General features: G+C 39.0%; 1 protein-coding gene across 4 annotated transcripts; it reads right to left on the bottom strand.

Annotated features, from left to right (window-relative positions):
* Window positions 1–29,334: 29,334 nt before the first annotated feature.
* Window positions 29,335–66,417, bottom strand: HTR7 (5-hydroxytryptamine receptor 7). Of its 4 annotated transcripts, none has more exons than XM_068950089.1 (4): window positions 65,789–66,417; window positions 59,987–60,059; window positions 58,405–58,498; window positions 29,335–29,454 (listed from the first exon to the last, which is right to left on the bottom strand). In XM_068950089.1, exons 1-4 carry the CDS (start codon window positions 66,310–66,312, stop codon window positions 29,411–29,413), a joined length of 735 nt encoding a protein of 244 aa, XP_068806190.1. In that variant the 5' UTR covers window positions 66,313–66,417; the 3' UTR covers window positions 29,335–29,410. The 4 variants fall into 4 exon arrangements, with proteins under 4 accessions (XP_068806190.1, XP_068806189.1, XP_068806192.1 ...); XM_068950091.1 differs by lacking the exon at window positions 29,335–29,454 and adding an exon at window positions 38,669–38,809 and having other exon boundaries at window positions 65,789–66,416; XM_068950092.1 differs by lacking the exon at window positions 29,335–29,454 and adding an exon at window positions 57,800–57,894 and having other exon boundaries at window positions 65,789–66,416.
* Window positions 66,418–72,089: the final 5,672 nt, after the last annotated feature.

Below are 72,089 nucleotides of genomic sequence, written 5' to 3'. Positions count from 1 at the left end.
AAGGGAAGAGTCCATCTAAGACCCTCCTGCTAGCCACTTATTTATAATGCCTTAGGGTACAGTATGCTCTATAGATAAGAGAACAGGAAGGAAAAATGACCACTATATGCTTATTCAGTTAAGTGATAGCTTCAAGATCCTGAAAGGAGCAATGCAAGTATTATATTCTTTAATAAATCTAAACCAGGATAAGACTTCTCTACCACTTCAATGCTTTTTAAAATCATGTTTTCTTGTATCCTCTTCCTCACTGAGGGAGGTATTTACTCAATATATATGATGTAACGTTAAAAGACTTGAGAATTATATATCCAAGATAACACTCAGTGACCCCTGGTTTATGCTTTTTGTAATTTTTTTTTTCAAAAGCTAGACTTCTGTTGATTTAGGACTGGTAAACAGGCAGATGTTCAGATTGCTCAGTGAGTTCTTGGTTGGCTGATTCTAGAGGGCTGTATTAAGACTCTGTTCACAGGCTTCTGGTACGTTCATAGCCCGGAAGAAGGTAAAGCTCTTTGTTTTCTTGGGAGTTGGTTGGTTGTTTTGTGTGAGTCTATACGTACGTATTCTTTCCTTTTTAATAAATGGATATCCCCTTTCCCAGCTGTGGGATATGTCTCAGGGCCACAGCAAGACTTCCTTCTGTTCGTTAATGTAAGTTATTCTGCACTGATCTTTGCATTAGGCTAAAGGAGTTTTCTCTAGTCCAGTCTCACATCTGAGAGCCTGACTTCTGCCATGAGCCAGCAAGTCTCTGCCCAGTTTGTTAACAGCCTGGGAAAGAAACACATATCTTTCCTCCTCTTCTTTTCTTTACAGGTTGTCTTCATGAGTTTCCCTCAGGATTATGACTTGACAAAACTGGTATTTTTGAAAACAATGCAAATACTTTCAGTGCAGTATTTCTGTAATTGGCAAGAAGCAAAGTTAGGTTTTATAACCTTCCTTTTTGTTTTTTCCCTGCACGCTTAATAAATAAAGACTGGTTCACATTTTGAGTTTTCTGAGACTGAAGGCCACTAATCTCGCCCCATAAAATATAATGAGCCAAGAGATGCCAACTAACTCCAAATCATTTTACAAGCTGACAAGGTCTCATGAGTTACTCTAGTGAAACAGTGAATCTGGGATTTGAAGTAGGCTTAGCAATCTGCTTCTGGAAGACTTCCATTTACTTCATTGTTTTCCTTTGGCATGAAAGTATTCCTGTTTTTCTCTTCCTTATTTGACAATAAAGAGGCTTTTTTGATCTTTTAAGAGCCTTTTATTGCTCCCATTGAGTCAGTGCTCAGAAACGAGTATGCGCTTCTAGGACTAGGGGAAATGGGGTGGAAGCTCCTGCTTCCTGTCAGTTCGTCTTTCCTCTTTCGTGTTGAACTCCTGTCCTCTGCCTCTGTTGTCCAAAAGTGGTTGAGCTATAGCATCAGTTGTTTGTTCTGGGCCTTTAATTTGTTTTCTTTCCTTAAAAAGCATGAATATGGCCAGCTGCCTTCACCCAGCTGTCTGTGTCTGTTTTTGTGAAATCTGCAGAAATTTCTTATATTTTGGATTCCTGTGCTTCTGCCAAAACTGGAGATGCATGGAAACAGTTGCACGCAGCATAACCCATATTTGAATACTAAGATATCATTAATTCCTTATTCTTATATATTCTTATTATAATGCTTACCCCATTCTCAAGAAAAAAAAAAAAAGGTTCTTCCTATCCCTGCCTGTATGTCATACACATTTTGAAATGTTAGGCAAGATGGAAAGATAGTCTTCAGGAAAGATGACAATCAACGCCCTGTAAGTGATGTCTGCAAAAATCTGAAGGGGTAGGGGAATGAAGTCCTGAATCAGATTTGAATTCTTGTAAAGGTTTGACTATAATTTTTTTTTGTCTCCACATGTGTGTTTTTCTTGTGAAGGCAGATCTTAGGATGAAGATTTTACATAAAAATAAATCCTAGAGCCAACTAACAAGACTCAGCAAGTTTCCTGTTGCATTGATAGTTGGACATTACAAAGAAATACAAAACTTTCAGAGAAGATTTTAAAATATAAATAAGTCTAAGCATGGGTTTCATTTTGTTTTGGTTCACTTGTCCCTAAGCCCCCATTAAGTGAGGTCCATATGAACTGTGTATAAATACCCGTATTTTCTTTCACTTTATGCGCTGGTGTAAAGGGTGCTTTCTGAGCAACTGGTACCTGAAAGGCTTCTTCTGTTCCTACGAGATGTGGTGATCCTTAGAATGGAATCACTCAGTCATCAGTATACCAGATTTCATACTGTGTGAAGGAACCAGTGCAGAGCTGCATAGGCTGCTAGCTCAAGATGCTATAGAAAAGATACTTATTACCTTGCGTTAGCTGGAGGCTTCTCTGACAGCCAAAGGAACTATAGGGGACTTCTTAGAACCGTTAATAGTCTGGGCAACTTTGCAACACAGACAAAACCCATAGAAAACAGAGGGAATTATGTGATTCAGGACTGTTTTGAAAGATTTAGCTGGTGGTGGTGTGAAATATTGTAGATTAGCATTTTTGCGGTTGTCTCCCACTTGGAATGATGGCTTGAGCCTATTCCTGCAAATAGGTCCTTAAACTCAGCTTAAAATAACATCTTTTTGCCATTTGTTATATAAATTTATGGTTTCCTCTTTTGCTCCTGCCTACAAGAACGTCTGATTATCGGTGTTCACCAAAATCTCTGTGGAAATGAAATCTCAGCTGGCATTGTCCTCTGCCTGAGCTTGTTTCCTTGATTACCGTCTTTTAATTCCTGTTTGCGAATGAGCTTGTAACAATCAAACTGTATGAAACAAATGAGAAAAATGTCAGGGCCAGATCCACTAGTCCTTCCTGAGGACTGCGGGATTGACAGAAATATTCAGTAAAGCTGATGAAATAAGGAAAAATAACACCCCACCTTTGAGCTCTGAGCTATAAACCATTCCACTTAGCAAGGCTTGCATTTACAAGGCTTCTTTGTCAAAGCAGCCTGTATCTCTGTGCTGTCTCTCAGATGCAGCTTAATCAAATTTATTTACTTAATATTTTGGAAAGAGGAAGTTCTGAATCTTAGGGAAAACCTATACGTTAGCTTGTATTTGACAATTTAATCTATTGCAAAGGGCTTTCCATTGCATGGAAAGTTGACTCAGAGATGTCAGTGAGTTACTATTTGATGCCTCTGAGCCTCTCTGTGAGTGAAACTTTTCTAGTGTTTTGTTTCATCTACAACAATTCCAACCATGTCTCATTTACCACTCCCCCCACCTTTCCCAAATCAAATTCCCTTGCAAGTCATTAACATTTTAACTTGATTTTTGAAATGTTTCAAGTGGCCAGTCTGGTTTTCAGCTGCTTCAAATCCCTTTATGCACCATTCTCAGAAAATGCCTTAATGGGTATTGACAGACTCGGATTTCTCTCATAATATTATGTCAACGGCTTCTCCCTTCCAGCCTCCTTATTATGAAATCTTTTAATGTAGCAATTAGAGAACTTATCTTAAAGGCAGGAAAAAGAGGTTCAGTTCTTAAATCAATGCAAGGGAATTAAGCCCCACTTCTTCCTACTTGTAAGGAGATTGTGCTAATATACCAAACTGCATACCGTAATAAGGATGGGAGCACTTCTGTTCCCCGCCCTCATCTATTCTGTTGGGCAGAAAATAATACAACGGACTGAAAGTACAGTAAAGTCAGATCATAACCTTGTAGACTAGCAGTTAGGGCATTTACCAAGGAAAGAAGAGTCCGTGGTTCCAGTTCCTTCTCTGAGTAGTTCTTTAGAAATTAAGTGAAACGGTCCCAGAACAGAAGCCAGAAACTAGGACTCTTCTTCCCTAGCTAGTGACTTTCAGAGCCATGCTCATGCTTGCTGTCATTTCTTGTTCCACACGGATATGCAGCAAAGTATATTTACATTTCCAGAATTAGAAAAGAGTTAAATGAAGTAGGACAAACAGGTTAAGAATATATTCACATATCACATGTGGTTTAGTGTTAAGGCAATTTAAATTCTTCTCAGGAACTGTTATGGTGCTTGTTTTATTTGGAGGCAGAACATACCCTTCTGATTAATCTTGACAGTAAAAGTTACTTCTGATATCTGAGTCATTTGTTTTTATTTATTTTTTTCTTTTTGCTATTTTGTAAGAAAAGGAGGTTAGTTTTATTGTGGATTTCTTGTTGATTACTCCTGAAAACATTTATCTAGAAAGCATATTATTTTCAGTGTTGGCCTCTTAGATTCCGCAGGCCATAACAAGCTTCTTCCATTCTCTTGCATGGGAATTTGGGTGTTTTGAAATGCTCATTCATAGATATTTCTCCTTTTTTGCTCTAAAGGCAAGAAGAGGGAAGCTGCATTTTAGGTTATGGTTGTGGTGTTGCTAGAGCTTCTCTAGTAGGGAATTGTAGTTTTTTAATGTTGATTACTCTAAGTAGTAGTGGCATATTTTGAACAAAATATCTGATTTTTTTTTAATTGAGGTTTTTTCAGCCAAACAGCTTGTTTGGTAAACTTCTATGCAACCATTAAAAAAATAAGAAATTCTGGTAGGAAGTGTTCAGTAACCTGTGTTTGGAGGCAACAATATGATGAACATGGCTTCCAAAGTAGTTTCTTAAATATTTTTTTACTTTTTGTCCACACATTCCTGAAGCTTGTAACTCTCATTTTGTTCCATTAATATTTTATCTTAGTAATGTCTGTTACTTTTGTTTGACCTGAGGTTAAAGTTGAAGTACTGTCACCTGGGCAAAACCACTCTACGGATGACTTGGACAGAAATCTTTACGTAGTCAGACTAATTGCAGTATGATAAATTAATGAAGTTCCTCAACGTATATTCACTTGGGATAATTCCCAGATAATAAAATACTTTAAAACAGATCATTTTGCTAAAATGATTTTCTTTTACTGATCATAAAACATGAGTGTAGTGGCTTACGGCTGGAATATCTCTAATGTAATCGTGTAGGTCACTGTGAACGTTGTAAATGAGCTTTGCTTTGAGAGTTCAGTGATTTATAGGCAACATTTGAAGCCAGTCTTTCTGCAAAGAGTACAGATCTCTAGGATAAGCAGTTTGCTCCGTGTAAAAACCAGGCTTACACAAGATGTGGCTCACTGTACATGTACACAATACCTGAAGGCCATATAGTAGATCACATCTTACACATGGTTACTGTCATAGTGAAAAAGCACAAAAGAAAAACAAATACAGCCTTTTAGTCAATTGCAGCCTTCTCAAATCAGCTTTATTTGCACACGTATGATGGATGGAACGAATAACATAACGTGTTTCTTAGTTCGTTGACAATGGCAGTCAGAGGTGAGAAGTAGGGATACACATACTCATAACCGCTACACTTGCTTAAGTGATTAGACTTTATCCGAATTTCCCAAATATGAGGTAGATGGAGTAAAGTTCAAATGACTTGGTTCCTTTTAAGTTGAGTGTTTCCTTGTTACTAGATGTTTACATCTAGTAACACGAGAACTGACGGTAGCCTGCACCCTTAAACAGGCCCGTTTCGTGGTCATATGCACTATGGGGATAAAGGAGAAACTATGTCTCCTTTGCCAGGGATGCTTACCTAGTACATACGGCACCTCCAGAACTGGAGAGCTGTTTCTATATAGTGCTGATCATCCCTTTCTTTAACTAGATTTTTTGGCAATTTTTCCTTCACAAGAAGCGCTTTATACTGTCCGGAGAGAAGACTCCTCTAATTTTTAAGTCACGCATGCTGAGGTAATACCTCGTAAGAGTCATATTTTATATTCCTCGTGTTTCAGTTTTCTTTTTTTGGCCCAAACAACTGACAAATGCTTAGTTAGCAATTGCTAGGATGCATCTTCCTTCCCTCACTGTGTCCTCAGAAAAGTAACCTGCATAAGAACTTGGCTTGATCGGGAGAATAAGAGCGGAAGGCATCCAGTTACGTTGCCCAGGAGGTACCACAGCAGCATTTCTGAACTGAGATATTTGAAGAAGCAGAAATGATCTTCAGGGATCATGAAGAAGAGCAAAAGACAGCGCTTCCTCTCAGGCTTATCACATGGCATATGTTTCCCTTATGTTTAGATTATAAAAAAAGGAACAAGGGGGATGCATGGAGCAGAGCTTGTTTGTGCTCCTGCTGCTGGTAGGTGATGGAGAGGCTGTTGGCTCGCACTGACCTAAACTGGAGATGAGCTAGAAAGACAGAAGTGCGTGGTTCACCATCTGCTCTCTGCTGTGCTGACAGGGGTCAGGGATGGCAGACTATTCAGCACCAGTTTTGGAATGGACTGCAAGGGAAAAAGTGCAAAGGGAAACTCTCTGCATTTGTTGACTATCACGATGCGCATGATCCTTCTTCCATTCTGTACTTTTTCCTCATATGAAATTGGCAGTAAGTACAAAATTAATTACTCCTGTCTTGGTAATCTTCTCCCATGAGTCATTCACTCTACATCAGCATTTCTCTTCCAGGAACATAAGCATTTCACAAACATTTTTTTCCAGTTGTACTTCTCTGCAGGTTCTGTCCTAGCTTTGCAGCATAACTGTAGTACATTGAACAAATGTATGTTCTAAGTGCTGTGTCAAAGAAAAGCATGTGAAAAGTCAGTAACATCTAGTTACATCTAAACGAATTTAAGGTAGGGGGACAGCCACAAAATTTCCTTTCACTGGCTTTTCTAACTACTCACATTTTTTACTGCTGAAAGCAGGAGTCAGTAAGGTTGGCTGAACAGGGCAGGACAGAACTGGCATTCGCTGTCTCAAATTTTACCAGCTGTTTTGTCTATATAGACTGGAAAAATGGGTGATGTGGGAACAGAAGTGCTCCTTGCTAAGGCAAAGCTGGTGCTGGTTTGCTGCCAGTATTTGACTAGACATCTACTAAAGTCCATCTTTCTGACTCTCATTTGTTGAACCTTCTGCCCCTGCAGTTATCCTGCCTTTTCTGCAAAGACCATACCTAATTTTAAGTCTCAGATGATAAGAACTGCACACATGCTGTCCTGTGTAAAATTGTCCTGCAATTTTATCAGAGTCTCAGTCTGTTAAGACATCACGTTCTCTGAGAATCTTGACTTTTGTTTTAAAGTTAAGCAGGTTATGAACTTTCTTCCTGTAAAGTCTAAAAAGCACAGAAACTAGAAGCTAAAATACCTTACAATATTTAAATTTGTTTAAATATCATTATTTTAATTGCAGCATTGTAATTTTTTGCCAGTTGCATCACAGATGTGTTTTGCAACCGTGTGAATTTATTGATACTGCCTCAGCAGCCCGAGCGCTCAGGGAATTTGGGAAAGTTGAGTAAGAAATTGGGCATTCCAAGTTTGTCTGGCAGTGACAATCAGATCATTAGCAAAGCTGCATATTTAAAAACATTGGGTTCATGTCTCACTAATTCTTGGATATTTCAGTAAAAATAACAGATTATGTTGAAAAAGGTCTATAGAGCTGCATGTGTGCCTGCGTATATATTGGTGTATGCATGTTCATCTGTCCACCCTTTCAAAGAAGTGTCGCTGTGATGGAGAGTTCAGAACAAGCATTAGCAAAAGAGTGCTGATTATGCAGGACAGCATGCCCTCAACTATCTTCTCAGTACACTGAAGATTGTGACTTAGGAAAAACAGAAACTGAAAACTTATATAATTAAACTCATTCAGGTAGAAAATCAAGGTACAAATTGATGAAAAGTGAGCTAATGAAGATGAACAGCTTTGTTCTTCCTCCAATTATTTTGTTTTTGTCACACTAAAATACTTTTTCCACCTCCCTGTTGATACTCTAGGATACTTTTCTAGGAAATTGTTGCTTAGTACACAACAAGTTAACCTTACTGGTGTGAGTGCCACCAATTCAACCTTTGCATAGCAGCAGTCTGGTGAGTGTGTTAACAGCAGATTTTTGACCATTAAAGGAGCCTCAGAGATATCTCTTCGTAAGTGAACACAGTCCATGGGAGAAGAAAATGATTTACTGCTGTCACCTAATATTTCTTATGGTTGTCCTCCAAGCTGCTCCTTGCATTCCCACAAGAGATCAGCATAAAGCATCTTCTAATTAAGAAGCATATGACTAGTTGTCATCTCTGCAATGCATATAGGTGAACTGAGTATGAGGGACTGCCTGACTCTTTCAAGGAGCTCTTCTTATGCAGAAGGAGCATCAGAAGAAGGTTTCTCCTACGAGGGAAGTCTTAGGGTGACGCTAATGGATGGTCAGTTAAGACAAAAGACATTGGCATGGCAATGTCTGAGATTATCGTCACAGTAAGACACTGAAGTGACTACTCGGATGGATTAAATGATAAAAGGATTTTGAGCAAAGAGAAGACTTTTCTATTTTTTGCAGAAGCAAAAGGGCAACCAAGAAAAAGATTAAATGAAGGAACAAAAAGGATCTAAGAAATTTTTTTCCGTAACATAGTTTTCAATACAATGAAAAGTGCTGCTAGAGTCAAGGTTTAATAAAAAGCAAGTTCTAGCTCTTTAAGCATAATATGTTAAAGTTGTGTCTGGAACGATGGAAGGGAAAGTACAATCTTTAGAGCTCCCAAGTAGAGAAAACCAGGAAGACCTGGAAAAAGACTAAAAGCGTGGATCCAGAGGGGTGCTGAAGTTGTGGATTAAGTAGAGAGTAATTTAGAACACCCCAGGAATATTATTATAAAATGTTTTTGACCATAGTGAGGCATTTTCCTCATCTAACACAGTGCAACTGGGTTACAAAATGCTGACAGTTGATCATTGATTAAACGTAGTCGGATTTTCAGGAGAATTTTGTCTAAATCTACACTTGTGACAAATGTAAATGAGTTCACTTCAAAGATATAAAGGCTGTTTAACTGAATTAATCACCTGCCAATGAAATATCATTAAGAGTGTTGTGAGAAGATCAGACTGTAGCTGTAGCTTACAAAAACAAGTAACACCCAGCTTATCTGAAACGTGTTATCTGAGACTATTTAATTTAGTACGTGCAAGCTGACTTCAAAAGCACCTAATTGTGAAATGTGTTTGGGAATGTGATAATGGTAATACATAACCCTGTCACTTTGAGATTTTTTCTCTGCAGAAAAGCTTTTCTAGCAGAAAGTGAAAATCTGTTTCCTACCCATTGCTGCCTTTTTCTGACAGCTAGTGCTATCAGTGCAAAATAAATCATGTCACCTGATTAGTAAAGCATGGCAAACTACTGATAGAGTACTGTATTTTAATCTATCACAAAGATATGGCTGATAAGAGAAACAGCTCGACAGATTCTGCTTCTATTGGCATCCAAGTAGTTTAATGTCTTTCAAGTTAATAGAACTTGAGTGGTGGGAGATGATAATCCGGCACATTATACTTCACAGTAAGCCTCAAATAGCACAGAAAATTAAATATTTATGCTTTTTATGCCAATTTGTGTGACCAACATCCAGTTTCCGGATTGTGTGACCAATCCAGAAGCTTTGCAAAGTTTCTTCTTTGCAAAACAGAGAAAGCTCGCTCGTTCCGAAGGAGCTTGCTTCATTTCACATGCAGAACTTGATGGTGACTCCTGAGTAAATGTGAGCACCTCTGCCTAAATGGCTTGCAGCTCAGACCTGTGCAGGAATGACACGTGGTCTGCCCACGTGCAGCTCCAAAGAGATAAAATAGATTTGATGCTCCACCTGCTAAATTAAAGACTATCTCCTGAATAATTTAGAGGCAAACTTTGGAGAAGAAAGATATAATGTGAGTGACATGCAAGAGAGAGCATCTAGAAAAGCATCTGACTAGGGTTCACTCTTGCTATATACACACAGAGGCATGGGACTTACTGGCATCTATGGTGAGATCAGGAAAGCATCTGCTGCAGTCAGCTGAATGTGGGAGGATGGAGAGGAGGGAGGATTACATGATTTTCTTCATGTCTTCCTGTTTGTATATTTATTGCTCTCCAATATATTTTAACTGTCTCATCTATTCACAAAATATTTAAGATCATCACCTTTATCACTATCACGCTGTTAGAATCCATGCACATGACTATTGAGTTCACATTTCTTTATTCATATTGTATTTTAATTAAGTACATTTTAAAAACAATTTAAATGGCAGTTAAACTATGTATAGGGATGTTACATGGCAGTTGGAATGAAAAACCCAAATAACTTACTCAGTTTAAACTGTGAAAGGAAACTTTTCCCAGAGTTAGGTGACATATGCAAAAAAAAAGAGAGAAATACACACCACTAGTAAAAAAAAAAAACTGTAAAAATATATAACAATCCTTTTTCAAAGTTATTTCCAAATAATCCATTTGCTAGGGTCAAAGCTCAAAGTGTATCATTAAATTAGAGGTTATCCTCTTTCCCCATCTCCCATCGCAATGCCTCCATATGGGTGTTCTAGATATTGAGAGAAGTGCTTCTTGGATCAAAAGTAGCTTCCTGGTTTGTTTTTGCTGTGTAGTTAAGAACTCACAAAAACATTTTCTTATTTATGCCTTTGAAATAAGATACTCAAAAAAAATATCAAATGAGCAGAAGTTGTCTTAGATACAGAACTGTTAACTTGCTTCTCTTTCCTCATTTTTATCTAATAGAGGCTCTGCTTCATGAAATCACTTGAGCATCACCTCATCTTATTGGTTTCAATGAGGCTGATGAACGATTAAACGCATGCTTGTACACGTTCACTAATGAGGGACTTAAACATATGCATAAAACATAGTTTACTGAAGCAGAACAATGTTACTTGCCAGCCTCTTAATATAGGATTTTTTATAAATATGTATGTATCTATATTTATGCATATATATACACACACATGTATAAGGCATCTCAGAGGTGTGCTTTGTTTGTACTGGATTTCTGCCTCATCAGACCTTTGCAGTGTGGACCTTTGCCTCGTGTGCCAGACCCTCTAGAGCAGGCAGTTTCGTAAGACAAGCATAACGGTGACAGAGGATAAAAATTCAAATGCAGCGAGTTTGTTGTTGCCTAGATTTGGTGCTAGGTGGAGTGGACTGTGAAAGTTAATGTCAAATACAGTCTCTTATCTGATTTCCAGGTAGGTTTATTTAATGCATAATACGGAAAGATATGAATTTCTCCAACGGTCCTGAGAAAACGCAGTGCAGTTCCCTGGCCAGCCTGCTGTCTCCATCTTGGAGAGGGCTGCAGTTTCATTTCAGTTCTCACCCCTAATTTCCTGCTTCCTGATAATCTGCATCAGTCTTCATACCTCTTATATTATTAATCTTGTCATCCTTGTTCCACCTTGTGATTCTATTTTTCAACCATTTTCATCTTTTGGTGTCTGGTTTCCTGTTAGTTAAACTGGTATCTGTTGCCTTGCTTCCATCATGAGTTACATTGTTCTGTGGGCATTCTTCAACTTCAAGCTTTGTTTGCCTTATTCCATGTGTAAATCATATGTGGTACTTAAGCTATAGCATACATATAGCTAATCATATGCCCTATGGCATTCATATTCAAAGATTTATTAAGTTTTGTAACTCTGAAATATTAACTAAACGAAGCAAGGCGGTGAATTTGTTATTTTGTTTATGCCACTTCCTCTTGTTTCGTTATGCTGCAGATACCGCTTGTTTTCCAACAGTTGTTCATAGTTAAGGGATCCAATGGGTCTGCTTTGCTCAGATCGTGTCCGCACAGATGCGGCGGGGTGTTACAGGCAGCCCCAGAGCAGCTGCAGGCAGCGACTGAGTGGAGGCAACAAAACGCTCCCGGGGAGCGCGCTCCTGCACTGCCGCAGCCGGCGAACGCCGGCGCAGCTCTGGCGGCCTCCTAGCACCTGCCTTGCCCTGGCGAATGGCACCGTTTGAGTTTTGATTGCTGGGGTATCGTGAGCATCTTCACAATGGCCTTGTTTCATTTGCTTTAAGAGGATGTGCCATGAACGAACAGTTTTCTACCAGCTGTGTGGCGTATTTATTGTCTGCAACCTTTATTTTATCCGCTTTTCCTGTTCTGGCTGCTTTTGCTCATCTAGCTAGTTATGATGCATTGCGCTTGGGCTAACAGTGAAGTTTGAATCTGGGCTGCTCACCACAAAAAGTGTAAGAATATGTGTTAAATTGAAGAGCCAAAGGAATGACAGTGAAGCAAATCTTTGGATTAAAATCTGTAGTATTAGGGAAGAACATGCAGTTACCTTTTACTTCAATATGGTGCATAAAATCAGAGTGCTTAAAAAAATCAAATTATTTAAATGGGATTATGAATTTAAAACTGTGTTCCCTTTAAAGTTATTAAAAATTACGCTTCCAACAGTGACAGCCTGCAGTATATTTTTACTCTAATTGGCATTATAGAAAGTCAAATAATTGAGTTACTGAAGTCTTGAGTTACACATCTAGAACTATGGGCTTTTAACTGCCGAGCCAGCTTTTGGTAAATATGGTCTTATCAGCACATGCAGATAAAATGTTGTCTTATTTTCAATTTTCTTAATTTAATTTATTAAAATTAAGAAACTGTAAGTAGGTTATTGTAAAAACAGGAAAGTTTCTTCTCTTCCAATCCACGAATAAAGAGCGTGACAAAGTTAGCAGTGAGTTCTAAAACGCTGAAGAGCAGAGGGGCCAGAAAACCACTAATTCAGCTCACCAAAACAGACTCTATTACCATAGGTTAATAAATCAGTTGCTTTAAAGTGAAAAACGCTTAAATCTCTTCTCCTTTGTGTTACATAACAAATCAATTATAGAAAGGTGATTTTTTTCAAATTCATAAATTTCAGCTTCCATTCTAAAGCAGTTTGACACACAAAACAAGTTTAGAAAGCCTTAAATAGCCTTTTGCTCAGAACTGTTAATCTTTAAATAAAAATGTCATTCACCTGTTATAAAACTTAAATTGTAAGACTGAATACATGTATATTAAACTAAATAACTTCTTGAACATCTATGTTGTACCCTCTTGGTCAGCAAAGATGAGCGTCAAATTTAAAGTAAAGGCTATACTTACCTGCAAGTTGGTATATATCAATGACTTCTAATCTAAGAGACTCAATTACTCCTTTAGAAAAATAGCAAAAAGTACAAACACAAAGATTAAAATTAGCATTTTAAACTGAGACATCTCGCTTGCTAATTTGAAATTGGTGATTAAAGAATTTCAGTTTAACAATGGTGCACAATCAGTAAAAAAAGTTAGTTTAGCTGCCAATTTTTAGAATCATTTTAAAGAAAAGGTGAGCTTCTGAAAGCATATTTTTTTGTGCTGATTGTCATCCCGGCAGATAAAAGGAAATGTAGGAGAGGAACCTTTTCTGTATTTTGGCCCTTTGTGGCCTGTCATAGCCAGCATAAAGCAGAACTGGCAAATAGCTGCTAACATGGTACACAGGGCAGAGGGCTGCACAGGGTTTGCATGCAGCCTCAAGCATGCAACCCATAAAGTATTTTATTAATCAGACCCAACATCTTGAACTATCTTCTGAGCTGAAAATGCCCACAATTAAAAAAAAAAAAGTGTGATCTGGTTATCTCCCATAAGAGATAGAAAATGAATTCTGCACCTTCTAGTGAGCAAGGACTGGAACAAGATAGCGAGCAGAGGTATTGGTATGGTACCAGGAAAAGACAGCAGTTTTTCTGTGCTCCAATTTTTTGATGCACTCCAATTTCTTTCAAAGCCTTTGCTAGCTAAGTAGCCAAATTCTATATTAAAAAATTAAAAAGATTCAGATATTTATCGAATGTCAGTTGGAGCACAGGGATACCTCTATGAGTTTGTCTTCCAACAAATGCCAGGACCATTTTCTCAAATAAAGGCTTAATCTTCCTCTGCTTTTTATCAGAACTAGTCAGTCTTTTCTACTGCTTTGTTCAATAAACCACAATTTAGGCCCTGTGTACTGTAACTTGCAGATAAGAGTTTGAAGTCTAAATGGAAAAAAGTATATCTATTTGAATTGCAGTCTATGAAACTATAGCAGATAAAGAAATATAATGTGTCTGGGGCTCATTCAGGCCTTTTTCCTTCTAGGTAGGCATTTTGCAACCTGCTGCGCAAATGTTAACCAGCTGATTAGGTAGGCCACTTCATGGAAATGGAGAAAATTCAATCTATTTACAGTCTCTTCTGTGTGATAATTTAACAAACTAAACAATATTCTTTCATCCTGCCAATTATCTGGGACAGTTCTAAAGGGAGCATTTTAAAGGGTATAGTGCTCCTTTGTGGCAACAGAACAAGTTTGAATAAATATTTTAAAACTTGCTTTGATAGGAAAGCTTTTATTTTCTACTGTCTAAAGATTTTTGCATAGAGAAATATGGCAGCAGAAAAAGTAAGACACTGCACACTCTGTAAGTTATTGATAATCCTCAAGTTTTCAGCATTGTATTTTGGTATTTTTTGGAGGTGTTACCCAGGATTACCATGTCAACTCCAAGTTTACATGGTATGAAGCAGTAGAATATGGTATGCCACAGATATTCTTTTCACTTCAATTATGCTCTGGGGAAGTCATTATTGCACCAGCTAAACTTCTTGTAGTTAGCTAGGAACTGGGGATAAATTCATTAAGATAAATCCAGAAACCAGAAGCAATAGTGGAACTGACCTAATTTCTGTTATGAATTCTAAATGCTGAGTGTTAGGATGCAGAGCGTTCTTTTATAAGTCCTTACTGAAGCAAGTAATATCACATCAATATTAATATAACAGCTGACTAAGATCATCTAGTCCAAAGCACTCTCTGTAAATGACATTTTTCAGGATGCACTTAATGCATATTCATAGCACTTACTCAGTTTTTCATCAAAGTGCAAAAATCAGTCCTTTCAATTAAAACTCTATGTAGTTTCAGCCATCACTTAAATGTGAAAGAACTTCACCTTTGTGTTTTGAGAGAGCATTTGTATATTGGAGTGCAAAGTGGTCAGCGTGTTGTACCAAATGATCAGTGCTCAATCTTAACGTCTCAGTCTTCTTTGCGCTGGGCCTCCTCCAGGGGCTTCCTTTCCGGGTTTGTCCAGCCTGCCTTCCTCCTTGCTGAGCATGCCTCTACAGCAAAGTCACTTCTCACAACTTTCTGCCTTTTTCAGTAGAAAACACATTGTCTTGTAGTTTCATAAAGTGTATAACACAAAGCGATCCTGGTCTTGCTGAGGTAAAATCAAATACATTCTCTTCAATCTCAGTGTTAAAAGAAATTTGTGGTTTCCTCTCTCTTGCTTGCCAAATGTCAACTGCAGATCAAAGTCAGAGACGCAGTGACTGAATTGCAGGGTAGGGTAAGATGTTCCTGCTTATAGGCTCTGGCCTTCTAGCGGCATGGCTGTACTGGCCAACCCCTTTTGGGCCTGGTCTGGAAAAGAGGGCCCTGGGAGCACGAGGAAAACTTAGAGGGAAAGCATAGCAATAACTCTAGATAAGAGATTTCCAGTAGAGTCCTAAAAGATAGGAGACTTTGACAGGAATGTCAATATTTTATGGGCCTAAAAAATAATTGTGCAGAAACACATGGAGAAACATGGTAAAGGAAGGAGCTGTTAAGACAAAGGCAAGTTTCTGAGGGGACTATATTCCTTCATGTGTAAAGAAATTACACATGAAGGAAGACATTCATTAGTGAATAAATTTCCCCAGAAATAAATGTTCCCATAAATTATATGGGGAAAGACAGTTAGGCATGCTCTGAGACACCGAGCAATGTCTTCAGTAGTAAATATTTGCTGATTCTTTTAGCATTATTTTGCATAAAATTGTTTTCTCAGTTTTCAAGTGAATATATTCATAATAGAGCCAAAATTTTGTACCCAGTGGGTACTTTATATGAAGAGCTAATGGATATATAGCATCAAACTCTTGGAAAAGTAAATATGAAATAGTAATTGAAGTAATAAGAGATGAACACAGATTTAAAGGCTGTAGACAAATGACTTAAAAATACCCAACAGTTGATTTTGGTTTTCATCTTACGGAAGTTCACTAGCTATATGCAAATTATCAGTAACAATGGGAATTTTCCTCTTTTAGCATAATTCCAAAATGCATCATAACAAAGGAATTACTACTGTTACTAACAGAAACACGTCTTCAAATACACCAAAAGGAAAAGTTGCAAATGAAGGTTTAAGTTGCTCTCTCGTAAGTTATATTAATGGATATAATCATTCACTGTAAAATAACACTTTTATCCCTGTACAATCCCGTTGTACACAACGGCACTACAGACAATAATTTTGAGCATGTCTCATTCAGTCCCTGGAGAGAATAGTATTTGTTGTCTGTTAGTTAATTAAAGCTAGTAATATAATATTCGTGGCTACATCCATATCTTTGTGCCAGCACACTAGGAAAACAGTTGTATCAAATCCAGCGTGGGGCTTAACTTGTTAGATGCCTGATCCCCAAGGTGAAATGCCAATGCCTGTGTTAGGCTCCTCCTGAGTAGGAACTGGGAGCCTCAGGACAAGCTCTAAAACACAGCAGTAGAGGCTCCTTCAGCCTGCCGGTATAACACTTTGTGCACTACGATATACTTGCAACCCGCTGCTTTCTGGAACTGGGTTAGTCCTACTGTTTTGCAGTTCATTCCTACAGATGGGTATCTATGCTCTTTCTTTCAAAGATATTAAGAAGGCTCTTTATTTTCTTTTGAAAAGCAATTATATTGAGGGAATTTTATAGAAAAAGTTAGTATTTACAACACTCACCAGCTACAGTGACCCTGAGGTCTGATCCTTAGCTTTTGCTCACCTCTCAAGAAAGCACCTAATTACCAAGGTCTCCTGACTTGGTGGTGGTGGAATGATCTCCGCCTCTGCTCCTGAAGTGACGCCCTTTTGTGGGAAAAACATGAGATCTGTAGGGCCCAGCAGAATCTCTAGGGGCTTGATTTTGTAGTACAGGCTGATGAAGCTCATCTGGGAAATAGAAAACCTAAATTCTGGTTTCTGCTTCCATAATTCTAACTGCACATTTACAATACATCCACTAAGAACTCCTTAAATATAAACGAATATCTTGGAGTCAGGTACCCTCTTACTTCCATTTTGGCCTAATTAACACTGATTTACTTTCCGCAAAGTGCCTTCAATAGACGGGATGGACAACGCTTCTGTTGCCCTGGATAGTCTGCTGGCCAGAGCGTTCTGAGAGCAAGGAAGTGCATTTGACGTGGGTCTTAATGTCAGATTTTCCATTTGATAAGTAAGTGGTGTGACCATTTTATAAGAAATGTCAATACCATCACTGTCACAATCATCTCTAAGAGGAATTGGCAGGCTGTGCACCTTGCAAAGCCCAGCATCGGACCGGCAGCGGGGGCACTGGATGGCAGTGGCTCTGCAATCCCCTGGCTCGGAGCAGACCTCTTCCTTCCTTTTCAAAAATCACTACCTATTGATGATATCTGTTGCAAAAACAGAGCTTGGTTTCACTGCATTATCACTCTCAAATTCCAAAGCAAGCTTTTCCAATGGGAGGTCTGACCGGTTTGAAACAGGTAGCAGCTCCACTGTTCCGCTATTCCACTATTTTTCTCTCTGCTTTCTCCTTGCCCTAGGTGCCCTTTTCAGCAAACTGATCACTCTCCATATTTCGATATTCATAGCATTCTGGATGGGAGAAGTTTATGGTCTGATCTTTTTCTCCAGTGATTCATCTATAAATCATGGTAATGAATAAAATAATTTTATTTAGCTAATTGCTATCCAGTTGTAAGTCATTATTATAATTCAGTTTCCTACCAGCAATTACTCCCCAGAAATCATATTTTATTCAATCTCCAGCTCTACCATGTCATTCATAGTGCAATTATACCTGTGACATTGTAATGGCAAGAGTGAAAATCAAATCAACATTCTGCTGACAGAATAAAAGCAGTAAATGGCAAATTGATGAATATAGAGTGGACATATGTAAATGGCATTCTTGGCGTTCCTCATTTTAAGCATAAATCAACCTCAGTTTCCCTATGTGAAAGAAACTTAGAGCCAGGGCAGATGCACTTCATAACTTCATAAGAAATGAGTTACAAAAGGGCTTCATATTCTTGCTAAAATTAAGTAATGGTTAATAAATGCCTAGCCTGGCAAGAGCAAATGTGGTACTGCGACAGCACAAAGACCCTTTCCATTCACAGGCATGACAACCAGATTCACAAAGCTGTTAGCTAGAAAGGTGAGGCTTTTTGGTGCTGCTCCACTCCTTCCAGCGACGTTCTTCAGAGGGAGCTGGACCAGACCCTTACAAGTGGCAATCCCTTGAGAGAGGGTTACCTGTGACTTGGTGATCATGGGAAAGCATTTGGGTGACCTGAATATGGGCTCAGTCCTTGAGCTGTGCTGAAAAGTTATTCCCTGACAACAAGTGTTATGGGGGCAGGTGTGCCCTGCGGAGCACTCCAGCCAGAGCAGGAAGCGTGTTGGCGTCTATCCCAGCTCTCTTAATGCCTGTGCACCCCACTTCCCTCCCCAGAGACACCTGAGTATCAGGGAACTGCCTCTGTGTGCGTGTGTAATACGTGCTCAAGTCTTGTAGTGCACAGGATTCGAACAAAGCCTGGATGCACACCTGGATTCAGATACCAGGAGATATTCTTAGACTGAGAACACAGACATACCCTGTGCGCTCATTTTCCGTTTGTTTCTGGAGAGCAAAATATATATGCTTACTATCTCAAATATGTCTTTCACTGACTTCTCTCTGATGTTATTTCCCAGAATGGGTCATTTGGCTGTGTTTTTCATCTCTGTTGAAGCTGGTAATTGAAACCGTAAGGGAAGCATTTCGCTCAGAACTCAAATGATTACAGCTAGGACTGATTTTTGGAAAGCCATTTCAATATTATCTTTCTTCTAAAAGATTCTTTTATGATACACTGCAAAATGTAACTAAATGATCAAGTGGCTATCTTATCTATTGTTTTATTTTGCTTCAGTTGGAAAACATCTCTACTTACATGCATAAACACCCAACACAGATATCTGGTATACTTAACACAAGAGTTCAGATAGGTGGTCAACTGCAGGAGAAGATATCTAGCTAAAGAAACAAGCATTGATACAACAGGGGAAAAAGGAAGAAAACACTTGACTGAACAAAAGTATTATGAAAGGCCTCATTATTGCTCTCTGTGAATGTCCTAAGGTGGATGCTGTGTGCAGACTGAATAGGTCATCAGAGACATAATACATATGGTGAGCGTGTACTGTAAAGTTTTGGTTTATCTAAACTTCATTTGTGTCGAGAGGTTGTAGATCAGTGTTTCCTGGACTGTGGTCTTTGAATTATCACTATCAGTAAAACCTCTGAAGGTGGTCTGCAAGTTATTGAAAAACGCCTAAAAGAAAATAAATGTATACATCTGTATATGTGTGTATTCATATATGTGCCTATGCAAGGAAACAAATAAAAAGGGTGTAAGTGAAACAAGATATAAACATTAAAAATTAACCCTGATTTGTGTTTGTTTATAAATTAAAATCATTGTGACCAAACTAGCCAAGATCCTTAGATTTTTAAAAAGAATTATTAAGTCTTCCATTTTTAATAACCAAGATTGATGTCTGAAGGTTTCCTAGACAATATTTCTACGTGACTTTTTAAAATAAAATTAGAAGCAAAATCTATTCCATATTAATCCATTATGTTATTCAGGAAATTGGGCAAAATGTCCTTTCCTGTCTGGACGATCTTCTCTGGACTGAAAGGCAGCTGTTACTCTTGCGTGTTTGCACGACAGACCTTGCTGGGAGGATTTGACCGAGGGGCTGAAAAAGGAGGAGGTGACATGGGACAAAGAGGCCTTAATAACAGCATTAGACAGGGGGAACTAGGAGAGGAAAAGGTGAGGATGGAAGTGATTTTTTCCAAGATGGTTTAAGTATTTTGAAGGAGCTTAAGAGAAGATGCAAACCGAGAGAAAGGAGATGAGAAAGGTCTGGGCAGCCCTGAAGCCTAACATGTGAGGTGGGCAGGACAGGGAACAGGGCAGGATGGCAACTAGCCTCAATGTGTCAGCGAGGGGAACAGGTGAAATGAGCAGAGGAAGAAGGAAACATTGCATCATTTCACTTTCTTATCCTTCTCTTTGAGGCTTGAATACATGAAATAAGCTTAAGCTTAGGCTTAGGAGTGGTAAATCTTGACCTGCTCAATAGGACCTGAGCCGTTTGCAGCAATGCTTGCACTGGACAAACAACCCTCTCCAAGAGATTCATTAAAATTTCTTGGCTCTTATTCTTTCACTTCACTGCTGTCGAGCAAATGTAGGTACCTTTTTAATATTAATTTTGATATAGGATTTTAAGTGAGTCAGGCTTAAATAATTTTGACTTTTCTTGTAGATGGGAATGTCTTCTGTTAATCTAAATTTAAATCACTTAAATGGAACCTCTGTTTTCTATAGTGTTAGTCCAAAGAAACCACATGACACAGGGGTTATTATTCAGTAGGCTTTTTATGTTATTGTATAAAAGCAATTACCTTTTCAGTACTATCCAAATCAACACTTTAATATCCCTCTGGGCTTATACATTATAAGAGCATAATACAGCTCACTACCAAATACAGAAGAACTCTACTTCCTTTTCTACTAATCTAGTCTCCTGTACAAATTTGAGTTCACAACATGAGGGATAGTAATTTTGTTTTCCAAATGAGAATCAAATACTAGAATCAAAGACATTTAATATTTTCATCACAGGCTATCTACAATTTAAAGACTTTAACTTTCTTCTATTTGTATTTCTTGGTAAGCTAAATTGGGAAAATAGTCTTTTCTTACTTTAACAGTCTTCAAGTTTCACTAGACCTCACCAGTGAAAAAATATATGACTTAAAATATATGGTTTCAGCTCTATCCTCTGGTGACTTTTGCATGCTGAAAGCCCCAGATGACTGAGACAGTATATTAAATTCACTTTTATTTATTACAATTTTCAAGAATATCTTGCAGTTTTCATGTTATATATAGATATATTTTTGCAGTTTTCATGTAATTTTTTCAACAGTACATCTTATGATTATAAAAACTTTCTTCTTCTATCATTATGTTTATTTCATGCACAGGTCTGAAACAAATTAATCACTGCCATATAAGCAAAACCAGCTAACTTTGCAAGGACTTTAACCTAGAATCAAGGGGGCAGCTGGGAAAAGGCTGCAAGTTTGTATAGAACAGACCAACTTGGTTAAAAAAAAAAAAAAAAGAGGAGGAAATGAGAGATATTCATAACAAGGGTAGTGTAGGTTGGTCAATTAAATGTCTTACAGGTCAGTAGATTACAAAAAAACATCAGGGGAACAAGATCTACCTTCCCTTCCGGGTGCAAAATCCTGTCTTTTTGAAATCCAGGATGACTTCCTATTGCATTTAATATTCCTTCTCAGAAGTATAAAGTGTTTCTCCATAGCCATAAAGATTACAAAATAGCAGACCTTACATTTATGATCCTCTAGAAAAGACATTTTAAGTTAAACGTAGAACTTATTTCTCTATCTCATAAAGTGCTTTAGCGTGATTCAAGATGTCAGAAGACCCTGACTTTAAAGAGAGAGGCTACTAAAATAGCTATGTCAAAAAAAAGGTTAATATGTTTAAAAACATCTCTGAAAAATGCCTCAAATACATGCCTTCGTTACTTTCGCAACAGTCTGTCATCTGTTCACTTTGTAAACAGTAAGTTTTAAAGTTTTTTTCGGGTCCTTGTTAAAAATACTACATTATATAGAGTGAAAAGAGTCCTTTCAGGGACTCCTGGAAATTCCAGGCAAGGTCAAAGTCATGCTTCCACATACACACTTTTTACATCCGTCAATTAGTTTTTAACCTATTTAAAGGGGACCACTCCATACACCATACAGGTAAATCTTTAAGAAGTCTTAAATTGTTACCCTGGATTTCAAGATCAGACTAACCTGCTCTTCCTTTAAACTGGTACGGCATTCAGCTTTCATAATATTCTGCTAGTATGCTTCTGAAAGCCAACTGGTACAAATCTTTTACAGATGGTATGAAAGGGGAAAATGTAAATCTTCAAATTACTTAAGGGGCCCTCTGGAGTCTGCGAGTGAGATTCTCGTTCTTCCGCAACCCGAAACATCCCGCTTTGCCAGGCCAGAACTGCCTGCGTGTGTCACTCCCCGATCACCAGGCATCTGCTAGCCCACCTGGTGCTCTCTTTGCTTTCCTATTTATGTCTCCTATTTATGTCTCAGCAGTCTGAAATTTCTGAACTTCACTACAGCCGACTGCCCCCGTAATTCACCACCTTTAGTGTACCATAGCTGTTCACATAGATGCTGTTACTGGGCTGATGATGACTATAAATCATCAGTGTGTGTTGTAGGTGAGATCACGCAGGTCAGACACACCAGTAGGTGGGAAAAATTTCCTTAGAATAATCTCTGCTTTGCAAATAATGATTTGTCCCAAGAGAGTTTTGGAGGGTTATTTTCATTTTTTTGTTAATACCTCCTCATTTTCTTTCCTGCAGGAAAGCCATTTTTCTTTGCTTTACAAATTCAGTCTCAGTTATTGCTTTCTGAGTAATATATGGTCAGAATGATTATTAATTAGTGGTTATTTGAAGAAATCTTTTTGTTGATCTAGTTGCCTTTTCCACCTTCAATTTTTTACCTGTTTTATTACTTTGTATGTTTTCAATTTTGTGTCCATTTCAGTAGGTACATCCTATTTGTTCACCAAGTATGTTGAATACCTCATTATAGCACTGACTGAGCTGTCCGTACAGCAAATGATCTTTCTCAAAAGATCTGGCAAGATATATTTCTCACTTATGTTTCTTTCTTTCTGTTTTTTTCCCTTGCTCTAATGCCTGTATTCTACGAAGGAAAACAAAAACATGTAACCTATTTTCTGCCTGTTTGAAGATAAACTATGGGGTCATTATCCTTACTTTTCATTTGCCAAAGCAGTTAACTTCAGCAGGACTTTAGAGCTGTATCAATACCAGCGTGTTTTTGAGAAGGATACTCTAAATTTGATACCTGGTTGCAGCAGCATGATTCAGCTCTACCATCAAAGCGAACACCTTCCTGGGTTCCTTAGGATGGATATTTGCATTAAACTGCCCTTAGAGCGTTCTGACGGAGTAAACAGGCCTTGAAGTAGCTACTTCAGGTCCCTTACATACTACTGATAGTAAAACACATGGTGTTTGATAGTAAAAAACATGGTGCCATCCATGATTATCTGCCTAGGAAACAGTATTCCACCCTCACAGATGTGTCCTCAGAGTCTGCATTTACTGTCTTCTTCAGGCTTGATTATTACCCTTATGCATATGTAAAAGGGTGAAGGAATATAGAAAGCAGCATCCTGATTGCTTAATGATTCATCTTTTTGATGGTGTCGCTGTCCTATTCCAGTTATTTATGTTTGGTGCACTGTGGGGGGTTTCAGAACCTGTCTTGCCTTCCATGATTAAAGGCATGTAAGACTGTCACCTTCACAGTTAACAGTAAAGATTAGAAGGCACCTGAGAGAGACTTCTAAGGCATTGATGATAAACTCTCTTCCATAAACTCAACTGCGTTTGGAACAAAATGCAAAATGCCACAGCTTTCCTGTGCTTATGCTAAACAGATAATAATGACGTTAATAATCAACACTTTTTGCTTACTTTTTATGAGTAGGAAACTGAAAATTGTCTGAATAAATCTCATTTCAAGCAGTTTTGAAAAATGCTTGGCTCAAACAGTGAAAATTGCAATGTGCATGTATCTAGATGAAAGAGAAAAACATATGTGTATGTGGAGAGGGGAAGAAAGTAAACTGAATATAAAATACCAGGTAGTAAAATTTTGGGCTGTAAACTCATCCAAAGATGGTAGCCAGGAATAGTGGTGATGAAATTTCATGGACTTGTAAAATCTGTAAGGATTCAGAGTTTTGACTGCAGAGTGGACATCATCCTCTACTCAGCAAGAAAAAGTACCTCAGAGAAATGGTATTAATTTCAGATGGCAGAATATATGTTGAGGAAGTCTATCAGGAATTTAATCCTACAATTTGTCAGTGTATGTGGACATATCTCTCTAAATGTAAGATTTTCTTTAGATGAAAAAGAAATTTTTAAAAGACAGCTAGGAAACTAATACTATAGATGCTTTCCACTTTCTAGTCAGTTCAGACAAAAAATCTCCAGGGAGCATAAGGGAATAGACTTTCTAGTCTAACTGATAGTTAAGGGATTTCGGTTACCTAATTCCCTTAGACACCTCGTGACTTTTGCTTACACTCTTTGTGGTCAGAGTTTTCCAGGGTAACCACTGACCTATGTTTGTGTGCGTGTGTGTATATACGTGTGCGTGTGACTCTAGGGACGACATGATGCATTCAGGCTGCTGTAGGTCTTTGTGATGAAGTGATGAGAAACCTAAACAGCTGCTTCTCATTAACCATTAATCTTGCCAAAATTTGCTGGGAATTAGAGGGAGTCAGTCCTGGCTTAACTGGGGATTGTGACAGTGTTTGAAAACATTCAAGTACTGCTAGGGTGTTGACAACTACTGTAGAGAAGAGGGGGAGAAGGAGAAAAAGAGGTTACAAGAAGAAGAAAAAGAGATTAAGGAGGACTGGCTGTAGGAGGACTATCTGCACAGGAGACTTGCTTGGTCTGGGAGGTAAGAGGAAATATAAGCAGAATATATGCAGAAATGAGACTTAAAAGATTCTCTAGGGTTGGGTTAGAATAGGCAATGTTCCCACACTCTATAAAATGAATTAGTCCCTATTTTTCCTTGTCTATATGTCTCTTCCACCCCCACTAATGATTTATTATTCCTGCTTCAATAGGCAACAGCTTTGTTGTAGTGTTTTCCTTGTGATTGAGTGTAATGTGTAGCCAGGTGTATTTCCTCTTCTTTATGTGAGGAGGTTTGTATACTGAAAGAAAGAAAGGGAAATCTTACCTGCTGCCACTCTATTGTGAAGAAATTCTACTGAAATCAAGTTTTCACCTTAACCTCAAAAATTAACTAAATAGTATTTATTCTATATTAGTTTTTAAAGCTATCTAGAAAATAATATCTATCAATAAAGAGAAAAAGGTTTGAATTTTCTGGCTTCATCAGTTTGTTAATTCCTTGATTTGTCTAAGTAACTTTGAGGTTTGAAAGTTTTTCTATGAAATTTTTATCTCTCTTTGGAGAAGTCATTTCCTCATTTGGAAAGTGGGGATGAAACCCACCTTGCAGTTTATTTATGAAAGCTTGACAAATACTGTGAGAACTACTAAAAGACAGCCTGGTGAAAATGCAAACTGCTCACTATCATGTCTCAGAATGGGTTTGGTGACAGACTTCGAAAGGTGTCTTCCGCCAAGCCAAAACTGTGAGTCTCAAGGTTTTTTAACCCTTATTCAATCTGTTAAGCACACATCTACCTTAGCCTGGGGACCTCAGGACAAGGCAGACCCATATATTACTTTTTGTTCTACTGGCTGCAGTGAACCTTCTAATCTCTTGACCTCTTTTGATCAGCCCTACTTTTCTAATCCTCTAACATACTGCATGCATGACATGCTAGTTTTGAACACGTAGTTACCCTTGAGTGACTCTATTAGTTACTATGTGGGCCTGTGCATTGGTTTGCAAGCTGTCAGACCTGACAGTTAAAGTAGGAAAAAATGAGCTTCACTTTGTATGCCAAAGTATCAGCGCTCAGTAATTCCCAGCGTTCTTACGGGTCTGAAAACTCTTGGATGCTTTAAGAAAAGTCAAGTAGAACCACATCCATATAGTTCAATGAAACAGCAACATATTCCAGGATATTTTCATAATTTTAAAAGGTTTTGGGAACTGAATAGATGTTAAAAGGTACAAATGTGTATTAGATAATAAGATACTTGCTCCTGTTTCTTTCAAGAGGCAGCACTTATCTGAAATATGAGGAACGGGGTGTGTGTGTGTCTGCGTTTGTTATATGTATATATGTGTCTTAACTTGCAGATCCCTGACTTCTAAGAGCTATTTCTAACTTCTTCCCTCTCAGTTATGCTTCTCCTAAAATATGTATTTTGGCATCAGCTTGAAATAATAGCCTTTAAAAACATGTATTTACTCAGAGAAGTGTTAGTGATTAGTTCTTAAAATCATTTAAATTTTTCATCTATTGTGTAATTTCTCCATTTCACTTGAAGTTAAGATTTTAGCATAGTATCATGAAGCAGAAAGGTAACACTGTAATTCACATAAGTAACGTTGTTTCATTGCTATTGTGAAAGGGACAACAAAAATGAGACCATACAGCTCAGAAAGTTTCAGACCACTACTGCTTCCCTTTGTTTTAATGGTTTAAAAAAGAAAAAAAGAACTACTAGATCTGGTTGTCTGTGTGTGGTTTTTTTTAGTTACATTGATTAATCAATCTTCTGTCTTGCTCATTAGGCCAGTTCTGCTATTATTTGCCAGAGTAATTCTGATTTCAGCCAAGTTGCTCTGAATTTATTCCCGTGTAATTCAATTAGAACTGGTCCATTGGCCATTGACAATAAGTGTCCCATTTCCTATTAAATACTTAAGGCTAACCAAGTAAAAAAATTCATTGCTTCTTCATTGCTTTTGGGAAATAAAGTAAATCATAAAAGACTCATTTTGTTTCAGATGCAGAGTTCACAGTGATTGGTTTTACCAGCAAAGTACTGAAGAGTTTTGCTGACCTAGTACAATGCAGACAGGCTACGCCGGAGGCCCCATGTGTGGTAGCAGGAGGGCTTTTAGGGCTCCAATACAGCGAGCAGAAGACAGGCTAGGCTCTGCCCTAGGTCTGTTGTAGGCTTAATACAGCTTGTAAACCATTCCTCATTAATCTCTTATCAGTAAGTAATGAATTGGCCTGGGCTAGTATAAGCAGCTTCTTTTTGTCTAGATAACTATTGTAAAATTGTATATTAATTAAAAAAAAAAAATCAAAACTATGATGGCACATGCAGTGAGTGAATGATTTACCAGAACAGTTTTGGTTAAAGTGTAAACAGAAGATTAAGTTATCACAAACAATACAGCTATGGAAATAAGCTGAATGTTCATACAGGTGTAACTTTTAAGATAGTCTTCAGGAATGCTATATCTCAACACATACATATATAGTGAATTATATAACCACATATACTCCAGAATGTTTGAGAGAAAATGAACATAAGAAGTTTTTAAAAAACAAACAAACAAACAAACTTAAGTATACCTTTGAACACTTTTTTTTTTTAAGGAATGATTCCTTGAATTATTTTTCCTAGGACATGCATTAACACTTGCCTATCTAACTTTTGCAAGTCAGAGTGCTTTACTTTGGCTATGAATGTAAGCATGGGCAGAGGTCTTCATATCCTGTCCCTGCAGAGTGCTGAATGCTTTGACAGCTCGTTCTGTAGCAACAGAGAAACAGTAACTTCCATCAGTAGTCTGTGATCAGCCTATGTGGACAGCAGAATGGGTAGTTGAAGAGATAAGTCTTTAAAAAAAAAAAATCTACGAATGTTGTAATTCTCAGTTTAGTCTGGCTAGCTAGTAAGAGGGGAAAAAAAGAAAAAAAAAAAAAACAACAAGGTAGCATGGAAATTCTGCAACCTCTTACAGTTATGAGTTAGAAAGAGAGAACAATCATTTCTTATCATTTGACATAACACAAAAATATTGAAGCAGAGCAATCAAAAGTGTAAATTAACTGTGGTGTAATACATGTGCATCCTACTTCTGTCCCTTAACTTTGTTCATAGCATAACAGAAGGAGGCTTTTCATCTTGAGAGCTCGTGAACTGGACCAACAAACTGTTTATCTTGGTGAGGGAACAGGCATTTGTTTAGTACCATGCAATGCTTGATGAAAATCAGCCTTTTATTTTTACTATTCTTAGTCCTCTTTTCAGGTATGTAGAATCTCTGTAATACAAACATTGAAAGATCAAAAAAGCCAATTCTTACTTGAAAAAGTATCTTTTTGTAGTACAGCAAACTATATACTGTATCACTGATGATCCCTGGATATAAATACTAATGTTATGATCCACAAGCATGGAAAGCATAAGTGAATTCTCTTTTACTTTGATTAATGTTCTGGAAATTTGTACAGTGCTTTATCTTTGAGTTTTAGTTGTTTTTTCCTGCCCCATGTGCCAAACTGCTTATTGCTGAAATGACTTGGCTTTCTCAGGCAGAAAACAATTTTCATTTGTACACAGCAGCATTTTTCTCAAAAACAAGATATGACTACTTCCAGTAGAAATATATTTAATGCAATGTATTGAGCTCATTGAATATTTTTAGTGCATTCCCATCCAAAGAAAATGAAATATATTTCATAAATTCATCCGTTTCTTCAGAAGCCAACTCTTCATTTTTCTTCTTCCAGTTCTGGCTTGGCTGTTTCTGGTTGCACTGATGCACACTTCATCATGAGTTATGACACTTTTTTTTTTCCTTTAAAAAAATCAGAACTTATCCTGTTTTTCAAAAAAAAAAGTAAAGGAACTAGATGAGAAATGTCTGGAGGAACTAGATGACAAATGTCTGGAGCAACTACAAGTCCTGATGCAGATACCACTAAAATAAATGAAAACCTTGTATTACCTTAAGAGGGAATTAGATCACGGTTAATGAGCTAATTCGCAGAGGTCCAGTACAAAGGAGACAGCTAGGGGAAAGAGGGAAATTATGATGGTTTTTGTGCCACCTTTGTGCTCATCTCATTTTGGGTTGCTGTGAGAACTGACGAAGTTCCCAGTCCATTTTACACAACTCCGTGGCAGAAGCCCAAAATATGAGAGAGAGAGAGAAGCCAGAGCAATAAAGGAGCCAATTTTATAAAATCATCTATAGATAAATAAGTACTGCAAAGCTTTGCACAGAATATTCATCTTAGCTGCAATGACATTGGATTTTATCCTACTAACAACTTTATCACTTTAATTAGAATTATAGCCACCTCCTGCCTACTTGAATTTGTAAGCCAACATGAGTCAGAACAAGTACAGATGGATGCTACAGAAAGAAGTGGTGTCACAGCCGAGCACAGGAATGGGTGGCTCTGGCCGTCCTTGACATCCTGCCCGCATGTCCAGGCCACCCTCTCTGCCACACACTGCAAAATCATGAGTTTTCTGGCCCTGAGTTGCCACAGTCCTTAAATATGTAAATAATGTCACTAAGGACAGAACTGTCCATCCCTAGAAAAGCTGTGGTAGATCTTCAATGATACAGATTCAGCAGTTGTCATAAAGTAGCGGAAGACCGCCTCCTCGCACCAGCTTCGTACAGAGATCTCCAGTTCCTGGCCACTGAGCTAAAATGCAGGATCTGGCCCACCTTGGGTGCGGGGAAGAACCAATCCCCACCGTGACCTGCGCCAGCAAGGCTGAAACTTTGTGAAGGAAACATCTGTGAGATTACAACGCAGGTTCTCGGGGCATCCCTCCTCCAGTTCTCTCTTAGATGGTATGCACGAGGGATCTTCTGCCTCTTTGTGGCCTCCCTATTGAAATCCATTGAATTATTCACGTCAGTAAAGGTGTCAGCAACAGGTATTTTTACAGACAATTCTGCACTTACGCTCATTTTGAGTATTTTATTACATGAAAACATATCTTTTGCAAACAAAAAAAAAAAAAAGAATCTAAATTAAAAGAAGGCACTTAATACAGACTGACAAGGGACCCACAAGACAAGGATTGTACGTAGGGACACAATGCAGAAATAGATTTCTGAGAAAAAACATTCACTGTGAACTAAAAGCAGCAGGTCAAGTTAGGAATTTCTGAGAACTAACCAGGTAATTATATCCAAGTTCAAACCTAAATATAAAGGAAAGCAAGGATTGTTTGAAAGGTCAAAGTTTAACTGATTATAGGTGTTTCTCAAAGCCAAAATAAAATTCTGGACTCAAATATATTTACCTTAGGAAATGTCATTATCCTCTCATTTTCTATTCATGTACTGTATGAGCTGGAAGGACAATTTTTAAGAGACTATATAGAAAAAATAATGAGTTATTATGGCTAAATTTTGCTTTTAAATACCTTTGAGATTCTAACCTTTCTGGTTCTGATGCTCCCTTTTTTTTTCTGGGCTGCTAGGGGATTATTTTCAAAAGGGAAAAGTAATTAAAAAATTTGTGATTTTAGAGTGTTAATTTTCTTTGTCCAGTAGTACATTTGACTTTTTTTAGTTGCAAGTTAAACATCCTTAACATGATTTTCATAGTATCTGTTGCATTTGCTGCCTAGTCTGAAAAGAAAAATGTAATTAATGAATCGGTCAAAAATCTTTGTTGTATACAAACTAAGAAAAGCTATAAGCATTTTGTAAGGAACAGCCTCTCTGCATGTTTGCAACAAAACATCCAAGAGCTTTCAAGTTTTCTGTATGCTGTTTGATTTCTGTGTTGCTGTTATTCCTCTTCTGTGAGGATAAATATCTGAGCTTCTTTAATGCTTTAGCTTGAAAAGCCAGTAAATACCTTGAATGGGTCTTCCAAGTGCAGGAAGTATACATCCCCTTTATGGCAAACCCACACTAAGGTAAAATTATTTTACTAGACCACGAAGCCACAGCAACTTGGTCCAGCATTCCTTAGTTAAAGTTTCCATTAATGAAGAGTGCAAGGAAATCAGTCTCTAAACTCTGGGGCATGGAAGTAGTTCTTACCGTGTTCGGAAACACATATCACTAAGGTAATCCTTCTTATATTTCTGTAAAGCTGCTGTAGTATTTTATCACTATGCTGTTTAAAGGCTGAGATCACCAAAATATCATCACTGTTTCTACTTATTGTGTGGGGTTTCTTTGTTGCTTTTTGGAACTATTGTTGTGAAGAAAATGTTCACTTTAATTTGCCTAAGGTGGCTGTTTTTCTTGCCACAATCCTCCCTCCTATGCAATCTTCTGGATGGTAGAGTTGACTGGTGAATCGCTATTGTTTTATCAGAAACCTGCAGAGATCGTGGTTAGATCAGCCAAAGCTGCAAAGTTTTCTGAGATATTAGTGAGCATAGTCTGTTGCATTCTGCTGTATTTTTTTCATACTTTAAAACACAGATTCTCCAAAAAGGCTGAGGCATACTACAGTGGCTTTCTCTTCTCTTGCAGAAAGTGTGTTTGTTTTGTTTGTATTTAAAAAAAAAAAAAAAGCATACTGTAAACACAATTTTCTGGCACTAGCAAGACCACACAACTACTGAATTAATGAAATATTATTTTTGACTGAGTAGATATAAAACTAAAAGCAAAATATTTATTCAGTCTGGTATGCTGGTTTATAAAAGTGCATTGATCTCTCACTTCTGGAAACTCTGATACTTCTGTATGTGTTTTTTGTTAAAGTAATTTGACTAGATCTATGTGAATCACAAATGACAAAAATAACTTTAATCAAGAAAATTCATAAAGCTACTAGGTATCAGAATATTATCTCTACAGCAACTATGTAGGAATGCCCTCAAGAAAACAGAGTATCTCTGTATTTTTTTTTTTTGCCTGCAGAGGAAAAATTTATCTGGGAAAGCACGTTTCAGTTTTCAGTGAGTAAAAGCCCTCTTGCTCTATTGCACATATTGCTATCTGAGAGGAGTTTGGCAATGCAGCAGGATGATTAAAAGGGGTGTCAGAATAGCAAGTGTGAAGAATAATAGGCCTGTTTGGCAAGAGATTCAGAAAGGGAGCACAGAAAATAATGTTATCTCACTTGAAAATCAAGCTGAACCTGATCTTTAGTGGCTACTTAAAGAGATTAAAAGCAAAAGAGACAAGTTTGAATTTCTTGCACATCGCAGATTGCTCTCTTAATGTATTGTTACTTAGGCTTTTTCTTCTTTTATTTGCTTGAGCCCTCCTCTTAAAAAATCCAGCCCTTTCCATTCCTACCCCCTTACCTTTCAAAATAAGGGGTGAGTGTCTTCTATTTCAGAAAACTAATAACTTTGTGCATGAAAACTATTGCTTCTGTGTCTGAATTTTTCCCTTCTCTCTCCCGTCTCACTGGACCTTCCTGGGAAAGACCGTCCTAAAAGACAGGAACTGATTCTTAAGCAAACTGTGAAGAGGATTTGATGATATTTTGCTCTTGCGTGTTTTCTGAGAAGATCATACTTTGAAAATTTTCCAGAAAGAGAAGAAAAATTAAACAGAAAGTTAAGTTAGTAGTTACAGGAAACCAGCAAAACAAATGGCATTGCTTCAAAACTCCTTCCAGTTCTGTAGCTGCAGTATCTTCGTCAATGATCCCAAAACTTACCTCAATAGGATTCCCCTAAAGACGCTGTGCCGATGCCAGCATTTGGGGCAGCGGCTGCCTGGGTATTTATTTTCCTGCCATAAAGCTAGGAGGAGGGAGGGCATGAATGGACAACTCTCTGTAGTATTTAGAGTATTTATCTGATAAGCATTTCCCTTCTCTCTGTCTCATCACAGTGGATTTATTTCACACTTTAACATATCTTTCTGCAGGTGGTGCTAGCTAGTAAAACAGCTGAATGGAGAAGGAAAAGCAGAAGGCTTTTCCTTTTCATGAAACTGAAGTGTGAAGCAACAGACATCACAATGAGATATTATCATAAATCCCCACTTTCTACTACTCTGTTTTATCTGTTATTATACAGTAAGAATCTTACCAAACTGTTTGGTAAGTGCTGTGCTACAGAGTTAAACCAATACACTGGTAGACTGCAGGAGCTGGGAGGAAAGGTCAGGAGTGGGTCTTCCACTGCAGACTTCAAAAAAGCAGCAACAAGCAACCAAGGGGAGTATAGTTTTCATGATGTATTGATGCAGCAACAAAACCTTTGGTTTTATTTGAAAGAGGAGGAAAATACTGCAGAGAATACTATAGGATGTTTTTACTGTATGGACTAACTGCAGATTAACTGGTAGTCCTAAATGGGAGAGCTTTACAGCAGCTGAACAGTAAATTCACAAGGGCCACGGTCAGGAGAAATGACGATGAAGAGCTAAGGCAACACGGGACACTTGAATCTCTGAGCAACGGGTAGCGATTCAGCTCCAACTAATTAACTCAACAGAGTGAAACAGAGATGGGTGGGGAAAAAGGCTGCAAAAACTAGCCAAACTGTAAACTCTTCACAAAACCATCATCTCAAATACCGTGCAAAGCCCATTGCTTAGACAGAGGAGAATTGTTCTGTCTAAATCAACTAATCGAAAGCCCTTGCTTTATGCTGCTTTGTGCCCTGAGCAAAATGACGTAAATATAGTGCATCTGAGTAGGGCAAGACTCAAAGGATGCCAGGGGCTTCCTGGTAATGTACAACCAGCACAGCAGCTCCTACAGCACTGGCATGAGGCAGGCTGTGGAAAGACTATTTTGAGTAAAGAAGGCACGTCCAGGAGGAGCCTTTGAGAGCTAGTGTGACTTTTATGATAAATTCTAGAAAAGGTAATGCTAATACCAAACTATGAGCTGTGTGCAAAGGATGACATTGTCACATCCCTTTCAGAGTTTTGCTCTTTGGCTTTTTTGGCCACAGCTGAGAGTGGTGTTCTTTTTTTTTTTTTTTTTTTTTTTTTTTTTTTTTTTTTTTTAGGCCAATATGTTTATATTCATTAAAATGTGTTTGTAATACTGAGAGCTGGGCTCAAGAAAGGCTCTCTGGCACAGCTGTGCCTAAGATTCCTTTTAGGGAACTGGCTTACTCAATAGTTGCTCTTGAGGATCTCTAAATACCGCTTTACAGGTGAACAGAGGAGACGCATAAAGTCGAGGAGATCTGGTGTCTTTCCCCACGGTGTCAGCTATCTTCCCCTAATATCTGAACATCGTCACTGTTCATTGCGATACCATTACTGCAAAATTCAAATCTTGGTGGATTTGTGTAAATATAATTTTACTGATGATTAATATTCATTGTATATAGTTGAACTCTCCCGATTTGCCTGACTCGTTGCAGCAGAGCTGGCTACGTTTCCCAAGAAACTCCAACCAGAGAGATCCCAAGCAAAAAAGCCTCAGCCTAAAAGCACATTTTGGTGACTCCTTCCCTCCCTAAATAAGGAAAGGTAAATCCCTACTGAAGAGCTATAGGAGAAGTGAAAGGCTGAACAGCCTTGTGAGACTGCGGGAAGCAATCAGAAGTACAGTGTGAGCATGAACTAAGCACAACCATTTCAAAAACCTGTCCAGCAAATGGAAGCAGAATCTGGTTCCATTTCCCCACCACCATCACCAACCAGCAATCATGTGATAAGGACTAGAAATTCCTTTTGGAACCAAAGGCAGAACTATAGAAATTAGAAAGATGGTCTAGGAAGTACAGCAATGAGATTAAGCTTTCTAATCAGAAATACTGGGTATGGGTATCATCAATAATAGCAAATGCTGCCTTGAGTTTCCTCAGACAAAAGATTCTGCTGGCACAGGCCCAATTCTGCACTGTAGTTAATGAGCAAACCTATTCCCCCGGATAGCCTTTTCCAGGCTTTTCTTGTTTTCCAGACTGTGCTGCCCTGTGCTCCTGAGCACACAAACATTACACAAAGCAACAGATACGTTGAAAGAAAAGCTGAAATTGTGCAGCATTTCAAGTGTCTTTCATGCTCTGCAGTCAATGAGTGACTTCTCACATCTCAGACTGTAACTAAGGAGATGGCTGAAATTTTTCAAAATTCCCAGGTGTGGGGTTATGGAGTTAGCATTTCATAGCTGTCCACGTTCTTCTATGACTAGAGTTCATGGATTTAGTTACATCAATCTCTTTTTTTTTTTTTTTTTTCTCTCCTTTTCTTAAGGAGGGGGACTTAGATTTTCTTGACTTTACATCTATACAGATGTTACCTAAAGTCAAAATTTGCTTCATGTTTTTTCTTAAAAAATATATATATTTATATATGTTTTTGCTAAGTGCAAAGTAGTGCTGATATGCAGAGCCCCACCTCCCCTTTAAGCAATTAGGTATCAACAATCTTTTCACTAGGATCATACTAATTTATGTTAATCATTTTGCATGTCCCCAAAATCTTGGATGTGCACTCTTGTTTCCCTCTACATTTCTGCATGTCACCCCAAGAGTAACTTAAATGAATGTCTGAAACTTAGAACTGCTTCCATGCCTTGCTTCTGATGTCTCACCTTTCTCTCCTCCTTCTTTCCGTTACTTTTATGCTGGCCTCCCTATGCTCTGACTGGCTCTGGGAGTTTTATATCACTTTTTTTTTTTTTTTAAACTCTGATTTGCCTCCCTCACTTTCTCCTAGAAACACATGAAAGAACACACCAGCTGAGGGTGTAAGCTTTTTTTAGGATTTGGTATTAGTGCACATCAGACTGTATGTGTGATGGAGACCTTTCATTCACCTATTGCTGTGTTACCCCTTTGCCAGATCAGTAGTTAATTATCTAACTAAAGAACACACTACTGCTGCAAGTTAGGCATTCTGAGATGAACCCAAGCAATTATTTCCTTATGCTCTTTATCCCAGCCTCTTTCAGTCTGAAAGCTTGCTCATCTGCTCAATGCCACATTACCCGTGTACCTGGGAAGACGGGACTTCATTACTCTAATATTCTCAATTTTTCTGTTTTTTCCCTTTAAACACAGCTCCATCCAAAAACAGCTTAGCCCTTCCAGTTACTGCATAGTTGCGTTTGTTTTAGCTAAATAAAGAAGGTTGTGGGTTTTTAAAACAAAAAACATATCTAGAGATGAAAGTTGTTTGTTTATCCCCACAAACGTCAAGAAATGACATAGCTCATAACAATTCTTGTTCTTTCCAGGGATGTCTTTACCTGAAGCAGATGGTAAAGGAGAGGAGTCCTGCAGGATGTTCTCCCTGAACATTGCCTCTAGTGACAGTTGGGCAAATGTCAGAGTTTGACTCATAAGGCACTTCTATATTTCAAAAAAAAAAAAAAAAAAAGTTCTGATTTAGAGCAAATACAACTTTCCAGCATTTCCTGCAGAATAATAACTGAAACTTCTGCCCAGAATTCTGAAATCAGCTTCAGAATTTAAAAATCCCTCTTGGATCCTTTATGAATAGCTTAATTTGTATTTTCTCCTATGTATCCTTAGATAGAAAAATCAAAAAATAATAAAAATGCTACAGAAGAACTGTGAAAACTGCTCCCTTACATTACGAATTCCAAAAATGCCTCTCTGATAGATGACTTAAGGTCATAAACATCATTCATTTCATGATGAACACAGAAAACATCCTTGTACTAACATTAGCTGTACTCTATACTCTACAGAGCTGCAGATATTCTCTCCTCTTCCAAATTCTCTTCTCATCCTTCTGCACATAGTATTTTTGGAATATTTAAAAGAAATCAGAATATTTCAAATTATTTTGAAATTTTTTTAGGAAAACTTCTTGAAATTGGGATATAACATATCTTTTACCATTACAAAATTATCCTTCTCTTAAAAATAAGAGGCCAAAATATACTTCATGTATACTGTGTATAAATCTATCTAGAATGGCTAAGCTTGTTTCAGGGTGCACAGTTCAGCACATCAGTCCAGCTGTTACATATCTGGTAACCACTGCTTACAAGTTCAGGTATTTGCAATGATCTCTATATGTTCTGAACAGAGAATGAGGCACAAACTACTCGCTATTTAGCGTGAGTTAACACCACTGAATTCATTTAAGCCATTCTGGTGTCACACTTGAGAAAGTGGGGATGGGACATAGCCTAAAGTGTGATTTTGCTATTGAGCCAATTCAATGTATATGATGCCCTAATTTACTGACTATTAATTGTAGAAACTATTTCATAATGAGTATGTTTTCTTCTCAGTGATACCCAGACAGCTGAAAATGTAGATGTGGAAGACTGAGCTCACTAATGTATCCTGTGCTCCATCTGGAACATGGGGTACAGTGCGAACTCTCAATCCACAGAAAGCACCTCATTGGATGAGGTGTTACAGGTTTTAAACTCTTATTTTAAGTTGTAAATAGGCAATATTGTTACAAGATTTGACCTTGCTCCACTGAGGGAAGAGCTATGTTACCAACCTCAGGAGGAGCAGAACTGCATTCGTGGATGAGCTGGTGTGGAGGGAAACAACTAGAACTAGAAATTGTGAATGTTCTTGGTTCTTACTCAAGGCAAGTTTTTAAATCTCTTTAAGCAGAAGTGATTACCAAAATCAGTTTGTGTGGATGAAGTCCAGATATCGCTAAATATCATCCAGTGCTCATTTTAGCCATTAACCTCTTAACGTTTGAGGGTAGAGAGTGTCTGAGTCTAGATTAGAGGAGGATTCAACTGATAAAGTCCAGATAATTAATGAAAGAAAAGATGGACTTGGACCGGACAGCTCCTGGAACAAACTGTAATCATTCCTAAAGTTAACAATATAGGACAATACCTTTATCTGGCACAATCACTATAGCAGCACTGCAGATAATTGTGCTGCATGACTTTATGCAGCAGTAGAGGTGGTCTGTGACTTTTCTCAGTCTCTTATATTCACGTTCTAAGTGTAATGTATTCTTTCAGTGCCACAATTTCTGTACAAAGGCAACATTAAACTTCACCAAGAAGTTTACCCCCAGGTAATCCAGTAAATTAATGTTTAATGGACACCTTTTCACAATAAAGAATACTTCCAAGAGATATAACTTCTTTGATCCAACTTCATCTTAAATGGTTTATTTTTATAATAAAAAAGTGGAAAGCAAAGAATTATACTGAACTCTTCAATGTTCTCCGGTCTTTATTACAGAAAAAAATTCTAGGATACAAGATGCATCCAATATTCAGAGCTACTAGAAGCTGTTTGGGGCCAAGGGCCAAACAAAGGGGCTAGGCTGAGTTCCCTCTTTCCTCACCAGTAACTCAAAAGTCCTGCACCACCTTTTATCCTCCCGTTTTTGGTATCCAGTACTCGCGTTCCCTTTCCTTACACGCAAACTCTTTAGATTGTCTTCCTGTTTCTCCAGGTTCGTTATGACTGGGGGCTTGTACAGGAATTTACCTTGCTACCTTTCAGTTTCTTGATGACTGTGTTAACAGTGCTCAAGAAGGCTGGTTCTTCCAATTAACTTTTTCCCTCAAATTTGAAAAAAAGAGTTATGTGGTAAAACAATAAATTATCATAATAAAGGGTAAGGGATCTTATAGGACAAATTCTGGCTTTTCGGCAAGCTTCAGAGCCTCATGCATGCCCGCAGCTGATAATTTCCGGTTGATGTTCCTGTATCTGCATTGCAGTAGGTTGCGATAAGTTGTCCTCAGGTCCCGATTGAAGAAGGCATATATAAAAGGGTTAATAAGAGAGTTTGCGTAACCCAGCCACAGAAATGTTCTCTCAACCCAGAGTGGGATACAGCTGCATGCTGTACCACAGATGAAGGGCCTGGCAGTTGAAAGGAGGAAAAATGGCAGCCAACACACAGTAAAAGCCCCGACAATAATTCCAAGGGTAGTGGCAGCTTTCTGTTCTCTTTTAAAGATAGAAATGTTTTTCCTGTCATGCTTAAGGAGTCGTGAAAAATTAGCACATTCTTCAGATTCTTTGTGCAATTTAACAACTCCATTCATAGATACTCCTTCCACTTCTTCCGGCCGGGGAAAACCAGCAAACTTGTGTTTAGCAGCACTCCTCTTAGCAGCTTTGTAAATCTGATAGTACATGAAAAGCATCACTGACATTGGGATGTAAAATGCAACTGCAGTGGAGTAAATTGTGTAGCCAAAGTCTTGACTGATCAAGCAAACCTTTTCATCGTTTACGTTTTGGGCCCAACCGAAGAGTGGGGGTATGGTGATAGAGGCAGATAAGAGCCATACACACAGGATCATTTTGGCCATACACTTTCCATTCTGCCTGACAGGATACGTAAGAGGTCTTGTTATTCCCAGGTACCTAGAACAATAACGTAGAGTTACTATATAACGCATTGGTTAACTAATAAAGTTATTTCATGTAGTTTGCCGTAACATAAAAGATGCTTGGCTAAAAATTGTAAATCATTTTTTTCATTGTTAAGGAAATTCTGAAACTTAAGTTTTATTTGGCTATCTTATGAAGTCTTGGTATAGATGAGTGCTTACTCTGCAAAGCATACTACTTTCTATATTGAGTTCACGCTTAAATTAAAACAAGTGGTTTCATTCATCTTGCTTCTTTATCAGTTATAAAGATCCCGGCCACTAAACTGAGAGGATTTGTCTTTCTTTCCTTCATGTTTCAGACAGGAACAATAAACTGCAAACTTACATCACGAGTAGTTTATCTCAATACTACCTGTCAAGACTATCTCAATACTGTCTCAATAATTCCTTTTATTATCATCTAGTTAGAAAAAAATTACATTTCTTCAACATTCAAACTTTTATTGAACAAAATAACAATCCATCACAGTGTCAGTTCAAGAGGACCGAGGAAAAAGCTTGGTTTTACCAAGAGTTAAGTTTAAAATGACAAATAATTGGAAACAGACAAGAACAATTTTTAGTGTGCCGTTTTTTCTTGAAAAAAAATGAAGTCTGTCGACAACTTTTACATTTTCTAAACTGCAAGAGCTTAAAATATACATTCTGTTCTAATAAAATGTTTATCGCTATTGTCCTACATAGACGGATAGCAATATCCTAAGTTCGTGTTTTCTCTCAGCTACAGGAGATTTCTGTATTTCCTCTCTAACTACGGGAGATTTCTCTTAAGTAGAACTGGATGACTTTTTTTTTTCCCTAACATTTTTACCCCAAAACTCAGCTAGAACTTATCTATAAATTCCTGTTAGCTTCCTCAAATTGTTCTTCCCTTCTCCCTCCAAAAGAAAGAATTTTGAGGAAAAATCAGTGTAATTCACTTTGGTACTTATAAAAGATATGTTTTTACTTCAGGTATCAAAGTAACGTTTTGGTTTCAAGATATACCTATATTTAGTTAAAAAGTGAAGGTTTGGGAGGGCTACAATCAAAAAATACAGTACTGTGATTAAAAAATTTTTTGCTAGGTATTTGTGAATACCTAGCAAATCAAAATATCAGTATTTGCCTAGCTCTGTGGAATGCTGCATTGTTGATTTTACTGCAGTGCAGTAAATTATGACTAGTGCTACTGCTTTATATAAGAACTCAGGTACGTTACAATTTGGGAAGTAAAACGATAAATCATTTCATGATCTGTAACAACAATCACTCTCAACATCACTGGTGTATTACTGATAGGGAAAGTTTGATACGAGGGATAGAACTCGTTTACTGTGCCCTCTTCTTGACAGTGCGCACGAGTCAAATACAGAAGTGCCTGAGGTTGCTGTGAACTAAGAACAGTTATTAACGTTGGCTGGGATTATAGCAGTATGATATGTGAGCATGGACTATGTTATTAAAAAAGGCTGTTTTTTGTTCACCTCACCTTTTGTATTAAAATACAGTCAGGCGTCCGCTCCTGGAGGCCTTGGGCACAGTATAGATTCCTTGGAGAATTCGATTGTATGGAAACACTGGCCCAAACTGCTAACGAGCTGAGAGTTTTCCAAGGTGTTCCAAGATGCAGAGGAAGTTCCAGAGTTTAACTATCTAATGTATAGACCATACTACTTTAAGTAGCATAAATACAGCAAGGGTAGTGATTACCTGTAGCCTTTCTGTGACAACCGTGGCGTGTTAGATGGGTAAAATAAAACATCATACCCTTAAAATCTGTATGAGAGTAGCACGATTTAGCCAAAAAAGAGTTAAACATATAATTGATGCAAAAAGCTTACTTGTCGTTTATAATGTGTTGTTTTAAAGAATCTTAAAAAACAAGTTTGGTCTATTTTCCTGATATTTTCCTGTATTTTTCTAGTTATTACACATTTGGTCATTAAAAACAACATGATTATGAGGTGATCTTCCTTATGTAGCTAAAATGGTTAAATTAGATTTCTATAAAAATCAGATCTGTGGGTTGCACACTCTGAATGCCTACTGGTACATTCTGATGCCTCAGAATATAACAAAAAGAATTCATGAAAGCAGAAATATACTGAAAAGAATTAAAATTCATTAGTTTTGCACTGACACCACTTTTTGGGAAGCTATCTGAGCTCCACAAAATGCTATTTGAAATTTAAATATATAAATTAACATAAAAATACACCAGCATCCTTTCTGCCTTATCCATTTTGTTGAAAGAAGTCAGCAGACATAAATGAAGGAACCTTCTTTATCTCCATAGATGAAATCCATTTACCCTTGAAAACTTAGCTACAACTTCAAAATAATGTAAATCGTTACTGTTGTCTAATACACTAGAGAGTGTCCAAGACTTAATGAATTCATGAATTTCTAAAGTATTATGTCAAACTCATCATAAAAATATGCTTTTTAATGCTTAATCTTTAATGATTATCTTCCAAAATGACTAAAGGTAAATCAGCTAAGCTAACGTATATGTACGTTAATATGTAATATCTTGAGGCCTTACTGCTGGGGAAGGGTGAAGTCAAATTCCCCCAAAAAGACCATCTCAGGTATCTCCTCTTTCCCACACATGAAGGAAGAGTCTTGGGCTTGTTATTTTAAGATCTGTTTCCTCTATGTGCCACAGATGCTCAGAATGATCTCAGTGGGGAAAAAAAGGTGCCTCAATTCTCGCTTATAATATGAGGACAATGCCATTTCCTATTCTTTCTCATTTGACTGTCCTTATTACTTGATTCTTCTTAGAAAGCCCTATGTATCCATATTATACCCAGCACAGTAGGGATTCAGTTTAGGCTGCAGTTACAGGTTAGGTTTGCCCCCAAATACAGTATTGCAGAGACATGGCCCATTTTTCTTATAAGCTGATTGTGCCAGTTCTCACTGAGCATTGCCTGATGCTGTATGCAGAACACCAAAGCACAGGATTCTGCAGTAAGCTGCTATCAGATAACTGCTGTAAGCATGACACATGCTCCAGCCATGGTACTTCCGTCCTTCTAAAAACCATGGAAGATTGTTGAGTGAATGGAGGAAAAAAAAGACAGAAACTATTGCTATTATCTAGTGGATACAACAAAACAACAAAATAATGGATCTTTTTTTTATATTACATCACTGAAATGTGGAAAACAGTCCCTAACTCGAAGTGCTCAAAATAAGAATAAACAACACAGACCAAACAGAAGGCAAATGATGAGAGACAGAGTCAATTTCTTTTAGGATGAGAGTGTGTAAGCACATGAGCACAACCCCAATTCTGGGCTAGTTGCTTATAATTTCTTCAGTATCTCCTCTTCCCCTTTGGAGGATTAGAAATCAACTATTGTGCTGCAGCCTTGTTCAGGCCTGAGATGCATAGTGTGTCCCAGCTCTAGGATGGAATAATTATCACTTGCCATTCACTTCCTGCAGTCCTGTTCGAGTGTAGGTACAGAGTAAAGAGCTCCTTCCTTGCTGGAGTGTGCTGTCATCAGGTATTGTGAACAATCACCATTTGCCACGTTCACCAACAGTGGAAAAGGTAAATGAGTCAGTCGTCTTTTCCTTTCTCTTAAGAAAAATCCGGCTCCCTGTGCTCCAACATTCTTTCCCAATATCTCTAAATTGTTACAGATAATTGTAAAACCATTGCAACCATGTAATAGAGCTCCTGAGAGCATTCTTTTTTTTCTTTTTCTTTTTCCATTCTATTTTTTTCATAAGGATGCATTACAATGACCACAGAGAACAGTTTGTATCCCACAGGGCTAACACAGTCTCCATTGTCATTTGAACTGCAGATTATGCAGGCATTTCTAATCAGTGTGCTCAACATATTAAATGCTACAGCAAGTGTTAGGCTATAACATATATGGAAAACAGTATATCACAGAGGAAACAGGAATCCACAGACCATGATTTCAGTTTCTGGTGCACAAAATTATCTTTCTTTGACTCTTTATTCCCTTTTCCCATGCATGTCTGTCTTAGCTATTTGCTTGTTGTGATGGTTGTCAATGTCACTGCTCGCACACTAACTATCAGACTTGAAACTGGATTGTCATGGTGTGCCACTAGATGTTACTATATTATAAAATCTAAAAGGCTCAATGCAACTTTCTTTTCTTGTAAATATACTTTTATTTCATCCTCTAACCTAAGAAATCATGTGAAGTAGTTTGTTTTATCTGCAGCACCACAAAGTGAGTTCATGTGGTCATCCAGTTATCGCCAGGAAAAGCTTTTCAGGATGTCCTTTCTCATCACCTTCATCTGACTAACTCTCTATTTGTGATTGAAGTGATCGGTGACTTCTATAGATGTAGAAGAAGATATCAATTCTTCCTCCAACCATAGTTAAGAGAAAGCCACAGTGCCAGACTTGGCAGCATTTAAGGTTAACCAAGCATGACATTTAATTTTTGTGGCTTGAACCTGATTTTTTCAGTAGCAGAAAAGTTCTTTTCCTTTTCTTTGTGTTTGTTCCCACCTGAGAAAGCCAAATATATCTGCAATATTTAGGCTGTAAAAACGGTGAAGTGTTTATAGCTATTTTGGGAACTTTGAAATGGGTCTAGTCCCCCCACCTTTTGAAATATCTAGAAAACAAACCGAGGCAAACTGAGAATTAACAGCTACAGCTAGATCAACTTCAATAAAAGGAAGGAAATGATAATAAGAAGGCCCAATTTTGGGTTCTGTGTCCAAAATCTTACCTTAGTATCTGTTTTATTTGGCTAAAACATAGGAAAAACAGGACAAGGTCTTGCTCTTCACTGTGCGTAAAGCCACAGAGTAATAGAAAACCTAACAGCTAAAAGTTTTGAAACTGTTTTCGACCCTCCTGCCAACTCAACAATAAATTGAATGTACCATGACACAGGGATTGCTTACGCTGCTTTTGAAGCACACACTTGCAACTCCTTTGCACTGGTCTCAATGTGCTTTGTAGATAGAATTCCATTTTAATTAGTCTACATTTTTTGTCAGTATTTAACTGGCTTGTAACATACCATCACTCACCTGACCTATCAGAGGATCAATCAGAGGATTCTTCCAGAATCAGCTTAGCATCCTCCACTGTCTGGTTTTGCTTTTATGAAGCAAATTGTATGACAAAGGAATAAAACCCGAAAAATCATAGTGGAAATTATATAGATGTGCATTACAGCTATTTCTATCAGGGATCTTGACATATTGCTCTGTTATCACTTACAATTTGACTACGAGTTGAGCTGGAGTTATTTTCAGTCCTTCCTATTTTCTTATTTTAAGAGTCATAAAACAGTTATTTTAAAAAGATACAGCAAATGCCTACCTCTTCGCTTTTGTGCTCTTTTTCTAGTACAGCAGCTTTCTAGCTTCAATCCTTCTCTACTTGTATTTGTTTCTTTGCCAGCTCACAGCTATAGAATCCTGTCTAATGATTCACCCGCAATAACACCTTATTCTGAAGAATGATGCTTATCTACTGATCTTCCTTTGGTGTCTGTGATTCTCTCACAATCTTTCATAATTTTTCTATTCAACTCAGCACAGCACTAAGGAGACACCTAGTAGGAAGAGGAGCGTGAGGTCGTTCCTAAAAACTTTCTAACATTCGGAAACATTCTTCCTACTATGGTGATCTATCTAGAATTTTTCCTTATACTTTGATACATTAAACAGTAAATGAAATGTAACAAAAACACATTAAAACAATGATCAAATCTATTATTTCTGTTATAGCTGCATGAAAAACCCCTAATGGAAATAGAATAAGGTATACAAAATGATCACCGAAATGTTATTCCCATTACGCAGCTAAGTAAATGAGACGGAAGTAAAGGGGTAGAAACACAAAAAGACTTAAGCGCTGAGACAACGAGCACTACAGTGCATGACTGTGGTGTTATAATGCAAAAAGTAACCTTGTTAATTGTTGCATGACAGTTCTGTATATAAGTCTTTCTGCAATACAGACTGGCCTCGTGATCACATCATGATACCTGCCAGTTTGTCGTCAGGGAAGAGGAGGACACTTCAGACGGAGTAAAACAAAAACTTTTCTCCTTCCCAAAATTGGACCAAGTTACTGATTTTATTACATATCTGGCTGATTTCACAGTACGTATTAGATCACTCTAAAACATCCATGTTAAATATTGTGCAATTTACATTGAGACAACAGGTCTAACAAGATCAGACCATTGCTCAGTGGGAAGACAAAGATTTTGTTCAGCTATTTCTGTACTCCATCTAGCTAGAAATTGTATCTTTCCTATATAGTAAATTAGTACATAGTTCATGAAAAGTCTCAGCACAGTGGTCAGATTCTAGATCTTAATTGCATTTGTTAGAAATGGTTAAACCTATAGTCTTTCCTTCTTAGTCAATGTTGATTGCCATAATACGAAAGATCTTAAATGCTCGTTTTGGTATCTGTTGTTTTAGATGCTTATGCTTCACATGTTCCATATAAGTTCAACATTGCTGTTGCTATTAAAATAGTGATATTTTATTTGTGATACTTGGAAGAATGAGAATGAAGTATTTGTTTTTCCTGCAGTAAGGTTAACACTTTCCATTATTCCCCTTCCACCTCTCAGTTAAAGATATTTCCTATAGAAAAATTCTTTTTACAAATGGAAAGATGTTCATTCCCACTGTCAGTAAGTACACAGTAAGTATAGTACTGTACTTTTCCTGCACACAGTGAATGTTCTGACTTGCTTTTTCCTCTTTCTCAAAAATCATTATAGGGTCTTATTTTTAATGGAAATTCAAGAACTTTCCTGTGAGTGGGAGAGGATTAAATCAATCCAAATTAAATATCTGTTCATTCTAAAGGAATATCATTTGCACAGTACAAGACTATGTTCTCTTCCCTTACATTTTGCCCAGTTTTTCTGCCCTTTTCATAGACTTTCTTCCCCTCACAGTGCATAATCTCAGAGCTTCATATTTTTCATATTTACCTTAGCTCATTTTTCACTCTTGTTTTACTCTGCTCATTCCATTTTTACCTCACATTCTTGCCCTGTCTAGATTTCTATTACTCTCTTAGCTTTATATTTTTCCCTCTTCATTTTTGCCTACTAATCTAAGACATCACTTCCATAGCTAGAGGGGTGTATTCTGCTCTTTTTCTAAGAAATGTATAACAACCGTATTGCCAGAAAGAGGTTTGCAATGTCTTTCCATTCAACCTTTATCATCCTAGTCATAATTTCTGAAACCGTATTCCTCTTACCTTTCAGACCTTGGCAAATTTCCTTTACCTGTCTTCACCCTTTGCCTTTCATTTTTCCTCTGCAGGACTGTCCATGTATTTGTCACCCATCACTGCCTTGTTCTTAGCTTCCTGACAAAATAGTCCACTGGCCTTTGCTTTTCCATTGCAATTGATATGCTGTATGGAAGAAAAGGTCCCAACACACAGTTGCTGATGTTTATCTTGCAGCACTGCCTGAATGTTAGACAACGCAGTCCTCCTGGCGAATATTATGCAGTTATTCAAATAAATATTTAATATAATAGACTAAACACTATTAGGGGATAACCCGTTTCAGCAAACATTCTTGTTTAGCGTAATGTTTCATGGGAATGTTTTTAACTCTCTTTAAAGAAAACAGTACCTGTACATTTTCCCTTCTTATATCTTCACCACCTTTGTAAAGGCAGTAAACGTAAGCAAGGAAATGGACTTCAGCTCATTCCATCCTTCCCCAGCCTCCTAGAATCTAAATGCATTTGAAAACCAAAAAGACTTCGCAAAAAGATACTTATAATGACAAAGTTTAACCTTGAAAAGGAGACTTCTTATTTTTAAACATTTTCAAAAGGCCAATTTTTTCTGAAGCCCATCTTTGTGGGTTTCTTCATTGCTGGTCTCCTGTGTACAGGTGGTTTGTTTGCTTACTGAGCACAACAGGATTGATTATATACAGAGTTCGAAAGTGTTTCCTTCCTCTATCCCACTCCTCCTTGACAGATAATCTGCAAGACTTCTCTGGAAGAGGATTCAGAGATGTACTGGCAGCTATGTGTGTTTGTCCTTCTCTTTTCAATCTAGAGAATCTAAAATGGCAAGTGAATGGATGGGGTGAAGGGCTGGACCAATGGGTGCTGGTAGTAAGTAAGACACTGGAGGAGAAATGGCAGGCTCTGTCCTTCCTTCAGTTTATTAAATAAATTGGAGAGGAATGCTTTAGCACTGGAAGTCATGTTTATGATGACCCTTAACTCCTTAGGAGCTAACCTCATATTCTGATCCTTGCTCCCAAGCATTTCTATCTCCTGCCACAACAAGCTTCACTGTCCTTCTGGCAATTAAACAGTTTGTCAGAAGCTGGGTGTTAACATGATCTCTTGCTGAATGCCTACATAATTAGAGGATCTAGAGCCTTAGATAATCCCTTTGCACATGGCCTGAGCCACTTATAAGAGAAGGCTCACTTGGAACTTGATTTGATCCTAAGGGCTAACCAGTTTGGAAAACAAGAGTTGGATGTCATTGGGATAACATGGAGATAGGCAAAAGCACTCCTTACAGTTGATGTCTGCTGGTAGGAGAAGTTTTGTTTGCTGCTTTGTCCCTGCTGTGGGGCAGAATGACTTTAAGCAAATGTGTGGTTTCTTGAAGCACCAGCTGAGATGAAATTCCTACTCTGTTCTATAGAGGCAGTTCCTGAGCAAAAGAGAATGGAGGAATGGAGAAAAGGAATAAATTTTGCAGATTAGGAACCGAAAAAGAGACTAAATCCCTTTTTCCTCTTTCAGGTTTCTCTCCATGTTACTTCTCCCCTCCCTCATGCCCAGGGGTATCCCCAAAGCCAATAAAGATTTCAGGTTCTTGCAAGACAGCGTGTGGCACTTGAAACATGTCCTTTTTCTGCCTTACTGTCTTCAGCTAGGGATTTACTTCTCAAACTCATAACACATTAACAAAGAACACATCTCTTTTCCCTCCCATATTCCCTCCCATGGTGTTGTCCTTTGGCAAAGATGAGCGCTCGTGATGCCAGCCAGCCTCTTAGCTTCAGCCAGGCCATAGGAAACATGCCAGGAGACAACCACCAGACATGCCTCAGTGTTGGGACTGTCCTGTCCTATGCAAATATTCAGGTAGGCTGCAACAAAGATGGCAATGTGTTTTCTCTTAGCTCTGTGCACTACCAGACACCAGCACAAACATGCCTTAGGTGAGCAATGAGGCAGGCTGATAGTGGACAGGGCCTATGTCTAAATTTTGACTAACATTTCTGCCTACCATCTTCTCCTCCCACATGTACACAAGCATATATACACACGCCAGGTGACCCCTCGATGTACAACAGTAAGGTGGGTCCTAGGAAGTATGTGCTGCAAACAAGTTGAAAGCAGAGCAAGCTCTAGGAGGGCCTTTGGAGGAGGTACTGAGGCGCCTAAGGATAGGACATGGAAAGGTGTTCAGGTGAATGCAGCTGAGGCAGTCTGGAGAGTCTCCCAGGACCAGTGGTGGAGACCTAGCGCAGGGACTCAAGGCCTTGAGCCTATTCTCGGGAGAAGACTGACAAAAAGCTATGGAGATGTCCAGGTCAGCTACAGCAAAATGAACAAAGGTAGAAGAGCTCTCAAGTTCCTGGGTTCAGCTGAAGATTGCTTCCCAACATCTTATTGTGGTAAGACATATGCTTCCTGTGCACCTTGGGTTTCACAGGAGAAAGCCTAAACACACAGGAAGGGAGCTGCAGAGAGCTCTGGTCTGAGTGATCAAGGAGCCCGAGCACCAGGCTTTGCCCAGAGCATACCAGGCTTTCAGCCTAAATACAATTTATTGACCTGCCCATGATCACAAAAGAAGCCTATAAACCCTGATCACAGGGTCATCACTAGCCTAGGTTAGTGCTTTAGTTGTATAACCAGTTCTTTTTGTGTTTCTTGAGGTAAGCTACCAGATATCTTCAACTAAAATGCGTGGGGGGGTTGATTTCAAAGCTATGAAAAAAATATCATTTTTAAAAAAGAAAAACCTCTTGTCAGAGTCCCATAATGCAGAAATGGCTAAGGTGATTTTCTCCAACTTAACTACATGAGTCATGCTTGGGTTGACACTAAACATCAGCTTAAAAGGAATTATTTTGAAAGTTATAATGGTGTTTCAAAATGAAAGCCTCCTACAACTTTAACTAGAAAATCATGACTGATGTCTTAGTACAGTTAAATGAAGTGTTTCAGAAACTTCCATAGTATAAGCAATGAATGAAAAGAAAAATCACATTCCATTGCACTGATAATACCACTATATTAAAACAGAGTATCTTCGGGGAATAGCTATTTAAATGTGCTGATATTTATGTCCCCTCTCTTCCTTCCTTGAATACAAACAATTTAAACATAATACCTACAGACAAAGCACTTAAGGAACAATACCATCTAGAATTCTCCTTCTCCCCTCCCATTTCTTTCTCTTCCTGCCTCTGCAGAGACAGAAAAAAATGGCAGTGGAAAGACTTGCTACCAATTCTCCTCGTTGCTTCTCCCTGAGAATGACTTTCCTCACACTGAACTAACTAATTTACTCAGGTGTTTTTGGCTTTGGCCATAGTTGTATTTGTCTGAAGGTAGAGCTGCATTTGTTAAACTCACAGGAAGGCTTTGCTGCATTCAGCTGGGTTGGGAGCGTAAATATTTTAAATGTTCATCTCAGGCTTAACCTTTTTGCCCAAGTTCAGCAGAGCAAAAGGACAGGATATCAACAAACTATGTTAGTATACAAAGGAAAATCTAAGACTATAGAAGGTTTATTTAGAAGTCTTATTTCTAACACTACAGGATGCACAAAGTATCCTGTATTTTCTTACAGAGTCTGGATTTCTCTGTAATGTTAACTGTGGGAATGTCAGCCAGAGGTAAATACTCCTCTTAGAAAGTGGGCACCGGTGTTTTGACTTCACCCCTTTCCTGAAAAATGTTTTTAAAATACTGTCATTACAGTCCAGGGTAGAACATACTTTTCACTAACGCACTCATCTCACAAAGAAACTCTCAATACAGATAAGTCAGAAAGCAAGAAGAAAACTTGCTACCAAAACAAAAATGAGAAATGACAACTTTGGGACTGTAACCAAGGTGCCAAAACAACCAAAGTATCCGAGTAATTCTGTTCCATAAAAAATACAAGATGAAAAAGGACATTGCACCACCTCAAAGACAAATGTATTCTTGCTGACAAACTCAGATCGGTGATGCTGTGCTTGCTATTATCCCAATAGCAGCAAGCAAAGTAAAGAATTTTTGTAAGACTGTGTCAATAAAAAAGTAATATAAGGTAGGGAGTTTGTGGGGAATCTCCAGGGTATGAGCAACTCGGTCATCTCAGGTACAACTCTAGCACAGTTACTAGCAGGACAAGCAGCTATCTCTGTTCAAAGCCACATACTGACTGGTATTTAGCAGTGTTATATGAACAGAGCCTTACTATGTTTCATGAAAGCTTTAAAATTGGCCTTCATTCTGAGTTTTATGAAGGACAACTGCAATTTTTTTTTTTATCCTAAATTGACTAGGTAGAAACATAATGGTGTACTGACTCCTATTTTCCCATTTAAGCAAGCCAACTGTAACAGTTCACTCTGAAATAATCAAAAGTGGACATCACCAGAAAATAATTCTAATTGTGTTAGTTTCTAAATAGAAATTTTAGCAATATCATCCCAATCTCATAAAATACTCAAAAATACTTTGATAATAGAACATCCCATTTTGACCCACTACAATTCCAATTGTTTTTTTAAAGATGCAAACTCTGGAATAGCTTGTCCTTTACGGTATTAAAAGCGCGTCTCACCTTCTAATTTGAATAGGTCCTATCACAGAAACAAATCATAACCTGTTTTGGAATGGGAGGCAGAGGAATGGGGAGAGCACAGCATGAACAGAAGGTACCAAGGAAAGAAGACAACAGATTAGATCAAACTGCATATCTGCAATTTGAGAACCTTTTAGAAAGGTTCACAGGCCTTTCTAACAGAAACTGCTGCAATGGGAACCTACCAGAAGATAATAAGGTGATTCCTTCCCTGTAACCTAGCCAAAGAGTTATTTATTTGCCTTTTTTAATTTTAGCATTACTGCATGCTCAGTATGTGGTACAGAATGAGGTTATATTTCATCATCTTTCATATCAATGAATGTGAGGCCTACTGTATCTACCATAGTTCTCAGTTATACCTCATTTATTTCCGTAGCGCTTACTTTAACAAGAGAGATTTATTTACAATATGCTTATAATCCCGACCCCAAGTTCTCTTTTCATATGTAATCCTCCTGCCTGCTGTCACTTACTTCAGATATCTCATTCAGTAATGTTTTGTAGTTTTATTCCAATAAATAAGATGATCAGATCAGACCTTCCTCTATAAACTAGAAATAGAAAATTCCTAGACATTTTCTGTTACCTTAGAGGATTTTCCTCCCCCCTTGTGATCACTCAGAATATTCAATATACAGCCCCAAATGCCTTTAAACTGAAGAAGGGCGAAAGGGAGAAGCATCTAGTGATGAAACCAACTGCAGCAAAACCCAAAGAGCAGTGGGTAAAACTGCATGGTTAGCCCCTCGCAGCCACAGTATTCAATAGTTCATTTTTCAAAACATTTATTCATTTCTACTGGAAGGTTTGTGAATGAGGCAAATAATGACCAAATGGACACTACTTCTTTCTACCTAACCAGTCCTGCCTAATAAATTTTGAAAATCCTGAGTCTTGCTCGTGCCGGCCAGGCTGCAGTTCCCTGTAGCTCACTTCTTCCAGCTTGCTGTGGACAAGCCTTGCTTCGGTGAAATTTAATCCAAACCCAGATGTTCATCCTTCCCATTTCAGCTGTCATAGCTGTAGTTCTGCAATGGCAGCTCCAAGTAAGTTCAAACATCTCTAGACAGCAAACCTAAAGAAAGATTAGTGGGTATAATGTGTCCGCTTGTCTTGTTGAATGAGGGCCTGCCCCAACAGGCTTCTGTTAGAGTACATCCTTTTCCTCCAGTACCATCTTTCATAATTTCTCTCCTTTTCAAAATCACATTTATCTGCAACTTATAATATCTTAAAATACAGAACAAGCTCCAACACAGCACCAACTGCTATCGCCAGCTTCACAGGAGTGAAATCATAGTACATTCAATATACAGAATAAGCCTTTTGCTTTTCTCCTGCTGAGAAAGGAATTTCTTTCTTCTTCTGGTCCTTTACTCCTTGGCTTTTTGTAAAGAAGGACAAAATTTGAGCCCAGATTTAACTACTAGTTATCCAGAAATGATCATGAATCCAGCTCTGGGGGTTAAAATGCCTTTAAGGTGCCTTTTCATGTTGTCCAGAATTTAGAGCTATACCTTTATTCTGAAACAGAAATAGGTACAGCTGATAATAGACCTCCTCCTGCAAAGTCTTCAAAGATAACGGGCCTTGGGGCTCTTCTCTGCTGATATTACAGATGCTGCAACACATACGAGTGCGGTGAAGTGAGCGGGATGAGCAGAAGGCAGCCCTTCCTCTTGCCTCTCAGCAAGTATGCCTTTGCCTTTCTCTGCATCAGATTGGCAACTCTCAGGTTGCATGAGATGTGGTCGCATCAAACTGTGGATAAAGACTAAAATACCCAAGGTTTGTTCCTCTGCTTACAGTTTCCAATAATCTCAGTTCTCATTGCCAAGCCAACATCTTCACATGTGTATTTGAATTTAGGAGCAGAACTCTGGCACCAGTGTGGGATGAATCACCACAGCTGAGTGCCTGCAGAACTCAGGGAGCTCTCTGGGAACTGCAAGTGTTTGAGATGTTTGCTAAGATGCTCCCTTCATTTCAGCACCTAGGCAGCAGGGCGGAAGCTTAATGTTAAGTATCAGGTTTGGAAATGTTAAGCACCCTGTTTGCATTATTTTATTCATAGGCAAACAGTCACTGGGCCATTTTAATTTGGGTGATTTTTGAAAAAACGAAACTTGTGTTCTGCAAATGACCAACTTATTTAGCAAAAATAGCTTTTTAGTATGGGACAATAGACTCTTGAGAGGCTGCAATTAGCATTGTTGATAAAACTGCCTGTGCCAAGAAGTGGGTTTCCAATCACGGATTCTTAAGGCAAAAGGAAAACTAAAGTGCATAACAATGCAAAAAAAAGAAGCTGGAAGCTCTTTAGAGCTGGAGCCACATTATCTTTAGCATCAAAATATCTTATTAGGCTATTAGAGAAAAGCTTTGCATCTTGTCAGCAGTTGTCACAGGTATAAATATATCCATGTAATTCTGTGGCCAAACAACACACTAGGTCTTTGTTCAGGGATTCAGTATTTCAAGTATTTGCTAAATGTCTACTTCTACAGCAAATAAACAAAATTTAGCAACCTACATAAAGAACTGTTTACAGAAAATTCTTCTGGCAAACGTTACTGTGTAACTGAAATATTTGAGGACAATCACAACATGTTTTCATGCTTTGTATTGATAATAACAGTTATGTTGTAAATTATACAATAAGTTGAGATATTAGTGTATACTTCTGTTATGCGTGCTCATTTCTTCCATTTTCACCTTCTAATTGCTATGCCTATTTCTAAATAGCAGTTACTAGAGTAAATCTTCTAGACCAGTGTTCTTCACACTGATTTGCAAGACCCTAAATTTTCTAGTGTGGGAACAGCCCTCTAACTAGTAAACACAACCTATGGACAACAGCCTTGTTTTTTTCACAGTTATCTTTTGTGTCCCTCTCCAGGGATCTGCAAACCATATGTTGAAGTCCTTTGACCCTAGTCTCTAGTGCATCTCTAATTAAAAGCAAGCAGGTAGAAACAATGTACTTAGAGAAAGCTCTGTATCGGGGGCTCTATTTATCTCACAGTGGCAGTAGCCACATCTCTCATTGCAGCTACTTGAAACATAGCTGATGAGAGCGGACGAGTCATTCCATTGCCAGCAAGTTTACTGATCGGTATTCTTCAATGGGAATAAAGGTGACACAACTGGATACAAGGTTATTGGGAGGAGATCCCAAAATGTGTCTGCCTGGGTCTTCTCCACTAGTAAGCCCTCCCCAGAAGAACTGGAGAGTTTTCAATTCCAAAAAGTCAGAATTTATTTAAATGAAAACTACAAAATTGATGTGTTTAAATAGAGAAAACTCATCACAACCAGGGAAGATGATAGAAGTAAAAAGGTTTGTAAGCAACTGTCCACAATTGCTGTGCCCCTGCAGGCAAGCTTTTGCTTCCAACTCTGTTTTTACCCAAATAGGTGAATTATTGAGTTGCAGCAAACTCTGCTGAGTCTCCTTTGGTCCCCGGGAAGCTTTTCCATTACCTGTAAGACCTGGCTGGCTGCTGCTTGTTCCTTTGTTCAGACTCCCCTCCTTGTCATACCCTGCAGGAGCAATAGCACTCAGGGAAAGATAGTGCTATTCTTTCAGGTGGTTCTACCTCTACTTCCCTAGTCTCCTTAAAGGAACATTAAAAAATGGTAAACAAAAGTAAACAATCAACTTTTTCTGCAGTTTTATTTTTAACTGTCATTTCCATGAGCTAAAAAACCTGGCTTTGCATTTCTGACAGCACTGAAAATCCACCCATTTCCTTGACATAGCTCAGGAAAAAACTTTGCTGCCAGCTTTTTCATCAAGATACAATGTACCTCTAAGAATAGACCTCACCCTGGTTTCTCTTCACTTTAAAAAAAGCTGTTTTTACAATGTCCCTCCTTGCTTTTTCTTTTTTAGCCAAATTATGACCATTCTGCAGTGGAATAACTGTACAAGGTGATATTAACTCCCTCCTTGGTCTCCCTCCTTGGCCAGGATAAGTACAGAAAGCTTAGCATAGATTTGATTTCCCTGCAAGTATCAGTTCTTTATGTTAACTGCAACAGCACAATCAGAATTTTTATTCTGGCCTGTACATTAGTCAAACAACTTGTTCATTGCCAAGATATGATTCATTATCTGATTTGCATATGTGCTAATATTTATGGAACTACCCACATATGAAAAATACTTGTAAGACAATCTAGATGTTCTGTATAAAACTTCCTGAATAAATGGATAGGTATAAGAAAATCAAAGTTGCTATATACTCTTTCTTTAATTCTGTTATATTAGTTCAAACAAAACAGAGACAAGCTCTCCTCAAATGCCTATATATGCCTGTATGCACACATGCCCTACTGAAGTCAGCAGGAGAAGGGCATGTGCATTGTGGCAAATAAGCTATGAAAGCCCTTGTACCTTTAACTCTGTAATTGAAGATTTCTACCCTGATCTTTACAAAGGGGCCAGTTTTGTACATGCACAACCTTAATCTTGGCAAAAGATTCCAAATTGTTAAATCATTTTCATTTTCCGTTATTCCTTATAGCCAAGACAGTCAATTGTTGAACTTCAGGAAAAAAAAAGGGATGTAATAATATTCATAGACTCATTTCATAGGAGTCTTTATGATCACAGAGACTGAAAGGTAGATGTCTTATCTCTTTTGTCTGTCTTTGGCTGATCATCTCTGGTTTAGTTATCTTTTTGCCAAAATCTAGCTTTCTTTGTTATACTTAGAAGAGCCATAACATATGATGTCTATTACGAGGGTAAATATTTGCCTCAGGTTTGTGATCTAGCTCCAGTCTAGCTTTGAATTAAGCTGGCAGAGCCAACGTGCATTCTTAGCATTTCTAGCTGACTTGCTGCTCAAACTCTTTTAGGAGCTTGCTGACTTTCACTTTGGGCCATATCTTGTCCTGTCTCCCTAGGAGTACACTTTAGATTTGAAGCACGCCCACTGCATTACCAGTAGCAAGCAACCTGTCGACAAAATTGTGCAATGATACTATGAAAAATCAAGCACAAGAGCAGACCTGGAACAAGGGAACTCGCCAACCTGAGCGTGTCAATCTTAGCAAAAGTAGAACTAAATCAGTGCTTAGCAGGATGAATGACTGGAACTTTTATTTTGCCACAATCTTGGCAAACTGAAATCCCTATAGCAAGAACAGATTGAACAAGTAGGCTGGGATAACCTTTTCTTTGGCAAGAAAAAGGTCCCAGTCCCGTCTCCAAGAAGACAAAAGAATTTGAAAATTCTCTGCTGGTTGTGAAACAGGCCTCTAAAACCCGAGGGAGAGAACGAACTAATGGGGAAGGCAAGATGAACTGAACTGGTTCTTGTATCCTAATCATCTATTAGGGTGATACAGTGAAAACTGAGTGTAAAGAAAGGCATGAGAAACCTCAATCAGTTATTGATTAATTAAGATCTGTGACATTATATAAATTAGCAATCTGTGCTGTCATTGGTACTGCAGCAGGTAAAAATGGAGCCTGTGCACACTTCCACTATATGTGTATCTCAAATGTTGGCACATATAACTATAGAGAATTTGATTATTCCTCACAGTTAGCTCAAACACAGCTATACAAAAGTATCAGACAAATAAATCACTGTAACTGGAATCTGTCAAACAATCTTAAGGGAGAAATTATAAAAATACATGAATCCTCTCTCTCCGCTACAAAGAGAAATCTCATTCTAAAAAAGCTTTTTAAATCAACTTTGCAAAATTAAAAAAGCTATTTAAATTTGACTACACCCTTAGAAATGTTTCTCACATAACATAGCACAAAAAGCTCTTTTTCCTAACGTGCTAACATAGATACCCAAACGTTGCAACCTTTGGTAAAAGAAATTAATTAAAAAAAAAAAAATGTTATCAGCACCAAAGTCTGTTTCACCGTCCCAAGTAGAGGGGCTGGTCTGTATCACTGGAAGATCTCTGCAAGCGCCAAAAGCAGGCAAGTTCAGTCAGACCTCCTCCTCCCAGATAGCTTTCATGCAGTTGTCAGCAAGTCATTCCAATGTATGCTATAAATATAGCCACTATGCAAAATAATTTACAAATATAAACACTGTAGTGATGAATACTGCTTAACATCCAATAAAAGAACAACATATCCTTTTAAGTCATTCAAAGTAATGAAATTTTCAACCGACTCACGACCTTAGCACTTGCATATCAAAATTCTTGTTTGCTCTATCCAAATACTTCTAAGAAGCCACTTCAGCCTCAGCTGTCTAGCAAATCTAAGCATTTCTAAAGTGAATATGGCTAAAATGCTTAGAAAAAAATCACTTCTGCTAATCTGCTGGAACAGTGCTAGCATTACAAATATGATATTTTCTGCACAGTACTATTTCAGCTCCATGACATATTTTATTATTTAAGTCTTTTGGAAAGGAAACTCAACCCTTATAGTAAGAGCTGGTTCAAAAATTTTCACCTGCTTTTTCTATTTTTAGTATACATAGGAATATGAATATTAGGAATCAGTCCTATAAAAGTACCTGACTCTCCAGTGTAACAGGAAAAACTAAAAGCTGTAAGCCTTCCATCTGAAAGAAATTAATCTGTCCTTACAAAAAGTACTGGCCATTCGAAGAGAACTATGTGCCATTAGCATTGCTTTATGATGTCCATACTTTGTCAACTCAGATATCAGAATTTGTAATTAAGGTTTTCCAATCTTTGCTATATGACAAGGGCATCTTGGCAGACTCGACTGTTTCTCCAGTTCTTTTATATCCATGCAAGAACTAAAATGGCTGGCCCTTTCCTGAGATTTCCTAATCTACACAGGAAGGGCCAGACCTTTATGTGATATACTGAGAGGAGAAAAAAGAGGTGCTTGTAGCTAAAATACAGAACCACAGGTGCAATATCAGCTGCAGATGAAACAGGATGTTCTATCTCTAAAGTTGCCACAAATGTTTCTGATAAAATGTTTCAAGCTCAAAAACAATATTAAAAAACTAGACTGGATTCCTTTAAAGAAACAAAACAGTCCTCTAACATAATTTAGAGTTTTCTATAAATAAGTCTTAAGAGTAAGTTACTCCAGAAAAGTTAAAGAACATTCCTTGGGAAAAATTTCTGTTCCTTTAGAAGGTTGTGAAAGCTTATTACCAGCAATATGGTAGTCTTGTTTCAACTGCTGCACCATGACTACAGATGGTTTGACGTTCCATTCTTCAGTATTCATTCAGTTCAAGAAAAGCTCACTAGAAAAATAGAGTTTGAGACGCCAATTACTCTACACTGTCCTTCTAGGATGATGTGTATTTGCATTTATGTAATTTATATTAGGAGATATTTCTAAAAGACACCTTCAAAAACTGAGTGTTTCTAGGGAGTTATATTCTTTCTGTGAACCTTGAAGGAAATCCAATCTGCTTTCACTCATGGAAAATCTTTTTATGACCTTGAAAGGAAATATTCACTTTCCAAATGTCTTCAGAATGCCACATGTTATTTAAATGCACTGACAGCTCTGAGATAGCTGTGGAATTCCTTTTTTTATTTAGAAAAATATTCTTCCTTTTAAGATCAAAGCATGGTCTAGATAATGAAATATTTCCCAGACAGCTGCCCTTTCTTGCATTGGTAAAAGAATCAGGTTGTAATCCTGGCCAAACAGTTCAAATTTTCTTGTAATGTTCCAAGTGGATGTTTATTCTTCCAGTACATTAACAGGGCCTGCTTGGCAAAAACGTGAAGTAATATTCCCTTACCTGTGACTACTAGACTCCTCTGAAATGTCTGGATGGACCCCCAAGAATTAGAGACCCCCCAAATCACTTCTGAAAACTCATCCAATGTTAAATCCTGGTAGGAGCAAACAGAAGATAAGTTTCAAATGTGGAAGAAAAAAAGTAACAAGCCAATTTCAAGGAAAGGCACTCATGTAAACATTGTGCAACTGCAAATCTCCCGTTACTGATCCAACTATAATTCCCCATTCACACATATCTTCGAACATAACCAATCACAGCCATCTTTTCACTCTCACCTGTAGATTACCCTGCAGCTCCATGCATTATGGCTCCCTTTTAGTAACACTACTTAAGTATAGCCAGTATACAACAACAACAGAATATTCAATTTACAGATTTTTCTATAGCATCTTTTAGCTTCCCAATTTTTCCAGCTTCTGCCATGCAGTCACAAGTCTCCTACCAAACTTTATGTCTTAGGCCTGTTCCCACTGTAGAATGACACAACTTCCACTCGCTGTGGTGGTAGAAGGATTATTACCTTATTTCTGAGTCCACTAGTGTTTACAAAACAGCCCATCTGTTTGTCAGATTATACTTTATTTGCCACATCCCATTCTTACTCACTGTGCATCTGGTAGTCTAGCCATAGAGCACAATGACTGTGCAAAGACATAACAAAGTAATTGCTATTGCCTAGAACAGGTTACAATTTTAGTAACTGCATCTCTTCTAGTCTGCCTACATGACGTAAGGAAAGGTAAAGAAAGATGCCACAGAAAGCACCGTGATCATGTTAGTACAGCATAACACCCTAGCTTCATTTACTCTTCAGGAGCTGGGTTTCAGCGAGGGATAGACATTGCACTAAATTAAATTACTTAAAAATGCATTCAAACTTCCAATTCAGTTTCTTCATCTCAGCATCTTGGAGCAAGTTTCAGTGTCTTGTCTCTTTTCAGAGTAAATAAAATAGAGATTGAAGAAGTGTTCAGTAACAAATTATCTGCAAAAACAAATTAGAACAACTCGAAGGAGGAATATTAAGTTGACTAAACTAGAAAAACTACATGGGAAGGAATAAAAATATGTTTTTTCCTTATTAGGGTGACCCTGCTGTTGGTATCTTCAGTGAGCTAGACAACAAGTTATTTACAGACTTAGAAAGAGTGCATTTGTTTATGGATTTAGCAATGGAAAGAATGGCTCTTATGGTGTTGGTGGTGTTTAGGAATAAGCTGCCATATTGATCACAAAACTTGCTTCCGCAATACAGAACTTAGTTGCAGTAACTCCATCACATACTTTTTCTACAATTCCTTTAAGCTTTTTCTTGATCCTTCAGTTATTTCTGTGTAAATGGAAGCTTTCTTCTTTTCTCAAACCTTCAGTGACATTACGAGCTCCACTGTTTGCAAGGCACCAGGACCTAAAGCTTGCAAAGATGTTAGGGAACCTACCACACATTTACATCAATGGAAGTTAGGAAACTACCTACAGAATGCATTTAAGAAAATCCTTCCATATCAGTACTTTTGTATTCTATACACTTCTCATACCAAGGATGAAGGTTCCCTAAATAAAGCATAAAATAGGGTACCTGGAAATAGGAATCCACAAAACCCATACTCCGAGAAGGGAATGAAGAACCAGCTGGTGCTAGCCCATAGGAACTACGAAGACAAGAGTAAATCTGAGTCATCTACAGCAATGGTAGAAGAAGTCTTGCAGTATGATATAGGGTCTTTCATATGGTGAATAAAATCTCTCGGGGGGCACTGCAGGTTGGTGCCTATATTATTCTAGATCCAGAATATATTACATAAAACATTTTTTGACCGTATCTATCTTTTTGTATATATTCTACAAATACTTAGTGAAGGAACGGAGCAGGGCTGGCAGACCAGACTGCGCCTTTTCTACCCACGGCCTAAACTCACAGGAAAAACTACCATACCGAACAGAAAGCCAGACAGGGCTCTTAGGTGCCACTAAGGTTAAGAGACTACTGACAGGGTTTTCAGGTCACAATTTTCAGTCTTGGATTTAGGCAGAATTTAGACACCTGGATTCTGTTTGAAGTGCTTAAATCTTTATTGGGATGTAGTCTTAAATTCTTCCTGTGAGGCGCTGGGCCTCCTCAGTTCCCAAGCGTGCATCAAGAAAACTTGAATTTGGTGAGTGTTTAAGGATTGACATATTCTAAGGTGACACGTAAGTACTCATACTTATTTGGAGTATGGCAAAAGATATCAAACAGGGATGGGAGAGAGAGCAGACCCTTGTGTATAAAAATCTCCAGAACAACCAAAAGCCCAGGTTTTGTATTATTTGTGTATAAATCCTAAATCTTCATCAATTTAATGGGTGTCTGTAATACTCATTTAATGTTGGCTTAGATACAGACTGGAAAAGTTCTCCAGAAAATGTTTAATTACCTGTGTGGGTGTGGGGAAAGTGCTATAATTCTTAAACTGCATCGGAGTAGTTATGTTCTTTATTACTTTCTAAGCCAAAGAGTTATTTTTAAATTGAATTAAAAATTGCTACTTATGCAGTTATTCAGTGGATAATCTCCAAAACAGGATTTCTGTAGCTATCTTGGGTCAGAAGAACACGATGAATCAGCAGGCAAACCACACCAGTTTAAATTAAATTAATTCCCTTTAGATATTCATTCACCCACTAAGATGTGGTTTGCATCCTCCCCTTACAATTCACTCCTGAATTTTGCTCACTCATAAATGTAAAGGAATCTAAATTTAGTAAAATATATGTATTCAGAGACAGAATAGCAGGGCATTAAAGGGAAAAACAGTAATAAGAAATGTTTAAAGTAGATTACGATTCACTGAGGGACAATTATCCTGCCAAAGTCTCTGCACCTGCTACCTTTCTCCAGAGCTACCCCCCATACCCGGAGAGTACAATGAAGGTAATATTGACTGTGCAGGTATTAAGCTGCCTATTTAATCCTTATGAAAGTGGGAAAGGGAGAGATATGCTCATCTCTCATTCACATCCATTTTTATTTTTGACCTACACACCTGTAGGCAGATGGCTTCTTCCAAGGGGGAACTTGAATAAGATAGATACCTCAGAGATAATGTGCTCATCTCAGCTCACTCTAATGAAGATCTGTGAAGGTTTCCATGTTGTGGAATAAAAGGAAAGAGATCATGTGAAAAAAGCATAATAGTCCATATCTTGACATTATTATGGGTACTATCTTATGGTCTCCACAAAATGTAGTTCTTTATGGATAACAACATGACCTTTTCTTTCTGGAAAAGTCACTACTGTGGCTCTATAAAAGACATATTTCAGACTAGATTCTTTCTTAGTGCACCCGGTACAAAGTTAAAGATTCCTATATCAGCATGTTAACACATACTTTGCAGTCCCAAAGCAACTTACACAACTTAAGAGTAGAAGCAGCTTAACAAGTACCAGCGGTTCTGTTCAGATACTTTAAGAAAAAGATAGGTTCTGTTTTAAATTGCAAATCCCCGTCCCAAAGAACACTGTTCTCAAACTAAGCCAACACTTAGACGTTTATACTTGTCTGATAAATTAAAATGCCAATTCAAAAACATAATTTTCTGTATGAGCATGCTATTCAGGAAGCTATGCTTAGAAATAGGGTAGGGAAAATGAAAAATTTAATATTGATGCCTGACCCTGGTTTCAGCCCTTTCCTGTCCTAGTAAGAAACTACCTGTTTCTGAAGTGATATGGGGTCACTACTCTACTGCCTTAAAACAAAATGTTAGTCTTCTATTTACTGTGCTGTAGGCCTCCTTAGTAACTACCTGTCTATAAACCTTAGGGAAGTATTTAGCCACTACATTCAGGATCATGCTACTTTCTCTGGTTAGTGCTATAGATTTTGGGGGGGCGGGGGGGGCATCATTTGAGAATTTTCTGGAAAATTTCCAGTAGTAGCACACTCCTTCGGCATAGGTCACCCAGAACGTGTCTGACTAGGAAAAGATGGGGGAGTGGGGTGGCAACAGAATCAGCTTACGGTATCCAAAAAAGCCCATTACAACGCAGGAAAACGCTTTTGAGGGCAGGTGAGCCAGTCCATTTGTAGACTCCATGCTAATCTGCATCCTTCAGAGCTTTCAAATTGCTAGAGAAATTCAGTTAAAAAATGCATCCCGTATTGAGGGCTGAAAGGCAAAGTATCTCTATGCACAGAAGGCCCGCCAGCTGCCAGCACTCTAGGGCTATCAGTGGCATGAGCTGAGTAGCATACTAATGTGCAAGGGAAAAAATTCCCTTGAACTTACTCAGCTTATCTGTGCAGAAGAGCCTTAAAGCCTTTTTTTTTTTTTTTTTAACCAGCTATACTCGTTTGTCTAATAAAAGATATCGCCTCCCCTTACAAACCTTGCCTTATGGTTTGTTTGAAACTGTTTTTTAAATTAATTCGATATTGACATTCTTGCTGCTATTTACCTTGGACTGATTCTCATCTCAGATCCAGGAATAACTTAAAGGTTTAATAATGAAAATTAAAAATATCTAACTTTGCTGTCTCTCTGCTGCCTGCAACAGCTTCATCTTTCCCTTTAAGGGAAACTTCACTGGATAAGACAACAAAGGCTTCCTAAACTATCCTAAAGAGCCAATAGGCAGTCCAATTCACAGTTATTCTTGAAAAATGTTCAGTTTTATCCTATCTTAACCCTTCTCCCTAAGCAAACAGCTCCCATGTGACCCCAGAATCACTTAACAATTGTGCTACAAGGTTTAAGTATATCTAAATGACTCCCAGGGCCAAATTGAATGATAGTGAATTTCATTCATTTCTTTACTGCTTCTGGGTTTCCTGGTTCATCTTCTATTTATATTCTTTGTGCTGGGATTACAAGGTCTGTATCATCAGAGAACCTTCCCTCACAGATAACATAAAATTTACAAGTGTTTCCATCAAACCCATGGGTTCTTTCATGAAAATGGTTTGAACCACTAGTGCAACATGTACATCACGATTTGCCAGCTACTGTACCAAACATAATACTTTTTCTGGGGGGGTCTCATTTATTCCGAGATGCGTCTCCCGCAATGCTAAATGAAAGCTTTCCCAACTACATAATTGTAAGAACAATTCTAGGTAAACTAGAACCATTAAATCAATGTTACATTGGTTATATTTCCCCATATGCATTTAATTTTCATCATTTCTCTTTGGTTTGCATATTTTATACATCTTCACTATTCAAAGAATAGTTAACATCTCAAGCTAATGTTTGGCCTGATGCACCACTGTTACAACAGTGTAAGATTATGTATTTTTAAACAGAATTACAAATTATGGAGTTTTAAAATTCTTTATTGCCAAGTGACAGAAACATTTTGCTAATGAATTGCTGGAGATTAATGAATCTCCATTAATGGGAGACACATTAAGATGTTCTATTTTAACCATTATCCATCATATGGATAATCCATAATGGATTTGGATAATAGAGGCTAAAGCACCAGGATTCACCAAATTTTAACCTCAAGTAGGGAGCAGACAACACAATTACGAATTATGAGCTCACGTTCAATAAACATTTGGTAATAGAAGCAGGAATATGCAAAGACAAAAGGGAAATAATTCCGGTTTAAATCAGCATTTGTTAATGAAAATCAGCCATTCATAATATATATTATATTCTGTTCTAGGTGCATTGCTATATCCCTTGTTAGCATTTCTTTGAGGGGGAGGAGGAGAAGAGAAAGAATGAAAAGAAGGAAGAAAGTGAGAGACGAGATCATCATTGTGACAGGTTCAGTTAAAACCTCTATTCAGCGCACAGCAGTGGCCTCAAATTTTAAACTAAGGAAAGGAAGAGAGTAAAACTGAACTACTACAACGCTGCTGTGTGATTCAATTATCCATCCCTGCTTGGTTAAGAAAGCTAAATTATGTTCACCTGTCTTACAAAAGTTATCAGAAATGGAGTTGGAGAGTTCAGACATGGACATCAAGAATGATCAAACACAGAATCACTTTTGTGTGGAGAGAGCAGAAAAATGAAATCAAGTACTTTAAAAATAAGTAGGATAGAAAAACAAACAATAATGTGAGGAAGTTAAACCAGGCTCCTCATCTTCTCATGCAACACTGGAACTAAGTTAAAAGGTGTCAAACTGTAAGGCAACAAGAGAAAATACTTTGATACTCACTCGAAGTCTGTATGTGGATTTCATTGCTACAAGATGCTTAGTAGCATTCAGCTAACTGCTGGCCATGGTAGAAATCGCAGTAGAAAATGGAGAGCATCGGAGCAGGGAATGTTTATAAAGAAGTTAAAGTTTTGAAATGAACATAAACTGTGATGCTCCTTGGCAACCTCTGGGTCTGTGGGAAACTCTTCAGAAGGACTAGTTCTTTGTAGAGATCTAATGCAGAGTTCTTTCAAAAAACCTTCTGAAGCAGGCAGTACAGGCTACTGTTAGGGAGGATATTAGACTAGATAAACCACTTGTAGAGTCTGCTTAGGAGGTTCTTCGGTTTCTGCTAATTTTATTGAGTCATAATGAAAGCAGCCTCCCTCTAGATGCTAAAATGCCCAGTATGGGATGGATGCTATGAAAGAGGGAAAATATATGCTGCAAATTATTTTAGGATTGGACCACCATAGAATAAAGGAACCTGTTAGCCTTCCTCTGCAGAGGAGAACTGAGATGTGGGCAGAAAGGGAGATCTTAGCTTTAACATCAGAAATGAATTCCTAGTATGCTCTTCTGCAGCCTGTATACACCTCCCTATTGCTTCAGCACCCATACCTTTTGGAAGAAGCTAAATGTCAGCAAGGATAACATGCTTTTTTTTTTAGACAACTGAAGAAATACCTAAAAAGGTAAATATTTTAGAGTCATTTCTCCCTCAGGCCTAAGTTTGTCAGAAACGGTTCTCTCAGTTGAAGCGGAAGTATTCTGAGATTGTACTAGAGTAATGACAAGATACCTCATAAGCTTTAATCCCTGCATCTTCCCAGAGCTGGTAAACCTCCACTGAATTCAGTGGGGTTGAGCTGTCACCGACTCGAGAAGAACCAGCTCAGATCCACCCAGGGTATAAAGCGGTTTAAAGCCGTACGTGGCAAGCCGTAGATAGGTGGCAAGCCGTAGCTCAGTTGCAAACGCCCCGTTACCCGTAACGGGCGGCAGCTCTGCTCTCCGACACTTGCCGACGGCCGCACCGACGGCGGCGAGGCGGAGCGGCGGGGCGAGCGGGCGGCGGCGGCCAGAGCGGGCGGCGGCGCGCCCTGCGCCAGCCGCCGGGCAGCCGCCTCCGTGCGGGGAAAGCCGCGAGCAGCGGAGACCCCTGGCGGAGCAGGGCGCCACCCGCCGGGCCGGCTGCCCGCCGAGGGCACGCGTGGGGCGCGGCGAGGCCACTCACCGGTCAATACTTATCAGGCAGAGGGTCATGATGGAGGCCGTGCAGCACATGACGTCCATGGCGATGAAGACGTTGCAGAAGAGGCGCCCGAAGATCCACTCGCCGCCGATGAGGTCGGTCACGCTGACGAAGGGCATCACGGCCAGGGCCACCGAGAGGTCGGCCAGCGCCAGCGAGACGATGAGATAGTTGGAGGGCTGCCGCAGCTTCTTCACGAAGCACACCGAGATGACCACCAGGCAGTTGCCGGCGACGGTCAGCAGGGTGATGAGGGACAGGACGGCGCCGATGACAACTTTCTCGACGTTGCCGTAGCTGAGGATCTGCTCGCCGCACTGCGAGTCGTTGTGCGGGAGGGGGCCGGCCGTGGGCAGCGCCGACGGGCTGCCGGCCGGGGCGAGCTTCACCAGCCGCGGCGGCCAGGAGCCGGCGATCATCCTACCGCTGCCCAGCGCCCGCGGGTCCTCCAGGGCGAAGGGCCGCAGGTTAGCGTAGAGCGGACTGCTGTTGGCGGCGATGACCATGGTGGCGTGAGCTGCCCATGAAGCCCGCCAGCCAGCCGCCCGCTCGCCGGCTCTGCCCGCTGCCCGGGGTGCTCGGGCTCCTCCTCGGGCGCCCGGCGCCGCCCGCCCCCTCGCCGCCGGCGGAGCGGCCCGCCGGGGCGCTGCCTTCAACTTCCCGCGGGCTCGCGGCCGGGCTCGCCCACGGCGCGCCCCGGGCGGCCGGCGGCCGGGCACCGCGCCATCGCCTGCGCGTCCCCCCGGCCCCCCAGGGGAGAGGGGCGGGCGGGGAGGCGGCCGCTCCCCGCCCAGCCGCGCCGCGGCCCGCTCCCACCCGGCTGCCGGCCGCGACGCCGGCTCGGGGGGAGGCGGGAGCCGCTCCGCCCCCCGCGCGGTAACGGCCGGCCCGGCGCGGGCGCCGCCTGCCCCAACGGCTGCTCGGCGCCCCCCCCCCCGTCCCCCTGCCCCGGCCGTGGGCCCCCGAGGCGGCCTCCCCCGGCGCTGGCCGGCCAGTGCGGCATTAAACGGGGACGGGAAGCCGTTGCCCCCCTAGCGGGGCTGCGTCCCCTTCAGAGGAGCCCGTGTGCTCTCCCCTCGCAGCGGGACATCGAGTCCTCCGGGGCTCCCGCGAGGAGCAAGAGCCGCGTGGGTCCCCCTGAGGAGGAGCTGTGTGGGTCCCCTGAGGAGGAGTTGTGTGGGTCCCAGAGGAAGAGCTGTGTGGGCCCCAGAGGAAGAGCTGTGTGGGTCCCCTGAGGAGGAGTCGTGTGGGTCCCCTGAGGAGGAGTTGTGTGGGCCCCAGAGGAAGAGCTGTGTGGGCCCATGAGGAGGAGTCGTGTGGGTCCCCTGAGGAGGAGTTGTGTGGGCCCCAGAGGAAGAGCTGTGTGGGCCCATGAGGAGGAGTCGTGTGGGTCCCCTGAGGAGGAGTTGTGTGGGCCCCAGAGGAAGAGCTGTGTGGGTCCCCTGAGGAGGAGTCGTGTGGGTCCCCTGAGGAGGAGTTGTGTGGGCCCCAGAGGAGGAGTCGTGTGGGCCCCTGAGAAAGGGCTGTGTGGGCCCCTGAGGAAGAGCTGTGTGGGCCCCTGAGGAGAAGCCACGTAGGCTGCAGCCAGAGCGCGCCCTGTGGTTTTCAGGTACGCAGTGGGGACAGGGGCTGGCTGCCGAGCTGGGGTGTTCAGCAACGAGGGTAGGAAGTACTGCTGAGAGAAGACTCCTTAAAGGAAGTGGTCACTGAAATTGCTACTGGTAGGACCGCAGTCTAGCAGAACTAAGGGTAAGGTAGCAAAATTAGACCCAAGGCAGAGCTATTCTGTTCAGAGATGAGGTGACTGACAGTGCAAATGCTGAAGGATTTGTTTAGATGCGGTCTCGATCAAACCATGAAGAAATGTCTGTGTTTCTCTGCGCATGAAAGATTCTCAGTGGCAGGTCCAGCAGGGCCCCCGCTGCCACTTGGAGAGTTAATAGTGGCCACCTATATAGGATCTACCCCCAACACCATGGTCAGCTCTTACATATTTCTTTGTAGCTTTAAACTTACAGATTTTCAGTATTAAGATTTCTTCCTTCCTGCTAAATTTATGTGAGTCCTATAACCTTTTCCTTTATTAATATTTATATTGAGTCATTTTGAACTGATTTACTATTCCATGTGTAATCTTTTCAGAAAGTAAAGGCAACCATTGCTTTGGTTTTTTTCTGCAGAGATTCCTTGAACTCTTGGATACTAGCCCATTACTGGGACACTCCAGCTTTCTCCATTCTTTAAGTCATATTCTTCCCTCCAAGCGAGGTGAAAGCTAACTGAATTGTCGGTCACAGATGGGGTACCGAAGGAAGATTAAGTCGCTTGTTTTTTTAACATGCTAGACAATAATATTTAGAAACAGGACACACCTGCTCCTGAGCATCCCCTTAGATTTCCAACAAGAGATAGAAGCCAGAGATAGAGAAAGGGAGGAAATGAGAGCAGGAGAACTGACTCCAGATGGATCAATAACTGTTGACCAATTTCAGTGACCTCTTGAGTGAGGGTAGGTCTTGAAGGTAACATTATAACAAGCACCAGCTAGAGGGAAGAACTGTTTCTGTGGCCCAGCAGTAAAAGAGGCTGCAGTATGAGCTCACATCATACAGTTATAATAATATCTGCTTTGAAGGAAGACCTTCCCAGCCATTGGGAAAAACCTCAGCTGACTCTCCCAGGCACTAGTGCAACACAAATCCACAGCAAATGAGGCTCCGATAGTTGGCTCACAGAATTTATTGTTTTAATGAAATCTTCCATTCTGTCACCATCACCTGAATCCTGAAACCAGGGTTTTCATCATATGTGATTTCACATTGGTCCACAGCACACTGTGGGGTTGGGATCAGATCAGAGGAGCCAGCTACCCCTACACAATTTGAGCACAGGCACAACCTGCTCCAGGAGGCAGGGTGAGCAGGATTTGGGAGAGTTCAATTGCTCGCTTCCCCTTACACCTCAATCTGAGTCTTGATCTGAGTAATACAATAAGTAAGTTTCACATGAGAAGTGAGAGACTTAGTTGGGCAGCTCCTTAACCATTATCAAGTTGAATGTGCTTTCCCAGTCAGTCACGCTTTCACCTTAGTTGCCTAAGTCCATTCGCAGCAAAAGACTTCCCTGTTTAATTGCTCAGAATGTGTTCATTAACGTTGAGCTTTAAGTGGCTTGCCCTTCCAGGGTGATTCCTTTGCCCTCCATCATAGTTAAGCAAATATTAAGAAGAAAAAGGTCTTTAAAATTAGAAAGGGCAGGTCAAAATAAAGCTAAACCTTAATAAAGGTTAAAGCATTAAGGCAAAGCACGCAGAAGGGAGACTGTCTCCTACTTGTGTGAATACATTCTTTTTTAAATAATGTCTGAAGTACAGCTAAGGAGAACTGGGTAAATTTTGTTCAAAATAGATTTGTATCTTAAAAGTTGATAACATGGTACAGTTTAATGCTTGCTGTAAAAGCAATTTTTCAGTTACTTAAAATGTGACTAAGGCAAGGCAAATTATAATCTGGTGCTTCCTGTAAATGTGTTGACACAGTTCATTAAATCAGTCGTTTTTCTTGACAGCTTTTCAATGTATTTCCAGAACGTGACTCTGTAAGTGTACTCAGCACACTATATGCGGGATCATTTGCATATTACTCTTACCCATTTCAACCTGAAAGGAAGATTTTAGCCTCATCTTTCGTTCTGTGCCTGAAATTCCCATACAGTCATTAAAAGTTAATCTTCTGCTTTCTTTTCTTCTCAAAGGTCATATGTTACCACTCTTTGTATTAACTCTCAAATCTTATCTCCTTAGAGACAAGTCAATTTAAGTCAAAGGGATGTTTGTACGATTGGAGGGAAAATCTGTGACACTGTGGCGAGATGAAGCAGCTGATACCTCTATACAAATCCTTCCTTGAAAGCTTTTCACTGTGACACACCTAGAATAACATTCCAGTTTCCCGGGGCTGAGCTGAATCTAGTGAGGTGCTTTCCTTGGGGATTCACAGTCTTTCATACCCCCAGCATCTGTGAAAGCAGAGAGCATACATCATCATATCATGGGATTACATCCATTCCATGTATTTAAAACTAATTACGTATTACGTTAGGAGTTGATCCTTCCAAATGTGCATCCTACTTTTGTCTTCAGTGACCCTTTCTACAAATGTGAACATGCTGTTCAAGACAGTATACAGAAATTAAACAAATGGCTGACTGGGAGTCAAAAATAACAAGCTGACATTTGTGCCCTCACAAGATATTACCTTTTCACCTACCACGAAACTTCAGTAAATTTCAGCCAATAATTTTCTGGCTGAGCTCAGTAACGTACTGTCCTTTGAGTAATTTAGACTTGTAGAAAGGCTATAAAGGCTCCTCTTCTTATTTCTGTTCATCTCTGACTCTGTGCTTAAGACCCTAGCCCCTCATTTGTTGTGCACTTAGTGAAGTTAGATCACTTCTACTGTTGTGTTTGTGTATGTACTGTTTAGCAAATAACACTCTTGTCCGACTTCTAGCAAAGATGTTACAGAAGTTTGTTCACATTTGCCTATGGGCTTTATTTGCAAATCTTATCTTTAATGTTCCTTTTTGTTATATAGAAATATTCCAAATTAAAAAAAAAAAGGTGAGGGAACCTTTTTCTTTGAATTTTCCCCTCTAAAAATAATGAACTCTTTTGTTTGATTGTTTTCTAAAAATAGTGGTAATCACATAGTTACATCTCTCTAGCATTTGTGATTCATATAAACTCTAGTTGTATCGTGTAAGAGTGGGTGATGGTACCAATTGTTTGCTACTATGTTACTGAGGTAAGGTTAGATAGAGGTAAGGTCAGAGCTAGCTAATGAAATAAAATTTCACCAGCACACGTCGATTTAGTGAGGCCAAAATGATTCTATCAAAGTATCTGTGTTGGAAGAACAATTGCTAAATCCTTGATTCCTGGTGAATGGCCCCTCTCCTGAGGACTTGGTACTTCCAGGGGCTATTGAAACAGCAGGTCTTTGCTGCCTCCAAGTACTTGGACTCAAATGGGTCAAGAAGTGCAGCACCAGGAGCTTCACCACCAGGGTAGAAACTGTTGGGCAGTAGCCCTTTTCTCCACACACCTAGGTCTGGAAAACAACAGCTCTGCTCATTTTAACATAAAGGCCTAAAGGTGCTGCAATCTTGGGTACATGGCGAGAAGGTACCACATATGAATATGAAACATGAGTTCTTGTTCTTCTTCCTTTCTTTACCATCTCCTTTTTTTCTCCTTACTTGTCTGAGCCAGTCTGTCTTCATAAATTGTCATTTTCATTTGTCTATCGTAAAAGTTTTTTCCTCTTTCCTTTTGTTTTCATTTTCTTTTTTGGATACCAATAAAGTGAAGGCCTGATGTTGGGGATAAAAAATAAAGTACAGGTATATGTTTCTCACAGGGAAATATGTTGCCAAGATGTTTAGAGTATTTTGTCACAGTCTGGGTAGAATTCTATGGACAAATATTATTGAAACCTTGATTTTTATTCCCAGCATGTACTGTTTAGCAAATAACACTCTTGTCCGACTTCTAGCAAAGATGTTACAGCTGCATTTTTCTCTACTGCCTTTTTTTATCTTTGTGAAAATAAATCATCACTACTCTATAGCAGTAAAAGAGAGAGGTAACCGTTCACATCTTTGGGGTTTCTTTTCATTGTCAAAATTAAATACATCTGTGCAACTTAAATAAATGTGCAATGATGCCTTCCCTTTTTGGGATCAGCAAATACTGACAGCAGCAAGCTGTCATCTGAAAATAAAACAAACCAACAGGGTGAAATTTATGCTAAAAATTCTGTATCACTCAAGCAAAGTTCCCATCTCTGAAAATTCAGTATGCACCTTTACAAAGGAACGATTTGAGATTATGATTAAAGTGATGGCGACATTCATGTTACTGAGTTGCTGAGATAGATAGTACCCAATAGTATCTTAGTTCCCTAAAGGAGCTGAATGCAGAAGGAAAGCAAAATAATCTGATAGTTGCCAGTGTAGGGTCCTTGGTTGAAAGCATATTAGAAGAATTGTTAGGGGTACTCAGATGGATTCAAGAGCCTATTGGTCTGCACAAAAATCACAGAAAGACTCCCCTGGCATCCAAATATACTGAGAGAGAGAACACCTCGATGAGGGAAATTGGGCTCCACTAAAAGGGCTTCAGGACACAGACAAATCGAAGCATGTTGGAGGCTTATGACTTAACAGTGAGGACCACAAAGATGTTTTAAATAGATCACTGGGGATAAACAAAAGTAGTAAG

This window comes from Struthio camelus, chromosome 7, assembly GCF_040807025.1.
Source record: "Struthio camelus isolate bStrCam1 chromosome 7, bStrCam1.hap1, whole genome shotgun sequence".
NCBI classification, from domain to species: domain Eukaryota; kingdom Metazoa; phylum Chordata; class Aves; order Struthioniformes; family Struthionidae; genus Struthio; species Struthio camelus.
This window is presented reverse-complemented; position numbering and strand designations above follow the sequence as displayed.

What these genes read in the sequence shown, in the direction of transcription:
- HTR7 (XM_068950088.1), bottom strand. Translation starts at nt 66,312, where the DNA reads ATGGTCATCGCCGCCAACAGCAGTCCGCTCTACGCTAACCTGCGGCCC. An exon ending in TGCCTGATAAGTATTGACCG is followed by an intron (nt 38,810 to 65,788) that starts GTGAGTGGCCTC and finishes TTATTGTTCTAG; the next exon opens with GTACCTGGGAATAACAAGAC.